The sequence below is a fragment of the Cupressus sempervirens genome, chromosome 5 (assembly GCF_028749045.1).
Source record: "Cupressus sempervirens isolate cs-2001-9-10 chromosome 5, ASM2874904v1, whole genome shotgun sequence".
Lineage (NCBI taxonomy): Eukaryota > Viridiplantae > Streptophyta > Pinopsida > Cupressales > Cupressaceae > Cupressus > Cupressus sempervirens.
In genome coordinates this window covers 371,823,348-371,895,436 of record NC_143122.1, presented here as the reverse complement: position 1 = coordinate 371,895,436, position 72,089 = coordinate 371,823,348, and the positions used below count along the sequence as shown (strand labels likewise).

General features: G+C 34.9%; 1 protein-coding gene across 1 annotated transcript; it reads right to left on the bottom strand.

Moving 5' to 3' along the window:
- Positions 1-20,250: 20,250 nt before the first annotated feature.
- Positions 20,251-52,471, bottom strand: LOC149556293 (uncharacterized). Its single transcript, XM_089830507.1, has 7 exons — positions 52,290-52,471; positions 31,405-31,424; positions 31,091-31,198; positions 30,685-30,796; positions 21,820-21,969; positions 20,926-20,980; positions 20,251-20,697 (listed from the first exon to the last, which is right to left on the bottom strand). The coding sequence occupies exons 1-7, from the start codon at positions 52,290-52,292 to the stop codon at positions 20,483-20,485; spliced, it is 663 nt and encodes a 220-aa protein (XP_089686633.1). The 5' UTR covers positions 52,293-52,471; the 3' UTR covers positions 20,251-20,482.
- Positions 52,472-72,089: the final 19,618 nt, after the last annotated feature.

The following is a 72,089-nucleotide window of genomic DNA, read 5'->3' as shown; positions in this document are numbered from 1 at the left end:
CCCCCCCAGTTATTCTAAACCATTTTTAATAGATGGGTCACTGTCAATTTTCTCATGTAGTTTGGCTTATTACTCAAAAATACATAAATGGATAACTACCCATACAAATAGACTCATTACTAAACAATCAGTCTTATAGCCAAAATATAAGAAATGAGAACTGAATCAACCATTGAAGTTATTATCACTAATATAGGACTATACATAAATGATACAATAGTCTACTACCAATTGCATCAACTCACATAAGCATCAATACAAATTATTCTTTGTCAATTTGCATTCACTTCACATATTACTCTTAAATAAGTATTGTGTGTCCATATCAACAAATGAGATCATGGTTCTTCTTATATTGCTTGACAAGTCAGCCTAAAATGACATAAAATAGGTCACACTAAATAAATTCAACATTGGTAAGGGATGAAACATGAAACACCTCACTCAGTACAAAATGCCTTGTAAATGTCAACATGCAAGACTTTATGTATCAATGAATATGAATAGTTCGTTACAAAGTGGTTGCTCAAACTGAAACATGAATGAATACACCCCAAATAGGACCAAAAACAAACAAAATTTCTACCATATGTGCACACTAAATATCGTCACTGACGTGGATAAGGAAAAATATTTCAAGAACGCCCTTTGGTGAACACCTCTATGAATAAGCCAAGGATATCAATATGCATACCAATTGATATTTTTAAAAAACATATCATTAATGAACTTTCTATATGCATAAAATATGTTGACATAAATAAAATAACCTGAATAGCATCAACCTTACATTCTAATAATATCCCCTATTCATTGATGGCTAGATTCATCAATAACTAATAAAACATTTCATAGCATTAAAGTTATTTGATCTTCTCTTATTTTCTATTCTTGTCTCCCTATACAAATAATGACAAAAGAGAAAGTTATCTAAATGGAGAGTGGCAAGAAAGCATCTTCTAGGGTTTCTAGGGATGGAGGATATGGCTATGGAACTAGAGAATTGAATGATGACAATCTAGACAAAGAGAGGGGCTTATCTTTCATACTTCCCTTTAGTTTTTTGCATCTAGTCTTGGGCTCTTGGAGGTGTTGCTTTGGGTTAGGAGGTTAGTTGTTTCTCTTAGTGATGTCAAGGGTGTGAGGGCCACTGACATCGAATTTGGTGTTAATGATTCCTCTTTCTTTGAGTTACTTTTGTGCATCCATTGGTATATTTCTTCTTGGTGCCTCCTAGTTTCTTTTTCTAGTTCGTTGTTCATTGGTGGGAGGTCCTGGTTGAGTGGAGTTGGTGGTTTTTCTAGGTGGTTGGGAGTCTATCCTATCGGGTTCCACTCTACTATCAGGTTTTTTTTCCCAAATTGTACCCCTATATGAATTTCTCATGGTTTTTTTAAGGTAGGGATTTCTATTTTTGGGAGCCATGTAGTTTTGTTTTGCCGAGTATTTTTGTGTTCACACCTCCTACCTTCTCTTCAAGCTTTGGAGCTTTTTCTGGCATGATGTGTTTGAGCCTCCTTTCCCTTCTTGGGTGGGATCAAACCTTCCTTGTTGGGTGGTCTACTCCTTGGTTTGGAAATGCCTATTTCTACTAGTTTGGAGGTTTTTGGTGTTATTACATTCCTTTTGTCGCTACTTTTTTGGATAAGAAGACCCTCATTTATCTTGGAAATTTCATCATTTTGAAGATGTAAAATACTTCTACTTGAGTTCAGAAGTGGGTTCTTCTACTTTTTTGTTTTCCTATTGGTTGATAGGAATATGCTAATAGTTTTCAAGGGCCCTCCTTGGGTCCTTGTTGTTTTTAGTTAAGTAGAGATTTCTTCTTTGGGGTCTTTTCCCCTGCTAGAGTCTAGTGCTTCTTTTTATTTATTATCTAGTGGACTTTGAGATTTATTTTTATTCATCCCCTAGAGACTTATATAGAGATTAATTTTCTCCTTAAGCCTCTATGGTACCTTTTGGAGGATTTTAGGTTTGAGGGTTATTTTCAAATATTGTCTTTTTTATGATCAGCTCCTATTGAGGTGGAGATATCATCTATTGAGGAGGTGGACATATGTTGAGGTTGAAGTTGATGGTAGGTTGTACATGCCCTCTCCTAATATTAGTGCTTAGAACATGGGGTGGTTCCAAATGTTGTCTTCTTTAGATATTATCTCCCTCCCCATTTTCCCTATTAAGGCAGGATCTCTTTCTATGAAGGTGGAAGGAAGCTATGATGGGTGGTTCATTTCCACATTCTTTCTCTTTCTAGCCTCAGGAGCCAAGTTTAATCCTAGGATTGGTGTGGAGATTTTCTCTCTCTCTTATGGATACATCTGGTTTAAATAGATTTCCCTCATGTGGTTGACCATGATGTAGGAAATGGTTTCAACGATACTTTCCATGTTTTGGAGTTGTCAATAGCTCCCCTTTTCTTCCCTTGATTTGTTTAATATAGTTGGGCCTTAGCCTTCATTTTTGGATCTTTATGAGAATTCGGTACTTTATTTTTCCATATTTATATTTTTGTTTCTTTTTTGGCTTTTGGCTAGGCCTTTTTGACAATTTGTGCTTGAAGGTCTTTTTGTAGTGTTTTACCCATGTTGGGTTTCATATCCCTATCAAAATTTGGTTGTAATGGATTTCAGAGCCCCATCAAAACTTGTTTTCACTTAATGAAAAACAATAATGAAAAAGGTCCAAAACACCCTTTTACTAACTCACTCTACTTCCCCTAAGATATAGGCACTAGGAATTGATCCAAAAATGAATAAGCATATAATTCACTATACCAATGCATACATTGTGCATTTAGTGAACACTAGGAAGGGGCAAAAACTTCCCCTTGAGACATGCAAAAGTATCTTTACACAAATATTTTGTAAATATGTATGCAATGTGCTTCTTTGTAGGTACATGCCTAATTTTGAATTCCTTTACCAACACCTTTTCGCTCAAGAAATGATATATGATAGATATATGTTTTTTTCTAGAATGTTACTTGGATTCTTTGAAAATGTTTATAGCATTGGTAATGTTACACATACTTAAAATTGGTTCATCAAAATTTATCCATATATCATTCAAATTATGTTTCATTCATAATGTCTATGTACAACATAAGGATTGTATGATGTATTCTAATTCAGTAGTTGATAATGTTACATAATCTTTCTTCTACTAGACAACTAACTAAGAGCCAAGAAAAATCCCTCTACTAGTACTTTGGTTACCCAAACATCCTTCCAATTTTGCATCAATGTAAGATGTAAACATAAAATCTAAACTCTTTTGTTCCTTTCATATATCTAAAAACCCTCTTCTTCTCCATAACATGCGACCCTTTTGGTTCTTGTTGAAATCTAGATGCTAAACATATTGCATACATGGTATATGGCCTAGTATTAGTCATGTATAATAATACTCCAATAATTGATATGCATTTTCTTTCATCAACTTAGTGAATCATCATCCTTAGTTAATTTACAATCCATAACAATAAGAGTATATATCGGTTAGGAATTCACTAACACAAAGTTATTCAATTATTCTTTGACATACTTGGCCAGAAAAATGAAAATGTCTTTATTGCTATGATTTACTTACATTCCAAGAAATAAATTTAACTCATCAATAATGGACATCTCAAATTAATTTTGCATCTTTTATGCAAACTTCATGCACAAATCATCTTTAACTCCAAAAATTGTGTTCTCGACATAAACCACAACAATCAAAATCTTATTTGAATAGATCTTGTAATATAAGTTACTATCTAGTGATCCTTTATGAAATCCTTATCGAATCAAGTACTTTTCCAATCTATCATACCATGCATTGGGTGCCCATTTCAAACCATACAATGTCTTTTTCAACCTGTATATTACATCTAGATTCCCTTCTAATTTTTCAATATCAATTTCCTCCTTCATTCCTTCATTTAATAATTTTGACTTGATATCCATCTAGAAAACTTTAAAATCTTTAAATGTTACAAAGGCCAAGAATGCATGAATCACATACATGTAAGCAACAGGAGCATAAGCCTCATCAAAATCAATATCTTCAATCGGATATAATCTTTGCAAACCACTCTTTCCTTGTTCCTTTTTAATTTTCCATTCTTATCTAGCTTTTTTCAATAAATATATTTTTGTACGAATTACATTTTTAAAAGTCGGTCTTTGTACGTACAAGCTCCCATGCCCATTCTTCTTAATTTGGTCAAGTTATTCCTTCACTACTCTAACCCTATTATGATTATTACATGTTACTTCTATAGGTTTAGGCTCTATTTTTTAAAGGAAACATAATAGAAATTTCTCTTTGTTGGAATATGTATATGGGAAACAAGATACTGAGAGGGGGGGTGAATCAGGATCTTAAAATTTTGATGACAAAATGAATTTATTTAATTCATACCTAATTCATCTCATAGATCTCCCATTAAAACTGTAATGTTGAAACATAAACGAAATACATCACATCCATAAGAGTTCAACACATAACACAATGATTTAGTTACCTAGAAACACTTCAAGATGAAGATAAGATTGGGGTGGGGATGAAATCCACAAATCTTCATTGTTGCAGCAATAAAGTCAACCTATTAAGGTTACAATGTTTGATCATAAAATATGATCTACCCAGTGAAAGGTCTACCCTATTAAAAGCTTAAGAGACTGTTGGGTCTCACCTTGTTAAAGTATTTTGCACTTACAATGAAGTAAGGACTCTGTTAGGATGTTTGCATAGGCATGTTAGGACCATTGTGTTAAGAGATTTACCCTAACTCAATTAACAATAACTGATTCAATACCTGACTCTCAGTTTTCTCTACAAGTTGATCTTAGGTCTCATGTTTTCTATATCTCTAATCTAATCTCCTAATTTGATAACTCTATGTAGTCCTTCACTGCTCTGATTTTTCTCTATCTACTCTGTCTTTGAAACTTTTTTCTACTCCTTCACATGCGCATACACTCCTACGCATCTCAACAACTCCTCTATATCTTAATTCTAGGGTTAGAATATTCCTTAAATAGATGTTCTGTGAATGTTCTCAATCTTGATCAACAGCTTGCACTTCATCAACTTTTTTCAATTATATCCCATTTTTTATTGGTTGAATCGCATGTCATGGGATCATTACCTTCTGTAAAGATGCGTAATCAATATCTTAGCTGGCTCAACAAATATTAAATGTTATGAAAAACTCATGCAAAAATGGTTTACATGTGTGTTTGTGTCATTACAAACTTATATGTCAAAACTAAACTACTCGGCACTTGAATACTCTAATGCTCGATCAAGTATACTTCTTCATGTTGTTACTCGACTTCTATATATCTATTTTCTTGGCTCTTGGTAGTTTGTCGATATACTTGGTCTCAACAATTTTTTTGGCTCCAACTACATTACTTGGCATGTATATTTTCTTGGTTGCTATTGAGTACTCGGCAATCACTATCTATCTTTCTTGGTATATAATTTATATGCTCGTCCTTTACTAGATAACTCTATCACAGCAATGAGCTTGCAATCTTGCCTTGTAAATAATCAAGTGTCTAGACACAAATAGACAACATAGGCTTAGAGATCAACAATGTCCCCCTTTGACATTAGTGGAAAAACACTTTGTCATGAAATCATTTCGTTCAAAAAAATACTCCCCTTGAGACCATAGTTTGATTCTATACAATTTGATATCTCATCTTTTATTTCATATCTCCTTTATTTCATATCTCCCCCTTTCTCATTATTTCATTCCCCCTTATATATTTTTCATCATTCCCCCTTGTTTTTGTCACTGATGAAACTTGGGGCTTGTGGGGCTAATTGATACAAAGAATTGTTGATGACTTGCCACAATGTTAGCATAGCCTTTATTCCATCATTCTTGTACCTATTCCAAAATTTGAAATTGAATCTCTAGCTTGGCAGCTAGGTCCATGAATCCTGCATTATGTGAAAAAAGTTGTGTCTTTCTTCAAAATGCCCTTGGAAATAGAGATTACCATCTGAATTGTCTCTATATGTGGCAATAATTGAAGTTGAATCGATGTCAACTTTTGCTTGATCTTTGTATCTCTAGCTATGAGCTCGGCTAACCTCTTTTGACTGAATGTCAGTTCACTATAAGAGGATGAGCTTGAACTTGTGTTCTTTCCCAAAGTAATAACATTCACTTTAACATTTTCATGTAATAGCTCTAATGAGCGTGTAGTGTCTATTGTAAAGAAATCTATATCACATAATTTCAAATATAAAGAATTTATAGCTTTCAAAATTGTTTCCAACTATGTAATAGATGTAGAAAGATCATCTTGTCTTTGTACAAGTTCCTGTGAGACTTCCTATAATACTTTATGCTCCATTCTTCTCTCAGACCATTGTAACAACTTTTCATCTATCTCTATGTCATCTATCTAGATTTAATCAACTACATATACTAGCTGGTCCAAAATTGTATGTTCATTGTTCACATAGGTGATTCCAAATACATCTGTAAAGATATATTTGACACTACTATCTTCTTTTCTGCTCTCTTTTCAGTTGTTCTTGTTTTTCCTTACAACTCAACAAGATTTGCAACTCTTGTATTTTCTCTAGTGTAAGATTATTCAAGTCATACTTAGGTAATGTAATTAACTCATCAAGGTTCACTGACACATCATCTTCCTCGCCTACATGAGTCACATCTAAGATTGTGAGGGTGTATCACTTGTTAGTGACAATTGCAATTGCTTCCCCTTTTCACTCGATCTCAACTTTAGTTGTTGCACTAGTGTAGAAATCACCTATTGCATAGGTGTCACATTTGTAGGTTTTGCAACCTGTGCACTTGGAAATTGAATAAGAGCTTGAGTAGCCTCTTGCTGTTTCTATTTTGCTTCAACTTCTACTAACTCTATGCATGAGTCTTTCTCAAAATTTGCTTCCTTTTTCAAAATTTTCATACAAGTTGGTGGTGTATATACAATTAAAGCCTTACCAAGTTGCTCAGTACTTGTATCATTGGTAACTAATGTGATCTTTACATTATCAATCATTTCGAATTCAAGCTTTGAATAATCAACTATCTGTAACAAGATTGGGTTAGTACAGAGTTTTCTTGAGTCTTTTATGAGGCCTTTAATATCCTCTTTTGTTTAGTGTATTTGGATTAGGTGGAGGGGTATCAGTGTCATCTTCAATTGTGACAGCCTCTTTCTATTCACACCTACTGACAAGTTGTTGAATCTCCTTGCTTAGCTTGTCCATTTCTTGTTTGTATTCATCTTATAATTCAATAGTATCTCGACCTTCCCTTACTTCCACAGATGGAGTAAGCACACAAAATGCTTCCTTCCATAACTGAATGCTATATTGCTCAAATTATTGAGCTTTATTTTTTTTTAAATTATATGCCTTGTCCCTTGGCATAAACTTCTTTACAAAATCTTTTAGGGTTATAGACATATGAGTCTTCCCCAAATCAAGCATAGCTTGTGCCAACATTATCTCTCTTATTTTCTTTTCAGTGGATAATGCCCATTTCCACTTAGCATCCACTCTTTTGTACAATCCCACGAGAAATCCAATTCCCAATTCCAAGGGTGTGCACCTGAACTTGATGATCATGTCAATCACTTTGCATTCAAGCTTAACTTGATCATCATTATTCAAAGAATCATAGTAAATGTCTTTGAATCACATTATGCTTTATGATTCTATCAATTGTGCACATACGTGATCCACAAGCATTGGAGGGAGTCTCTTCACTACTTGTAATTTGTTGGTTTCATCAGACTCGATCTTTTCATCATTTTCCTCCTCTTGTACAATGATCAACTTTCTCTTCATATTTGTTTGTTCTTCAGCCATTATTCTCTTCTTTGATGGGTTTCCAGTTAATAGCTTGGTAGAAGGTTGTGTTGACCTCTTCCTAGTGATGATCATTTTGTCTTTTGGCCTCTAAGGTGTCACAATTTCTTACATGTCCTTCTTGAGATCAACCTTTACATGAGGTTCTATGACAAAAACCTTTTTCTGTTTGTTGGCATTTGGCTTCTCAATAACCAGTTATTTTCATTTTCCTTCCTCGGCCTTTGTGGGTTGTCTTGGCCCTTCTCCTTGTTCCTCTTTATCAACCTTGGCAACCTTTCTCTTTCTTTCCTTCCCTACTTTAGGTGTGATAGATTCAGCAATTAGCTTGGCAATAATAGTCTCATATGTGCCAAATTACTTGACACTAGTATCTATTTCTTCTGCTAGAAGTGTAGTAACTATTGTAGTTATCTCATCTACATTTACTTCATAGGGCATCAGCCTTAGCCATGCTACCCTCGGTAATAGTACATGTGCATACACAAAGTCAATGTCTACAATGAAACATACTTCATCATAGTATTTGTCCACAACTAATTTTGGAATTCTCATCCTATTCCTCATTTTTTCTTTGAATTCTTCAAAATAGTAGTCCATGATTGCTTCAAAATTCTCTCCCAAACTACTTATCAAATCACTTAGCTTCTCCATTGCAATTTTGTTCCTATCCCATGAAAATGTTCCAATGGTAGGAAAATAATTTTATAAATAGAAAAATATGCAAACTAATAGGGACCCAAACTTACAAGAGATGTTCGTTTCTTTCCTCACTGCCTTTAGGTTCTTTGTAAGTTGGTGAAGTTGCAGCTTGCCAAGATCATATGAATGATCCTTCTTCACGATTTTGTAGCCCAAATCACTACTACATAGGCTACATTGTTCAATCTACTATATTGATAGAATTTGTGTGTAGTCACATGAACAGTAAATTCAATTAAAGGGTCCTCAATTCCTTCAATTGACATTCTACGACCATTCCACTTCACATTGGTCTAGTTCTCGATTTCATTCTTTGTTCCACTTCAGATGCTCTTTGTTCAATCCAAAGTAGGGTACCTAGTTATCCTATGAATGATAGCCTTGCTAATCTTAATTGGTCCACCTTCCAACCATACCTTCATATTATGAATGTAGCTTAGCACAATCCTTATCCATTCGACTTTAAAAACTTTTGGAAATTCTAGGGAAGAGGTAAGCCCTTTCTATGTAATGATCTTATACTCGTCCTTGAGGATTCCATTAACACATAGCTTCTCATAAGCTTTCCTAATCTCAAAATCTTTGATTTCTCCAATTTTTCATGAATAGGATGATCTTAAATTTGCACAATCAAGACTCTGGGCAGAATTGATGACAACGCTCCAATATCATCAACAAAGTTTTCAATGTTAACTAAATTTCTGAATTTAGGTGGACTCTGGTCATTCCTAATGATTTGTGCACTACTATCCTTCACCATTTCACTTCCATATGTCATTTCATACTAGTGTTTTAAACAAAAACTTTCAAAAATATCTTCTCTGAATATTTAACTTGACACTAAGAGTTTACTTACTTTGTTTCACAAATTCATTGATAGTTTATTGAGATCTTTTTGCTTTAGTCACTAAAGTCACTTGAATCGCCTTGAATTGTTCTCATGAGCTCCTTGATCACTTGGTGAGTGCAAAATGAATCACCAAAGTCGATAAATACCTTCAAAAAAATTTATTTTAGGTCTATAATTAATGTCTTCATACTTGAATGGTACATGACAGCTAGCTCGGTCTCCATTTCTATTTGATCAAGGTTCTTCACTCAGTCTATACTGCAAGACTCGGTCAATATAGACTGTACCACATATGCTTGGTATTTTATGATTTTCTATTTCTAACACTTCTTGATGCATATCTATTTATGCAAATATGTCTTTTCATCACTTTTGTGCTAGGAACTTATGTAAAATATAACATTAAGTATACAGTTCCTACATATCTTCTTTCTTTAGTGAGATGTGGTGCGATCACCCAATCCCCAGATTGGGTGATCACAATTTCATCTGTTCTACTACTTCTAGCTCTTACTCTTTCTATCCATGTTTTCTTTCTTTCAGGTTTTCCATCTACATTACTTGGTGCTGGTGTTTGTGTTATGGTTTTGTAGTTTCTAGTGATGTGTCCAACTTTGAGACAATTAAAACATATCATCTTTCTATTTAATCATTTCTTGTAATTTCCTCTTAAATGTGTTTTGATGTAATTCTCTATAATGTGTCCATATTCTCCATTATATTGACAACTGTACCATGTATTATAATCCCAATTGTAGGAATTTCCTTTCCTTGTTGGGTGAGTTTTCCTTTCAAGTAACCAGTTTGACTTTTTATTAAGTTTGCACTCATGAGCTCTATGTCTATATTTTTGACAATTGTAGCAATGACCTTGGAATTTAGATACCTTTCTAGTTGAGTCATTATCCTTTTATCTACATTCATGTGCTTGATGTCCTGATTTCTTGAAATTAAAACAATTACCACTTGGTTGAGGTTTAGGAATTTGCTTACTATTTTTGCTCCAGTAAATGTTGGTTGTATGACCAATTTTCCCACAGTAATGACATGTAGGTTTTCTTTTTTATTTTGTATTATTTTATTCTCCACTTTTGGATGATTCACCTTCTTCAGTAGATGAAGATTGTTTATTGTATCCAAGTCTAGAGGTGTCCTTTGTTCTAGGTGACTTCATCATGTCTTCAAAGTGCTTAATTGTTTCTTTTGGTTTGTTCAATTTCTCCATGAGTTCCTTTTCATTCCTTAACTCACTTTTCAATTGCTCATTTTGTATGCTTAGATTTTTGATCTCCGCATATTTTATGTTTGCTTCCTGACTTGTAATTACTAGTTGATTTATCATATCTAGATGGTTATTTTAAACTTGTGTACTTCAAATGATCTTTCTTTAAGTCTGCTAGCCATCTGTCTTTTGTCTTCTTCAACCATGAGCTTGTCTTCTATTACTTTCTTCTTTTGTTTAGTTTCTTCACAAAGTGTAACGAATTGAATTTCTTGTTATGTCTTGAGATATTTTGCTTCTTTTACTATGGCATTGTTCTTCTCTAGAAATTTTGTCATTGCTTCATCATTATTTCCAATCTTTCCACTGTATAGTAGTCCTTCTATGTCAACTTCTTTGTATTGAGTGTCATTTAGCTAAATAGTTATCTCTTTTCTTCTTTTTAGGGTTTTCTTTAACTCCTCTTTTGCTAGTTCTAATTGTTGCAACACGATCTAGATTTCAATCATCTGATTCTCAATGATTTTTCCCAACTTATACACTTCCATCTCCATGATATTATCCTCTCAAGTTGTTAGGCTTCCTAAAAAGAGAACTGAGCCCTGATACCAATTGTTGGAATATGTATATGGGAAACAAGATACTAAGATGGGGGGTGAATCAAGATCTTAAACTTTGGATTAGAAAACCAATTTCATAAATTCATATCTAATTCATCACATAGATCTACCATTAAAACTGTAATGTTGAAACATAAATGAATTATATCATATCTATAAGAGTTCAATACACAATGTATAAGAGTTCAATACACAATGATTTGGTTACCTAGAAACACTTCAAGATGAAGGTAAAATTGGGGTGGGGATGAAACCCACAAATCTTCATTGTTGCAACAATAAAGTTAACTTGTTAAGGTTACAATGTTTGATCATAAAATATGATCTACCCTGTGAAAGGTCTGCCCTGTTAAAAGCTTAAGAGATTGTTAGGTCTCACCTTGTTAAAGGATTTTTCACTTACAATGAAGTAAGGACTCTATTAGGAGGTTTACATGGGCCTGTTAGAACCACTATGTTAAGAGGTTTACCCTATCTCGATTAACAATAACTAATTCAGTACCTAACCCTCAATTTTCTTTGCAAGATGATCTTGGGTCTCATGTTTTCTATATCTCTGATCTGATCTCCTAATGTAATAACTCTATTCAATCCTTCACTGTTCTGGTTTCTCTCTGTCTCCTCTATCTTTGAAACTTTGTTCTACTCCTTCACATGCTCATATACTCCTGTACATCTCAACAACTCCTCTATATCTTGATTATAGGGTTAGAATCCTCCTTAAATAGACATTCTGTGAAGGTTCTCTATCTTGATCAATGGCTTACACTTCATCATCTTTTGTCATTTATATCCCATTTTATGATTGGTTGAATTGCACACATTGGGCTCATTAACTTTTGTAATGATGCATAATCAACATCTTAGCTAGCTCAACAAATATTAAATGTAATGAAAAAGTCAGCCAAAAATGGTTTGCATGTGTGTTTGTGCCATTACAAACTTATATGTCAAAATTGAACTACTCAGCACTTGAATACTCTGACGACGCTCGGTCAAGTATACTTCGTCATGTTGTTACTTGACTTCTATATATCTATTTGCTCGGCTCTTGATATCTTGTCAATATGCTCAGTCTCAACTATATTCCTTGGCTCCAACTACATTACTCGGTTTGTACATCTACTCAAATGCTACTGAGTACTTGGCAATCACTATCTATCTTGCTCGATAGATACTTCATATGCTCGATCTTTACTAGATAACTCGGTCCTAGTGATGACCTTGCAATATTGCCTTGTAAATAACTAAGTCTTTGGACACTAATAGACAACATAGGCTTAGAGATCAACACTCTTGTGTTTCTTTGGTTCTAGTAACAACTACTTTATTCTTGTTTCCAATAATCTAATTATTAGAATTATTTTTTTATACATATCTTGGTGTATTCATTTTAGATGTTGGTGTGTACCTTATTTTTTCTTCCTTTTTTTCTTCCTTTCCTATATCCTTTGTATTAGAACAATAATATGTTTCTTATGTGTTCCCTTACAATATTATTCAACCCTCACATTCACACCATTAACAATATTATTCAATCTCTTATTGTAGTATTAGTAATATTTTCTCTTAGTAGAATATTCTGAAAATATATCTTTATCATCTCTATTGTCAAACTTGTCTAAATTATCTTCAACTCTAGGAACGTAGCATTTTCTTCCAAAAATATTCAAGTATTTAATTTTAGGTGTTCTTCCATGCCATAACTCATATGAATTCTTCACATAAATATTATGATAAAGGACTTTGTTAAGTGTACACATTTGTGTGTATAGATTCTCTCTAGTAGACTTCCCTCCTTGATCATTGTCCTTCTTGCTTCAAGTATCTTAATATTCATTCTTTCCACTACATCATTCAATTGTAGTGAGCTAGCTGCTAAAAATTATCTTGTAATGACATGTTTCTCACATAAATTCCCAAAGTTATGAGAAGTAAACTCTCCTCTTTATCAGATCTCAAACATTTAACCTTTCTACCAAGTTCATTCTCAACTTTGGCCTTCAATATTTTGAAATTTTCAAATGCTTCTGATTTTTCTGTTAGAAATGCAACCCAAGTTATTCTTGAATAATTATGCATGAAAAGTATGAAATGTCTCACCTTGCAAGCTTCTTGTCCTTGCAGGAGCACATAAGTTAGTGTACACTAGATGTAGTTAATCAATAGATGAATATGTTGGCAATGCACTAGCATATCTCACAAGATAATGTGGTGGGATTATTTGTACTTGTGACATGGCATGAGTGCCAGCTATGCTTTCTATAAGTCATGTGGTTGTATTTGGAATTAAAAAGGTTGATCTTTTAGTGCAATGAAAAATATGATGATTAACAAGTGGTATCAGAGCTTGATCACAAGTTCAAATCTCGTAGGTCACAACAAGTAAGCTAGAAGGGGGAATTTTGGTAGTACGTTAGCATCTCTCATGAGATAACATGGTCAGGCTAACTACATTCACGACATGGCTTAACCACCTCCTGTGGTTTCTATAAATTATGTGATTGTATTGGAAATCCAATTTTCAATCTTTTAGCACAATGGAAAACACGACGATACAAAATAATATTTTGCCTTGAATTATTCTCTCCTTTATTTTTCTTCCTACAAATAGCACTGTCTAATTTACATAATCTCAGTAAATATCTAATAGCATAGTATGAACTTATTCTTACCAAATTATCAAAATTGAGGTGACACATCCTTTAGTGCCAAAGCCAACTCTCATTAATCCATGGTAGTAAAGATCCGTATGTAGCTCCTTTGAGTTGATACATGTTCCTTTCAATCCTTTTTTCTACTACAATTATTGTCCAAGATCTCTTTTGAATCTCACAACCTTCATTATTGAACACAAAACAACATAGTCATTCTCACACATCTTATCAATACTCAAAACAAAGTGACATAAACCCTTCACATAGTAAACTTTGTTAGTATTATTATTTTCATCAAAAGTAATGGAACCTCTACCAACAATATATGTTGCCTTATCATCACCAAATATAACAGGACCACTGTCATATTTTTCAAATGTTACAAATTTTCTTCTATCACCAAAGTTATATTATTAGAACCATTATTAATTAACTTCTCATTCTTATTCCTTCTAATAAATAATATGGTTTCAATAACATTTTCAAGTTTTAGATAAATTTTAGAAATAGCAATTCTTTAGCATAAAAAATATAATGTTTCATTTTTAAGTCATCATTTGATACACTAGCATCTTCATTAACATAGTAATCTTTCTTATTTAACTTCTTGAATTTATGTCTAGGACCTTTCTCTAGACACCTAATAGTCAAATGACCAATCTTACCGCATCTAAAATATTTGAGTGATAGCATACCTTTGTATTTTTCAGTACCTTTCTTTATTTTCCTTGAAAAGTTTGCTTCAAATTCATCTAATTCATCGTCACCATTGAGATATTCTTTTGTCCTTTTTGTTTTAAATGTTGTCTTCAATCTACAATTTTCTATTTTAAACTTTCTCAACTCGAATGTGGTCAAAGTGCCAAAAAATTAATCTTTGGTGAATATTTTATCATAGACCTCTTCTAATACTAAGATCTTGTCACTATAGCTAACCACTAATGTCATCAAGATTTTTTCTATGACATTCATTAGTGATATTTCCTCCTTGATTCTTAACTTCATTTACTACATTTTCAACCCCCTACAAGTAGCTTGGGATGTCTTCACCTTCTTCCATTCTCAAGTCTTGAAGTAATGTTGTAGTTTTAATTAGCTTCTTAGATAACTTAACCCTATCATTTCCTTCATTATATTTCTTTCAATTTCCCCAAACTTGATAAGCAATCTTTGATGAAATAACCTTATTTAACTCAGTTTTTTTATAAAACACTGGTAATTGCATACCTTGCTTTCTCATTCTCTTTATAGGTTGTAATTTTATCTTGAGTATTTAGGCCATTATAAGGAAACACGTACTTTGTCTAGGTACAGTAACTAATTGAAATCATATATCCTCTTGTCTTCTCTTTTCATGAACTATAGTCATATCCATTAAACATATGAACGTTTTATTTTTGTGCCATTAGATTTACCTCAACTGGTTAAGCTATTCACCAAGGAACTAAGTTTTGATACCAACTATTGAACATGTTGAATAACTAAGAGGGGAGTGACTTAGTTATTCACAAACACTTTATAAAACTTTTGTTAATTTGGTAATTACTTAGGCATTTATAAACTTATAGCAAATATAACCAACTATCAACACAATGAACACCAGAATTTGTGTGAAAACAAAAAGTGAGAAAATCCATGGAGAAACTAATTCTCATAAAATGAAAACCAATTAAGTTAGCACTGGTCAAGGTAATTTTACATATGGCACTTTGACTAAAATAAAAAAATGACTAGCTAGAAATACAAATAGGCTCACTGCTAGTACAAGAAGACTTATAGCTAGAAAGTAAGAAATGAAAAATAGCCACTACTAAAGTTATTATTACCTGCACACTGTAGTATAAAAATGACATAACAATCTACCACCAATTGCATCAACTCACATGATCATCAATACGCAAAATTTCCTTTGTCAAATTTGCATTCACTTTGTATATTACTCAAGCATCATGCATCCATCTCAACAACCAAGATTATTGCACTTATTGTACTTCTTGATACCATCAATCAAGTCGGCCTAAACTAGTTTGAAATAGGCCGCACTTAAGTGTTGAGGAAGTGGTTAGGAATAAAGCGTGGATTACCTTGTTCAACACAACATGCCTCATGCATACCAACACATTACACCATCTTTGAGACTTTCCAACATATCAATGCATTCTACAATAACTACTAGGACCGGAACATAAATGAACATACTACAAATTGGACCAATCCAAAAAAAATCTTGCCATATGTTGCACAGTATATAGAACCATCATTGACCCTAAAAGGAAAAATATTTACAGCACGTCCTTCGATGAACACATCTATGATAAGCGAAGGTATTGGTACTTACATCAATTAATACAATAGAAATAACCAAATCATAAATGAACTTCTTTTATGCATTGAATATATTGGCATCAATGAGAACAAAATTAATAGCATAAACCTCACATTCTAACATAAGCCCCACTTAAAAGTTGCATTTCTTTCATTGACTCTAATATCCTTGAAATTTTTCAAGGGTTTTCTTCCTATACCTACCCTAGGGTCTTTTTAACCCTCTTCATGGAAGTTATAAATCTCTGAATCAACCAAATCAATAATTGTCGTCAAGACCATTTTCCCATATCTATTTAGAGTTCTAATACATTTTAATTTGAAAATCAAACCCTAGGTATTGAAATTAATTTTTTTTTCTATGGCTAGAGCTTCAAGATTCAGTGATACAAGCCTTAAACCCTTAATAAAGTATTCTACATGTATACAAGCTCGATTTCTCAAAGTAAATTTAACCAATGATTTATTTTGTGCATCATTTGCTAGGGTTTCTATAAGCCCATTCTTTAATAATGACAACCCTAATAAAATTAGAATCCCCTTTCCTAACTTGAGCTCATTTTCAACATCAATAAAAGAACATATAATTAAATGAGACTTTGAAAGATGTAATTCTCACACTATGTTTAACCATTCTACATGTAAAGTGTTGATTTGTCCATTGTTGGGTTGTAGCTTGTTGAGTTGATGCTCATTTTTAAGTTGTCACTAACCACTAGTGTGTGATCTATGTGAGCCCACATTTGGCAAAATATGGTGGTCCATCTTTGTTAATGTGGTGGGTTCACCTATGTCGTCTTCTCTTTAGCATGGCAAGGGTCATCTACTACCATGATTGCTCCTTTGGTCGTGTCTTGTAGTAAGGAGGTGGTTGAAAGTAAAAAAATTCAAGTTCAATGGCATTTGCCCTTACCTCCCAAATTTTGCATTAGTAGGTTTTGGATTCATATTGATCTCAAGCAAAGGATCCTAATGATTTTTTTACCCCTATACTAGGGGTTTCTTTCTTGTTAAATTAAACTTTGTTGACAATTTGGAGGTTGTGCTAGAGGGTCAGTAATGATTTTAAAGAGCCACCATCCCCTCTCAAATTGTGATTTCCCACTTTTAATCCTCAAATTGTACCCTAGTTGTCCATATATTGACTCCATTTCCTCCCTCTCCAATTTTAAAGAGTCCTTCCTTTGAAGATATTTGCAATACTATTAGACATGTTTTGAAGGGGGGGTATACATTGTTAGATATTGGTCACTCAAATGTATGCATGTACATTAGTGGACTTACACATCTCCCAACCTCTTCATGAAGAGGTAATTTTAATGTTGTAAGGAAAGAAGCGGGTTCAACCTCTTAACTATGAGTCAAGCTTCAAGTTTTATGCTTACAATGCTTTGCCAACAATCACTTGGCCTCTAAATCCTTTTCATCAAGTGTGAATTCTTCATTAATTTGAGTGCCCGCCCTATTGATTTGGCATCACCGGTGATTGAGGGTTTTTCTCTTGTTGAGCATCGAACTTGATCCTTTAGTGCCTTCCCCTCAAGTTGATTCAACTTTTTTTTTTCAATCTTCTTAGGTCATTAGACCTTGGTGAGAGTCATTTTTAGAGATCTTGTGATGTTGCTAAGTAGACAGAATTTTGTCCTCCATTGAATTTTCCTTTACAAACTTCCCATGCGTGTTCCATGGAAGTGGTGGTAGGGAAGGACGACATTTATCCTCCCTAATGTGTTGATTTTATGATTTTTCTTTGATGATTGTCGAAATAAGGAAGAGAGGTCTTCTAAATCAATTTCACACTCACATTCCAAGGTTAACTAGATGAGGATTAAGAGGAATCAGTCCAACATTGTTTAGCTATTTGATATGAATTTCATGGGTTGCAAACTTGAGGTCTCATAATTCTAAATTATTGTAGTTTGATTCTCTCATTGTTTGAAAGTTATTAGCACCCCTTCAAACATATATTTTATTGGTTCTTTGTAGACGTGTGATCTATGACTGATCATTTCATTAAGAGTTTCAAGATTCCTTCAAAATTTATTTTACCTCCAATCAAATTCAATGAAATATGCAATAAACCCAAAGATTGATTAAATCCCTTTGAGATCCATATGGTCTCTTTTAAGGGTTTAAATATTCAAATTCCCAATATAAAAAAGCACCTCATACGAACCTCAATTTTGCTTGCATTGATATATTTGCTTGCAACCTCGCACTTTCAATGCTTCAAAGTAACACGCATCTAGAGTGATTCACGGCAACGAGTGATCTTGAGTGATGATTAGTTATTTTTCCAAGTTTTTACCACAATCTATAACTCTCCCATATCATAACCAATTGTTCAATGCAAACTGTCGTTGTAGGTTTAGCAAAGGGCAAACTGTACAATCAACAATTCACACGTCAATCAAGAGATAACAATTAACTTATTGAAGACTAGTAAGCGGGCCACCAATATCTATGCAAACATCTGATCACCAATCCAAATATGTTATCAAGCCCATTCACCAAGTAAAATTCCATGTATATGCTATGCTAAGCTCATGGTACTTGGCTCAACTAATTATTGCTATTATTTAGAATTTCTTTATTTATTTCCTTTTTGCAATTCCTTTTGAATTGCTCGAATTAAAAGATCAATGATGTCTTTGAAGTGACCTTTCAAGAAAATTCCTCATCATTTCTTCATTCATTTTGTTTCAAGATACATTGTTCCTTGACGACATTCATGATGACTAGCAGAACCTTAAACAACGGCACCAGAATTGTCATCCTTTAATTGTGAGTTCAAGCTCCCTTAAAATTACAGTAGAAATGTGGCAACTTCAGAATTTTCATTTTGCGTCATCAAAACAAAACATGTGGACTAAATCCAAACCAAAACCTAATATTTTCTAAGGAGCCAAATAGCCTATGAAATATACAAGCACTTGGGTAAAACCATATGAAAATCTAGATCAACCATTTTAAGAAAGCCCAGGGCACATCATCATTATCATTCAATAGGACATGCCATTCGTCAAAAGATCTTAAATACCAATTTTGTTCATAGGACTTCATAAATTATTGTCAGAGAAAAAAACATATCTTCTACTTATCAACATTTAATGTTCTCAACTTGCCAAGCATTTTGAACTAATTTATATGATATCCTTACTATAATGGTCTTCAAAAGCATTTCAAAATATTTATGATAGCTGATTTCCACAAACGATAAAATCCAACAAGAATGTTCAGAAAATCTGCATGCTTGAATTCTTGCATCTATGGAGCATGGTCGGAAAAATTGATGATAAAAACCAAAAACACATTCTCAAACATTCTAGCTAAATTTCAAAATGCTCCCTTTCCCTGCTCTAAATTTTCCCCATCTAAATTTTTCATCATCTGTTTCTATAATAAAACTGATCGGTTGAGCTAAAGTAAAGCTCAACAATACACCATCTTAAAATATATTTATTCGCACTAAAGCCTTGATCATTAGAACACGCGACACCTTCACAAACTAATGTTTGTTTTGATTATGATGCTCACACAGGAAATCGAGATCACATGCTATAGAGCAAGCAGCAACTCCCTTCAACATATATCAAACTAGGCAAAGGATAGCCACTTCAATGAATGGCAATGAGTCAGGCAGCATCAGTCCCCTTTCCTATAGAAGGAAAATATTAACTTGACCTTCGTAATGACCATGGCAGAAAGAGCTTATAGTCATATTTCACTCACAAATCCTGAATCTATACAACAAAAAGTAAATCCACACTTGAATAAAAGAATTGAAGAAAAAAAATGCAAAGCCTTCACATATTTTTGGGAAGATAACATTTTAATGTATAAATGGATAAATGTATTTTTACTTTTACATAAATTCTAAAAACATAATATACATGTTTTGCTCAAGCACCCTATGTATTGCATTCAAACACAGTAAACCTTGATCGAAATACAGTAATATTATAAGAGCTTAATGCTTCTTCCAATTGAGGAATTTCTTTTCCTAAGAAAATGAGAACCTAAGAAACAAAACAGTAGATAATATTTCTACTAATTTTTTAATTTTTGCAAACCGGTACAAGAAGATGTCTAAGGTCACAAAGCCAAACCAATATCCCAATAGGCAGAGCCTCTAAAACCTTTTATAGCTATTTGCCACTTAAATTGGTTAAGATGTAAAACAATAACATTGAATCAGATGTCTTGTTTTAAAATTTGTATCGAAGAAATTCCTTGGTAGAAAAGACAAGATGCACTATCGCCGATATGGGGAATATACTGGAGATCTTGACCTCTCTCTGCGATAACTGCGGCCTGTGTTATAAGGAGAACCATCTCTGTCATAATCTCGATCTCGACTTCCACGATAAGGTGAATAATGGGGTGAACGACGTGAACTATGGCTATCTCTATCCCTATCTCTTTCCCGATACCTCCCCCCACCCCCATAAGAGCGTGGACGAACAGCAGCTGTCATGTAAAGAGAATCAGATATATCTGACTTGCTTCATACCTGTCTATCTAACCAACATTTATTCTAGAAATGAACAATTGGAATTGCATCATAACTGAAATAAATAAATGTATAGGCTTTTGCTTTTCAGAATTAGGTCAGCACATACAAAAGTTGGATGAAACAAAAAAAAGGCATATCAGGTCATGACAAGCATATTTATGAGTTTGAGTATTAATACGGACCCCTGACGCCAAGATAAGAACCAGGTGTTGGTGTCCTTGCCCTCTTTCGCTTCGCCTGCACACATAAAAGTAAAATCCGAAAGCGTTTAGCACAAGACTTCCAGAAGGCATGCCTATAGGAAGACATTATAATCCCTCAATGGGAAAGGAAGTCTGGAGATCATATTCGGCTGGAATAAAATTGTTCTTCAAATTGCATGCAGCATTAAACTCACCCATATAAACAAACTTTGATCTCAACAAGAAGGGATCAACCAATTAATAATGTCAGGTACATTTAAGCAATCACATCAAATTGGTGCCTGCTTATTCCCATAAATAAATCTAGGAACATAATAGTTGTACTCTCACATAATATCATTGTACCACTTAGGCATGCCTATCAAACTAGGTTTTGAAGTTACAGAGGTTCTGCTGGAAGTTTGCTCACTAAAATGCACAACAAAGTTGTTGCACCACTAGCAGCCATAGAGCTAAAATTCAATACTGCTTACCCGGTTGGTAGAACTAGAATCAAATTTACAACAATCAAACAAAAAGAGAGAGGATATTGGACCTCTACAAGCAATTGGCGCTGATGTTCTGATAAAACATGTTGTAGTAGAGCCCAACTCGTTTACAACAACATTCGCAAGGTTGTGTTTGTGAAAGAAGGCATTCGCTCCATTGACAGCTCGAGAACTGATCAAGTGAATAATTGATTTTCGAGAAACACCTTACAAGCTGATGCAGACACTAAAACTTAAAAGAGCTTGATGCTGCAGGGAAGGGTCGTTTTTCTGTGGAGGTCCCAACCACTCCAAATGAGCCAATCACAACAGCAAAGCTTGTGAAATCAAATTTATGTTCACTTTCCTTGGCTACTTTTACACCTCTAAGTTTATGATAACTAACCTTCTCAACAGTGATTATACGTCCTTCAAGCGTAGATCTATTCAAGTATTTGACACAACGTTCTGCATCCTCAAGGGTGTCCATAGTTACAAATCCAAAGCCTCTTGATTCACGGGTTCTTGGATCTACCACAATCCGGCAATCAACCACCTACAAAAGAAAACAAACATCCATTTATATTAATAAATTAAAAACATACAAGAAATCAATTTGATAAACTCGGAAGGAAAAGCAAACGCGATCACATATGTTGCTGACACAAAGGAAAACATAGAACAGCAAACAGAAACCAAAAGTCTATATTTTTGAAGCTTGGCCAACTTCCAGAGATGTGATCTCTTTCATGCCAGCCTCAAATCTTTTTCAGCTTTATAAACAACCAAACAATGTAGTTTGATTAATTGAGAAGATTAAAAAGATACATGAAAAAGTCAACATAGGACAAGCAATGCTCAATATAAAACCTTAATGATTTTCTGTTAAAGCCAAATCAAAACTTACCCTCTGGATGATAATATTCACTATCAAATTTTCAATTCACTATCATCACCATCTATCGCATTTCTACTCAGAAGATGAATCAACGGTTTACTTTATAAGACACTACTTTGAAAACGTCTACTTTCAATTGTTCATAAAGTTGTGGCATTGGTGCCATGCCACTAATGTTGCTGAAACCAGTCTCGTTCAAACTAAAACTTAGTAGTACCACTTTGGAAAAATTAACAGTTCCCATACAGATTATATGCTGGTGTAAGTCATCATAGCAACACTTAATACTGTAGATGGAATCATCTGCCTCCGTGAATGACTTACATTATAAAGATGTTTAAAATTCAGATGTTCATCTATCAATAACATCGGAAAATTAGAACAAATTAAATTAGCGCGAACGCCTTCTCACCATGGCAACAAATAAACAGGCTGATGCTTTGGTGCACGAGAATGTGTTCCCTGTGAAATTGTACCTGCACCCATCCTGAGGACGGTAAACAGTCTAATTTGCTGTCCCCAAAGGCATCACATTTTTGCCAAATTGGGTACCATCCCCAAAATGCCACTTTGAGATCAGTAGTGTACAAGGGTACAGCTAGAAGTCCCCTACCCTTACTGGGGACTTCTGGTCGTCCCCTGTGGCTCAAGCCATTTTTGGACTGCCAACGTTTTAAAAAAAGGCATTTCTAAATTTGGAAAAAAAGGCTGGCAGGCCCACAGAGACAGCAAAACCACATTAAACAATACCAAACTTAATCTAAGCATAACATAACCAAAAAGAAGAAAAAGAAATTCATTTTCACATTTGCAAAGGAGATAAGATGAAAAGGAATAACTGGTCAAGGAGTGAACAATAGTTGAAAGAGGAGGTTAAAGTATCAAATCAATACTTGATTTAGACTCTTAGACCCACCATCTAGTAATTATGAACAGTTACATATTATTACAAACTTCTCAGTTTACTGTTAGTGGTTTAGTTTAGTATTTACATTTTGATATTCTATGCCATTTCATGGTTCAAAATTGGTGCCTTTGGACATTTTTGATATATATATGCCATTTATTGACAATAAAAGTATTTGAAATTTGTAATTTTGCTTATCAATTCAAATGTGAAATCTCAGTTCAAGTCTAATGCAATATATTAAGCCTCAAAAATGTCTATGATGAATGCTTTATCAGTGTTATGATATTCATCCTTGAATTTCTCTATATTCCCTATTTGTTAATAATTGTCCCCTACCATCTGCTAAAAATTGGCCCTACATGGACCAATACCAGAAACACAGCCCTGTCCCCGTCACCACCCCCGTCCCCAAAACACCATGGAACATAGGTCCGATGCTATTGACAAGATTAATGATGTAAATATTCGATACAAAAATGTGGCAAGTCCCAGCTGTAGATGTCAATGCCTTGAAGTAAATTTGATAACAGATAAACTTTAATGTCAGCATACAAACAAAGGATATAGTGACCAATCATCACAACATCTGCATAATTTTGTACAAACCACCCTTTGGTACTTGCACCATATAGCTTGCATGACACCATCACACCATGTGCTGAATTAAACACTCCACTACTAATCATAAAAACTTGCATTCATATGCACAGACATATTATCTCTTGCTTTATAGGGGTATCTTCACCAACCTAATCTTCAATCTATTCTCTTCTAGCAAGGCTTGCACATTATCCATTTGACAACATTACTGCCTCCCTTAAACTAAACTTCTTTTATAAGATCAGACCCAATCAATATTTGAATTTTACCGCTTAATATTCATCTAAAAATCAGGTGACAGTTGCAAGAAGTATTTCCTACTAATGATAAGTTGAAATAGCCTTACACCTTAATGCACAACATAATTGAATCTACTGTCAATACTGCAAGAAGAATTGGAAAAAGTAACCCGAAACTTATGGGACAAGCATGGGGTAGAGAAGATTCCCACTGTAATCCAAACTTTGATGCCTGCACAGACTCTACGAGTCACGGCAAGATATGTGTATGCATACCAATGGCAATCAAGATAAAGACAGCACTGTAATATAAACAGTAGGAACAACCAACTAAAGATGTATCATGTAAAAGAAGCACATGGATCACTGCTTTCAATGTTTAGAATGAAATTACAATTCTGCTTCGCTGCTTGATTCATCCTTCATATTTGAAAGCAAAGATAAGGGTTAAATTTATTTTCACTTGGTTCCTAGGCTTCATTTGGTATAGAAGTTAGAACAAAAAAGCCGGTTAATGGGCAATGACAACTGAATAATTTGTTGCATAAATTGAATTGGAACATACCTTGCAGCAGCCCTCTTGCATAGTTAAGCTGAAACTTGTACTCTAGTAGTTTAAGGAGATGGAAAAATATACTTTTGACAACACAGAATGGAAGGCTAAGAAAGGACCAAACCAAGAGCACCTTGTGCTCTTCTGAGGACTCCCGCTTGAAAGAGGACACCCAAAACCAGAACAGGAAACTTACCCAGCCCATAAATACCTTCAGACTTAAAATGCTTAAAATCCTCGAGAAAAGAGAGGTTCAAATTCTTTCTGCCTTGAGTAATCAATCTAACTTGACACACAAGCCATATTTTAAAAACCTCACAGTTAGATCTCTCTCATAATAAAAAGATCAAAATCTTTGAAACCTACCAACAACTCTTCTTGCCAAGTTCCTCTGCTTTCTATCAGTTCAGTTAACTCCATAAAGATTTATCAAAGTAGATCAATGATCAGGGCTAAAATTTATAAAATTGGTGACTATGCTACTTCATTCCCATCTTCATCTTTTTTACAGTGTTCCATGGGAACACACCAACATTGCCTCACTCCCATTCTCAATTTGAGAACATTGTCCTCTAATGTGCCAAAAAATCATAGTCTCCAACGCACTCCACGGAACATAGATTTGTTTTAGATTAATAAGTAGTTGCTGACTTTGTTTACTTTGATGCATGGAGTATAAGATTTCATCTTACTTTGGGGTTATGTTAATGTGAGTTTTGTTCACACTTAGTATTCCAAGATGAAACACCAAATCTCCAACTCTCTCTTGAATAAAAATGCTCATATGCTAACCAATGTAAATTGATTGTGTGATCAAATGAGTCAACCTCAAGGCTTCTCCTTATTGTAGACTTTACTCAGCTTTATGATGTGATATGCCGGTCATAACAAAGGGACTTATGTTGCTCATTCAAAGGATATCAACTTAACTTCTTAAATTACTTCCAACAAAAAAAACTACAAATGAAAAGAATTTAGAGATCAACTCTACTCCTGGAATGCAAGAAATTGTGTACGTCTTTGAGACTCTACTAGACTCAATTTAGCCATCAACATCAACCAAGCTAGTGTGATCTCCTTAAGTAAATGTAAGATGTTTAAATTACCACCATTTCATTAACGCCATCCAATGATGCATATCAATGTGCAAGCAATAATCCAAGTTCATAAATATGGCATATTAACTTAAGTTTAACTTCCCCAAATGTTCCAGCCAAAGGAACTACAAAAAGAAAGGGATTAGAAATCTGTTCTACTCCTCAAATGCAAGAAATTGTATATGCCTTTGAGACTTTGCTAGACTTAGTTTAGCCCTCAACATCAACCAAGCTAGTGCAATCTCCTAAGGTAAATGTAAGATGTTCAAACTACCAGCATTCCATTAACGTCATCCAACGATGTGTATCAATGTGTAAGCAATAATCGAAGTTAAGTTCATAAATATGTCATTTGACTACACAAGGCAAACTTACAATCACCAAGCAGCCAGTGGTCTGGTCTAGCGATCTCACCAAAGATACATCCAAAATACCTTCCATTCAACTAAATACTACTTTTGATCAACACAAAATAAAATCCTAAATGAGGAAAGTAGAAGCCATGCAATACTACAAAGCAATACAAGTAATCCACCATGAAGATCAACAATTACTTTGATAGAATTATGCCAACAATTTCAACAAGTCTCCTCTTCATGAGTTGCAAATGAGAAGGCCTCAGCCTTATATAGTCGTTCAATTATAATGAAGGGCTCAATTCGAGATCAAGAACAAAGATTTACCTATTACAAACCCTGGTTAAAATTCCTGCCACTAGCATTCAATTACATGAAAGCACCACGTTGTGGCCAGATAAAAAAATTGCAATGCTTTTGAGAGCCAATAACAAAATGGGTTAAGTAGATGCACTAGATGCCTTCCACATGTACACTTGGAGTAGTATGATTGAATGTGCTTGAACATGTGTAACTAGATCCTTCTAATTGGTTGAAGACAAGTGAGCACCACCTCAGCTTCCGTATCATGTACACTAAATTATTTGGTTATGAGAAAATATCTCGATACTCAACATTATCAAGCCTTCAATTGTGATGGCATATTACCAAATTGCTTCATCTTCTCAAATTTTGATCAATTGTGCCATTCTCCATCAATTAAAGCCTATAGAATGAAATCCAATCTAGTTTCACCTTGAAGTGCCTTACATTCCTATAGTGGAAATCCCAATATCTTGGAAATTCTGACCTGATTTTGAACTTCATTTCCTCTTCATTTGTTCACAAGCTGGATCTTTCCCTTGCATTTTCATCAAACTTGCAACTTCGAATAGCATCTTTCTCCCTTTTGATCAACTATGAGCTGATAAACTTCATCAAAACCTGGCCTATGGCAGGGGGAAGATTTCACATCTTTGGGAATTTGCTAGGATTCCCAAGATCTTGGAAATTATGACCCAAATCTTGCATCCCCATTCCATCATCTTCAGTTCATTTTCATGTTTGGAATGCCTTCAAAGCTCATTCATCGTGGATTTCAATCTAAGATTTTTTTTTCATTTTCAAGTTGCTGAAAGGAAATTCAGTTTCATTTTCATTTTCAGATTTCATTATTTTAATCTCTAAATGCTTGGTTGATTGCATCCTCTTCTCCTCAATTTTGTTCTTCTTCATCCCTTTGGTACTTGACTTTCATCTGAAGCCATCCTTCTTCTAGGTCAGAAATTTGGTGAAGTTGGGAATGAATTTCCCAAATTCTGCAAAATTCTACCCAAGGCTGTTGGTGGCCGAAATTTTGAGAAGTGGGGATTTTTCTTGGGCCGAATCCATGAGATCCTGGGAATTCCAACCTGATTTTGCATGTTGAAACTCCCAACTTGTCGCTCCATCTTTTTGGAAGGTATAAGAATTCTTCTTACGATGGTGTATTGCACCTCTGTCAAACTGCCATGGTCTGCCCAATAACAAATGGCAAGCATCCATGGGTAGGGCATCACACAAGATTTTGTCATAATACCCTCCTATTGCAAATTCAACCCACACTTGCTCAATCACCAAGACATTTTGCCCTTTGTTCAACCAAACAACCCTATAAGGATGGGTAAGTGGGATTTTTGTCAACCTCAACTTATCGATTGCTTCCTCTAAAGATGATATAGTCTATGGACCCTGAGTCTATTATCATCTTGCATTATTTGTCAAGGATCTTACACTTTACCCTAAATAATGCCCTTATCTGTTTAGGATCCTCCTTGGCAGGTTCCTTAATCTAAACATACGATTCACACCTCTCTAAGTCCAATTTACCTGATTCACTTTAGGGGACTTAACACTACTTGCTTCTTGTTGAACATAAGCCTCCTTCTTTTTTATTGTAAGGATGTTGCTTTATCAAGACACCTATGGGCAAGATGACCTAACCAACCATGATTGTGGATAGAATTGGGGCTTAGGAGGCTATTTCCTCTTAAATATTCCATCTAAGGCCATTCAAATACCTCGCTACTTTAATGTTCTCATCTTCCTGCACATTGGATCTCAAACATTATCTCTCACATCCATGTCTCTCTGCCTAAGATTATGTCTTTGTCTACAGAGTTTAATTTCATAATCCTCTAGTAGAAAGTTTTCTCTAATCTTGGCAACTTTGCCTCTCCATGGGGATATGGAGTGCTTCCCTTCCTTTCTATCTCTGATTGTATAAACTTCCACCAAGTCAAAGGTTGGTCCCCTACTTCTGGACTTCGTCACCTTCACCTTTTGTGCTTCATGTATACCTTCACACCCAAAACGATTCTCCATCCCTTCAATCCATTCCATAACCAACCCAGGCTCCATCTTGCCACTAGACAGGGGGACAACTTCCAAAGCTTTTCCTCCCAAAGCTTTAATGGCTATTAAAAATGGTTCTTCTTGCAATGGTGAGTCTAGATCTGAGATTTCATCCTCTCTAAATCCACTGCTTTACCCTTATCCTCCTCTTCTTTGATTTTTTTCACTAATCTCTTCAGCTTTACCTTCAACTTCTCCTAGCTTGTTCTCCAAGGCTGCTAATTTCTCCTTCAAGAGTTGATTTTCCAACTCTCTCTCTTGGGACACTTTGGCCTGCTCTTGGACCATCTTGGCCAATTCCACATTGGTCACCATACCTGTTTCTCCAACTAACTCTGACATGTACTCTAACCTGCCCAAATCTTTATGGGCTTTGATACCAATTTGATAGGGAGATGTTCTTCCAACGACTCCTTTTCCCCTTGGACTCTCAACTAGGCCTTTTTTGTAGCCTTTCTAGGGTTCTATCTTCGACCCTCAACCCTAAGGAGTAACCTCTCAACTCCTCTCTTCTTCAAGACCTCTCTACCAACGTAACTCTCCTCTATGCCTTCTTGAACTCACACAAGTTCACCCCAAACTTCAATCTATTAATCTTGTATTAGTTCTCTTACTGATTTCATGAAACCCTATATTTTAGGGCTACTGGGCTTTTAGGTCTAATTAGGCCTCAAGATGAGGTTTTTGCCTAATAACTCTAAAACATGCCAAAGAAGCTCAAAAACAAACTCATGATCCAAATACCTTTTGGGAGGACTTAGAGATTTTTTGGGTTTTGGGCCCCCAACGTGTTCATACAGTACTATTCCCAAACTGAGGTATTTCCCTAAGTTTGGGCTAGTTCTTGTTTCTTGATTTAAATTGTGCTCATTTGAATTCACAAACCCTACCAAACCTTCCAACGCTTCTTACACAATCAAACAACACTCCAAGACACTTTCTCATTTTCCCATCCATCCATACACTTCTTCTGCAAATTTTACAGTGCTTGCTCCTAGTCACGTACTCACAATCTCGCCTAGGGAAAGCCTTGAAAAATAGCAAACAGCATATTCTCACCTCCAACTTCGAATATGATTATGTACAATGAATGCCCTTTTTTATTCCCAAAGGTTCTAAAGAACCCACGATGGAATCTCAAGCAAAATGGCATGTTTATTGAATAAGCCTCCGTTCTGGCAGTGAATGGGCCAATGGACTTGTAATTTTATCTAAGCAAAACTTATTACTAAACTCTACCAAAACTCACAAAGCAAGAAAACAATGTCTATTAACTATGTACAATGAGAAATTCACAAATTCAGTCCACTAAAGCCCGACTGTGATGAAATTGATGCATATTGCTATCAGTTTGCTATTGAAGTAACTTCTCAACCCACCCATACATCAAGCATTGGTGATCCTAAATAGTCTTAAAGGTTGTGTTCCAACTGTTGGAATCGAACCATAACCACCTTTGGGCATTTTTCAATTTCTTGTCAAAATGTTGTCATTGACAACTTTGCAACATTTGTGCATTTTGACCTAGTTCACATCATCGATACTCCTAATTGATGTGGAATGCCTACTTAGACATTATTAGGCTCTTTTGACATCCTTCCTACCCTTTTCCAAACAATCTAAGGTCATTTTGCATGTTTTGCACAATATTGTCAACATTCACAATTTCTTGACCACATTGACAACTTTTTGCCCAAACAACCTAACTAACATCCAAACAACACTAACACACTCTTGAGACCCTCTTGGGGTCATTATTCAACAATGATTTTGCTAGGATTATCTACAAGCCAAAATGACTTAGGGTTTTAGCCTAAGCCCTAGGTGCTCCTGCACCAACTTGTTCGCTAGAATTTCATAAATATCAAATAAGAGAAACTTCTTATAGTGGGACCTAGGCATGTCAATAATAATTCCCTAAGATTTTCCTACAATTTATGCATGTTGTACCCATTTGCATGCCTCTATCCAATGTGATACGCTTAGCATCCTTAATAATTTTTACAAATCAGACAAGCATTTCCAAAAAAACAAGCAAATGGTCAAAAGAGTTGTGAGCTACCATATAAAAGAAGCTTCCACTTGCTCAAAAAGAAAGCAACCAGAACTTTCATAAACAAGGTCTTGTCAACACCAAAATAATTTCATTGCAACAAATAATATTTGAGAGTTTTTCTGCCAGCAAAAGTCAGCAGCAAAAAGCAAAAAGAGAAAATGAGCTACTTTTTGCTCATGATTTCTTTACCTTGCCTTCCTGAGAAAAATGTTCCTCAAGATCTTTCTCCACAACACGGGAAGAAAGACCAGTGACATATAAGTTGTTTCCAGGGTTGACTACATCAGCTCTTGAAGAATCTCTGGAAGCACCATAGACAGAACAAAAAGAATTCATAAGCAGTTACCTAAAAAGATTGCAGTACATATCAAAATATCATCATTTCCTTCTATAGAAATCTGCGTTAACCAATACAGTTCATGCAAGTTTGCTTTAAACTGAGATCAACCTTGGCAAAGTCCTGTAATAGGGTATAAACAGCATAATAGTATATTATAGAGTTATTAAATCTTCAAATGAATACAAAATTTGGATAATACAAAAGGAATTACAGTATACATTGTATGTTGTATGATTATATAAATAAACCAAATACCTCCTTGCAGGGCTTCGAGATTTTGATGGGGATCGAGATCTTGATACAGACCGAGATTGTGATCGAGATCGCCCATACCTTCGCCTAGGTGAAGGAGAATCTGAATATCTGTGATAAAAAAATGACAAAACATAACATTACTAAATTACATTAATGTCATGGCAGCAAATCTGTTTACATGTATTTTATACATGTGAAAGCCCTCCACAAACATATTCAAACTTATTTCACAACAATAGTACATATTTTGAAATTTGAAACGTTCAGAGAGAAAGTAAAGGAGACTGTCAAACAGAATTTGTCATGTCTCTCACCTTCGCCTAGGAGCGTCCGCCTGATTTCAACACAAAAGAAGCAATTCAAAAAACTGATAAGAATTCAAAAAACAAGTTGCATAGTATCTTAAAATCAATAAAAACAAGAAATCATGAAAGTTATTTGTTGCTCCCTTTCTTTGATCTCTTGCATTTTAGAAAGTATGGTATCAATCATATTCAGGATATTATGGATACAAAAATCAGTTTCACAAAGTCAAATTTCTCTGAATAACTTCTATTTTAGTCTAATAATTATGATCACAATAACAGTACAATGCAACATGACATACTTTGATTTTAGGGTACTATTGTTTCCAAAAGCCACAAATAAATACACTTCATCACAAGTACATACCAGCAATTTTTTTAAATACAATTGAAAAAAGCTACAAATTATAAAATGTGAAATTACAATTACAATTCAATTTTGAACTTTTTTTGTTACTGTGTCCACAATCCACCCCCAAGTACATTGACACATCTCCCTTTTTAACAATTTAAGAATTGTTCAATAATATTAAAAACGTTGAAATTCCACCTATTTGCCAATTTGGCCATTATTTAATCAGATACTTATCATAGTAGCACCCACAAATATTTGTAAGAAATAAGAATTTACATGGATGTTACTTCACTGTTAGCATACGGCTACAGAATTCTTATCCCATGATGAGCTTTAAATCCAAACACAGCAGCCTAGCAGCCTTCTCCAGATGAACTTGGATGATAAATTTTTAATGTATTTGCCAAAAAGAATAGAGGAGACTAGTATGGTAGTCAATCAAAAGCAAAACCATACTGCCCCACTAATGTGACACAAGAAAAAAATAAGTCTTTGTCACATTATAATAGAATTGACCAAATTGTAATCAAGCAAGAATTCAATGCACAAGTCTGATTGGACCTTGAAAAATATTGTGGATTAGATAAAGCAGGATGAAGCTTCTCAAGGCTCTACTGGAAACATTATACTGACCTGGAAAGGTAAAGCACCTAATGATAGCGAACACAGCAAGGATACCAGTCCTTAGCTCAAGACAATCATCAAAAGTTTCATCCAAATCTAAAAAGGGAAGTTTAATTCTCATTTTTTAAATTTTTATATATTAAAATTATGGCATCAGTGGACATGATACAAATCAACCTGGAATCATCTGAATAAAATTATTTCCTATTATAAGCATTGCAGGATGGACTGTGGAGCAGGCACAGTTTCCAGAGAAGTGCAAGAAGAAATTATGGGAATTTTGACAGGCCCAGATGGCCGTTTAACAAGTGAAGAGATGCCAAAAAGGGCTATCAGTGGAAAGAGAATGACAAGTGGCATCTCAACAAATGGGCAAGAAGATCTGGATCAGATGGTGATGGGAATGGGAGCTACAGAAATCAGTCAATGGTTGCTCCTGCAACAAACAGTTTCATCTCCACACAGCTGGGGGTACCCATAGATTTTAGTAAACTGGCAGAGAAATTCTGGAGACCAACACTAGTAAAGGAACAAGAAGCGTCTGCCACGGTAATACGTACCCAGATACATTGTAATGTGGTATCTTTGTTGATGAAGGGAAAAGATTGGATGGAATAAGTAAACTTTTTGAATGGATATGCTTTCTTTAGAAAATAGGGTGGGGAATGGCCTGCATTCTCAATGATTAAATCTTGGTGTGATCAAAAATGGGGGAAGATTTGTAGTTTGAAAACCCTTGTAAATGGGTTCTACTTGGTTACATTTTCCAGTGTGCAGGACAGGGAGCTAGTAATGAACAGTGGTCCCCACATGATGGAGCGGATAGGGTTTTACATGAAAACGATGAGAACCAGATTTCGACCCCCAAAAAGAAGAGATAAAGGAATTCCCCATTTGGATAGGATTAAGAAATCTCCCACAGGAGTATTGGAATGAAGAATTGCCAAAACTTATAGGCAATAAGCCGGGTTCTTTTCTTAAGTCCATGGGAGCGGTGGATAAGATCACTTTTCAAATGTTCCCTAGAATTTGTATCAACTGGCAATTCTATCATCCAGTGCCAGATATGGCAAGGATAAAATCTGATATAAGGACCTGGAGGCAACTATTGGCTATTTTCGCCCCCATTCAACTTGGCATTGATAATCCATCTGAGAGATCTTCAACGGCCTGGATTCCTTGCAGAGGGATTCATGTTGGCTCGATTTCTTCATTGACTGAGCTGGCTCAATTTGTTCATTGACTGAGTGAACTCGGTTTCCTCTTTTGCCAAGTTGTGGGTTAGGCTTGCGCACATCAATGGCTCTCGTGTTTTTGCATACTCCTCCCGAAAACACAAGACGCTATCGTGTGTCACCATTCCGGTGTTTCTTCATACTGCGGAGTCTCTGCAAGGCTCCAAAGTTCGGAATTGCACCACGTGGCGAAGGGTCCCACTTCCCGCATTATCTTTGTCGTGTTTCTTTTTTTTGCACAGGTGGTTGACTCGGCACACCATCCAATATCATGTTGCTGCATGTCACCATTATGTTTCTTCATGCCGCAATGCTTCTTCGATGCTTTGGAACTCAGAATTGCGCCCGTGGTGAAGGGTCCCATCTCCAGCACTTAAGTTAACCCAACATGCACATGCGCAAATCGACGGTGGAGATTCAACAAAAGATTAAACGATTGTCATTTGTTCTGTCAAACAGCAAAACACATCATCGGCCTGCATGTTTTCGTGAGATAGTCTTGCTCATCTCACGAAAGTGTTGAGATGTTGCCAAGTGTCTAGTCTCAGGTTGGCTCATACTGCCACGCGTCACCAACCCGGTATTTCTTCGTATGCGAGTGTCTCCACGAGACTCCAAAGCCCGAAATTGCGCGAGATAATGCCATGTGTCTCCATTCTGACGCTTCCTCATATTGCAATGCTTTCTCAAGGCTCTGAAGCCCGAGATTGTGCTACGTAGCGAGGATCCCTACCTTTCCTGCTATCTACTTCCTTCGTTATCTCCTCACTGCATCTTAGTCGTTAGTTTCAAATAAAAGATCTTGATCAATGGCTATGGCTTAATCTTGTGTTGGGGAGATTTCCTCACCATCTAGGCCGTCCATTTCAAGAGAAGATCTATCTCGATGGCTAGCATTTGTTTTTTGGGGAAATCAAATTCCCCCACGCGGTCAACCCTACATGTTGCGGGCAAATAACACATCCTCTTATCCCTTCTTGCAATTTTCTACCAACGGCATGAATCAATTTCTTGCGGCCATTTCACGCTAGCAAGGCCAAATCTTCAATGTTGAGCAACTTCTCGGGCCTTTTTTACACAATGCCAATGCACTCCATGCCTCTTTAATGTATGAAATGATCAGATTTTCGATTATTTGATCTCCTACAACTGGATGCATCGTTCTTGGCTCTTCTTCTCACTTCCACGGTCAGTTGCACTCCACGATCAAATTTCTTTCTGATTCTCAGTTATTGCTCTCCTCTACAACTCAATTCCACCTATTGGGGTTTGAACTCAATATAAACATCAAAAGTCATGCCTGAACTCTATAAAGGTAAGTTGTAATTATTTCTTAAGGGTTCTTCTCTATCTGTATTTTGCAGCAGCATTATGCTCTACAACTTTTGTCTTCCAATAATGAAATAGCTCTATTTATTACCTCTTCTTGCCATTCATTTTTTGTGCATGTATCTTGTCTTGTAATAAATGTTTATTTTCTAGTTTCTAAGGTTTGTATGATGTGTTTAATTTACTGGTAAAGTGTTGTGTTGTGAAGATATCCTAGCTTTCAGCATTTAATCAATTCCAAACCTGCATGTGAGTTCTTTGAGGGTGGATTAGAGTCAAGATCTGTGTATTGGAGTGTTTCATTGATGTTTTGTGCAGTTGTGGGCAAAGTTGTAACCATGTTCCATCTCAGTGCATCACCCCCCTTTCCCTTTCAGCATTTTAACTTATGTTCTTCTTCTCCCTTTTCCTCTCAAGCAATAGTTTAGGTGCACCATGATAGAGAGAAAGTCGGCCTTCTCCAGATATTCAACCTCAGAGTGCAAGTCCCACACTCGGAGGATGTTCCCATGTTACACAAGATCGCTTGAGGGTCATACCTCAAGCAAGGGTACAGACTTTTGTGTCAACGGCAACCTTCAAGGATAGAGGAGGATGTTAGAATACGTACAAAATGTTTGGGCGAAGACCATGAGATAGATACGTGTATTAAGCTGGAAATGGTAAAGGACTTGCTCAGAATTTATTGGCAGAAAGAGTGTTGAAGTTACAGAGAAGAGTTGCAAAGACAATCAGAATGACAAACTGGAAAGATTGGTGATTTCTGCAAAATGGGAGGAAGATCTGTGCGCCGGAAAAGTGAGGGAGCAGAACAATTTGGTGAAACAAAAAGAAATCATACACACAATGTTTGAAAAGGAAACCGGGTTCTTATTCTTAGGTGTGTTAGAGGAAGAAGTCTTTGAAGATGGGTCTATAAATGAGATAAAGGATGATGCAAATAGACATGAAGAGCAGATGTATTTAATGGTAGCAATGGAAGAGCCACAGAAAGTAATACTCACATCTCCTGATACGGGGGAAATCATGAACAAAGGCTCAGATAGTGAAGGGAGAAGATTGGATTTTGCAGGTGCAAAAGAGATGGCCCAACATAATGATGGGATGAGGGGATGTTAGGAAAATGGAGATTGGACTAATAGAATGGAAAAACCAGGGGATCGTAGAGGTGATCTTTTAGCCTGCATCGATAGTAATTTTAGAGTGGCTCAACCTAGAGGGATTATCTCAAACCAGATGGATGATGTTGTTAAAGATATTCAGATCTGTCTTATTTGTAACTTAAAGAGTTCCTTTGAAGGGGTGAAGGATTATAGTGGAAACATGGAGGATTCGGGCTCTGAATATGGTTCAGGGGAAAAGGATTTTTTGGGTTTCGGTGAATTTGAAGGCATTAAAAAGAAAAGATCAATCAGATGCTCAAAACAGCGAAGTAAAAGTTGGGAAAAGGAAGAAAAGAGGGAGGAAGTCTAATCAAGTTTTGGCTATTGTGGGAAGTGCTATGGACCAAAGCAAATTGAGATCAGGAAAAGGTTATGCCTTTTCCCAGCAGCCATGAGGTTGCTATCGTAGAATGCCATGGGCTGCAATGCCCCTGACAAGATCCGCTTGATCAAGCAGGACCAGATTTAACTCTATTACACGAAACCAAGATTAAAGAGCAGGACTCATACTGGTTTAGTAGGTGTTTTAGTAGATGGAAGTACCTTTTAGCAGATGTTCTTGCTGGTAAGGCAAGATCTTCGCAATGGTTAAGACTAAGAGTAACTTCAAAACAATTAGGTGTGTGCTTCTCTATCATTAATGTCTATGAACCAGGCAAGAGCCTACAACGCATCGGTAAATTGCCAGCCTCTAATCGAGGAGGTCTTGGGTTCGAATCTACTCAAGATTAACACATAATTATAATTAATCTTAACAATAATAATAAAGTGAATAATAAATAATCTAGGCTTCGGTCGATTACCTATGAAAAAAAAAATTAATGTCTATGAACCAAATAGCAGTAGTCTAAAGCGGGCTTTGTGGCTGGATTTATCAAACTTATTAAGGAAGAAGGAGGGTGAAGTGTGCATTTCTTTTCTGTTCTTTTTTTGGGGGGAGGTGGTGGGGAATCAATGCAATTTTAAGTCCTATGGAGAAAGCTGGAGGCATAGGCTGGGGGGGTCAGAGTCAACAAGCTTTTAATTTGTAATGACAAGGGGCCTAATTGATTATCTTTTAAAAGGGAGGATTTCACATGGACCGATTGGAGGGCAGGATTTCCAAATGTTGTAGAGACGTTGGACTGGTTCTTACTGGCAGGCAATTGGGCAAACTCTCAATGGACATGTGATGCTGAGATCCTTCCAATCTGTGCACTGAATCACTTCTATAATGATTTGTGTATACAGGAAGATACCTCTCCGGATGAATGCCCTTTCAAATTTGAAGCAATGTGACTCGAGGCGGAAGGATTCAAGGAGCTAATTGTGGATTGGTGGAGTAAGGCTTCGGAAATAAAAGGTACTAGAGCTTTCGTTTTCTTTAGAAAGTTTCAGTTTTTAAAAGAATAGTTAAAATGTTGGAATGGGAGACATTTCAAAAATATATTTGCAGAATTTAAATTGGAACAATCTCTTAATCTTTTTAAATGAAAAAATGATTGCTACTGGAATGGATGAAAAGGATTTTGTGTTGGAGAAACAATTGAGTAAGGAATATGCAAAAACTTTAGCGAGAGAACAAGTTTTGTCAAGACAAAAGTTAAGCAAAACATGGCTAAATGAGGGAAATAGGTACACAAAAAAAAAAATCATAACTCAATCAATATTGAAAGGGCCCAAAATATAATTTTCTCAATCAATGATAATACAGGCAGACAGTTATCTAAAAAGGATCACATAAATAAGGAGGGAGGTAGTTTTTTCGTCAAGAATGGTTAGGACAAACGTTCAGCAAATGGAGGAACTGGAGGAAGTTGTGATATCCCCATTTTGACATATATAATTTAATAATGAATAAGTATAATATATAAAGTTTATAATATTAAAATGATTAATAAAGTATATAAATTAAAAATATAAATTATTATATATCATATATACTATCATACATATATATTAGATATTTAAAATAATATACTATTGAATATAAGTAATATACACACACACACACACACAAAATGATATGTAAGATTAATGAATAAATAATATTTATAACACTAATACTATTAATAACGATATCACTATAGATATAATATATGTTATTAAACTTACATAAATAATACATATATATATATATGGTATTGTTAATTTAAATATATATAATTAATATAATTATATAATTCTTAATATAATATAATTATTATCAATGAAAGGACATGACTCTATGAAACATGCATATATATATAATATCAAACTTTGAGAGGGATATGATATTGAATATTATCAAATTGATACAAATAAAAAGACAAATAAGTAAATGTCTTGAAACAGGACATTACAAGTGGTATCAGAGCATGTTCCTACCAGCCTGAAGAAAGACAAGCAATTATAAATTCTCAAATCAACACCTTGAATATTAAAAATAATAGATTACATAGATTCAACATCCAATATAATGTCTACTATGGTAGACAATCACAATAAGTCAAAGATTAACTCATTTGGAGCAGCGTTTGCGTCGGACGAGAGTATTCAGGAAAGAACAATGGGTTATCGGAATCAAATGAGTTTATTGATTATAAGTATTTCATCATGGAATTCAGATAAGCCCACAAGAATTTGGAAATATCACAAAGTCAGAAAATGAGTAAACAAATGGATTGATGAAATCACAAAAACTCGCTAGGCAATCGAATAAAATATATAATGCGTGCACCATCAAACCTTGCTGGAAAAGCGCACTCAGACCCATGCGAGTCTACCATCACCTTTATTATCAATACATTATGGATGTATTCCCCTATTGTATATACATTATATATGCATTACATGTGTTCAAATTCATGCTTAAAGCAATGAATTGCAAATGGGAATGTACGTTCAATTTTAATTGTGCTACAAATGCCTGTGAATATGACCTCTATGCATATCAATTTGGAAGTATGATACACTAAGGAAATGTGTTCTCCGATATGTGATATGAACTACATAACGAGCTGTGTATTATGATCCAATGATGTCGTGTATTTGCAAAGGATGTTCGTTGTCAAGGAACAAAGGTTGTAATGATAACAAAAATACATATCATATGTTTATGTTTTACTGGCCCAAGGTATGTGGTGTGGCCATGAACCTTGTAGAACATCCTCAGGGTGTCGGAAACCACATCAAGCAAGGACATGCCTGAAAATAAGAGAACCCTGAAGAACTTCATTATTATATTGGTGGCACAATCTACATAATTATTTTATAAATATTACAGCCGACAATATTGATGGCATATCAACATTCAAACCAATACAAGCCTTATTAATTAAGAGAGTTAACTATCAACATGGAAGGAAGACCAAAAAAAGAGCATATTGAATGGTATTGGTAGCATCTGAGAGAGTACAAAATTTGGGATATTCGGGAACATTGCAGCCATTTCACACATTGAAGCCCATTAAGATATAACTGAAACCTATGAGGTACACAACCATCAAATCATAACATAACAATTGGTAAAAGAAAGTACGTGGAATTTTCATAATACACTCAATTGATAGCCATCCACGTGGATTCCACTTACCCCATGGATGGACAAAGAAAGACTTGAAAATAATTATAAAAAGAGATCTAAAATTGAGGACAGTTTGTTCTTGGCTTAAGCCCTTATAGAATGATCATACCAAATGTGGTAAAATATCATTCTTAATGTTGCAAATGATTTAAAATCTAAACATTCAAAATCAAATGTATTAATTGCTGACTAAACTACTCAACAATAAAGATTGATCACATGCATTGATAGTTTAGTCAGATAAAGTATGAGCGGATTCATACCATATTATAATTGATCTACAACTTGATCACCACCCAAGCTAATAGATTTGGACATTAATGATAATTACTTGTAGTAATGTGAATATTAGTATTAGAAATGATGATTAAGATGAAGCAAAGGAAGTATGATCATACAAAGTTGGAATAAAAATGAAAAGTGTGATGAACATCATGTGTATGAGAGTTGAAGACTAATGGAGGAAAATAGCCATATCTATTCAAAAGGATGTCTTATTAGATAGAAGAAAGAATGGCACTTGTAAATTATTGAGGAAAGGAGATATCCGCAACATAATCTAAATACTTTGATCAATCTAAATTGTTAGTCATATATATGAATCCATATGGTGATCATGTGTAAAGGTTCACTAAAGATTCTTAGGGAAGAATCATTGAAGATTTAGCAATATTGCAAATACTTCTATTTCTATGGGTTGGGGAAGGTGATGCTAGTCTTTCCATTAAGAGATATAGACTCAAAGGGATAAAATTGAAGAAGCTACCAAATATTGCATATTTCAATCAAGATAAGTTCATCTTTGATTTATTTTGAATTTTAAGATGAAATTACTAAAATTCTTTTATTTTGGGATTCTCATTTGGGAATCAAATTATTTTCAGGATTAAACTAGAGGAAGACCTTAAGTGGATATGAAGATTAATACCTCTAAATCACCACTTCAACACATAAAGGTAATGAGGTAAGTTATATATTTTCTTCATATATTTTATTATGAAATAATTGTTAGTGTCCTTCTTATGATTGACACATTTTGTTATTGTGAAGAGTATTGAATAGTCTAATACCTACTATCAATGATTCTAATCAAATAGTTACAACCAAATGAAATTGAATTTTAAGTTGATAGGTAATAATCAAATAATTATCGAATTAGATATTTACAATCAAATAATGATTTAATAGAATTAAGTTTTAAAATATTGAATTCTAAGTGAAATAAGTTTTCAATCATTATTGTAAAGTAAAATCAATAAGGTCATCATCTTCCAAGATAAGATAAGGCCAGCAGTGGAATGGGCTAGGTGACACCATTCGAAGGTACTAGGTAAGGCCTGCGATGAGATGGGCATTGGGCTACATCATCCAAGACTACCCCAGGGTACATCATACAAAGGCACTATCTTGGAGATGATGATCGAAGAGAGATAACAATAATAAAGGAGAACAATGAGGCCCATGATTGGGTAATAGGGCACCTTATTATAGTTTCTCCTCCCATACTCTGAAAATGATGAGTTAATAAATGAACTATACTTTTGATTGACAAGTCACTAAATTGAGACAATAAATACCTTGTCAAGGGAATTATATAAGGAAATCCTAAAAAGGAGAATTTATATATAAATGTGTACTAATGATTTTTTGTGGTTGCAGGTTCACAATCAAGGAATTGCATAATGTGTGTCTGCATCTGTCTGCATCGTGTTTGCTTCGTGTCTTCATCTGTCTGCATTGTGTTTGCATCGTGTTTGCTTCTGTCTACATCGTGTATGCTTCGTGCTTTCATGCATTCATCTGACTACTTCCACTTCATGTTTTCATTCATTAAGATGTATATCTCATAAATCTTTTAGGCCTTTTGTATGCAAATATATTTTGTATCTATGAAGGAGCTCGTGTATGAATGATTTTGCTTGAGGACAAGCAAATTCGAGAGGGGAGGACTATGATATCCCCATTTTGACATATATAATTTAATAATAAATAAGTATAATATATAAAGATTATAATATTAAAATGATTAATAAAGTATATAAATTAAAAATATAAATTATTATATATCATATATATTATCATACATATATAATATATACATATATATGAGATATTTAAAATAATATACTATTGAATATATATATATATAAGATTAATGAATAAATAATATTTATAACACTGATACTATCAATAACGATATCACTATAGATATAATATATGTTATTAAACTTATATAAATTTTATATATATATATATATGATATGGTATTATTAATATAAATATCTATAATCGATGAAAGGACATGACTCTATATATATATATATATATATATATATGCAACTTTGAGAGGGATATGATATTGAATATTGTCAAATTGATACAAATAAGTAAATGTCCTAAAATAGGACATTACAGAAGTTTTGTATGTGATTCCTAGATGTGTCTTTGAATCCCAAAACAAAATGTTGATTGGTGCTAAAAAAAATGTTCATTGGTGTCATGACTATGGATGAGGTAAAGAAAGCTTTTGTAATGTCCCCCCAACATCAGAGTTTCAAGGATTAGCCTATTATTGTGATCCTCGTAGACTAATTATTGTGGATAGAGGGTCTTTTGAGGCAATGGCTTGGCTTGGGACGGTCTTGTCTTCTCCACAATTTAGTAAGCTACAGGTTGGTCTTCGTGTGGCTCAAATTAGACTTCGTTTGGGCTTAGTTTTTTGTACTTACTATTTGTGGTAAGTTGGTTGTCGATTGAGATGAAACCTTTCTATTTTTTGGAAAGTATATTTGGTCACATGGAGAAATAATAGGTAGGACTCCTATTACAAACGGCATATTTAAATGATGAGGATTTTGGGAGTTATTATATTTTTGGTGGCCAAATTATTATTAAATTATTAAATGGCTTATTAAGTGGCCAAGACGAGGGGACGACATTCCTACGTCCCCAGCAGTGCCACCATTGGGTTGTCATCTTCCTGGGATGCAGGGATGTCCCATATGGCGACAGGGGGACGACCCCTCCAGGTGACAGACAGAGGTCCCCCGTCTTGGGCAGCTTAATAAATGAGAAAAAAAAAAAAAAAAAAAAGGTTTTATATTTTTTTATTATGTTCTCTAGCCCTAGGGTAATGTGGGGCCCATTCAGAGGGTGAAATCTCATAAAATCTCTATGTTTTCTCATTTTTGTTCATTTCATGGTTTTCCAACTTTTGCAACAGCAGCCAAAAGAAGACTAAAGAGCACATAAAAGGGTACATGTTTGATAAATTGATATTTGTGACTTTTGATATTTGAATCTTTGATTAATTAGTTTATTTGATAGAAGTTAGAAGTTACATCTCTTTCAAAGTTCAATGTTCAATGCAATGTAAAACTAGACAAGCAATAGCAGTCATCATGAGCTTATATGTCTTATATTGTTAGACATTTTTCATAATTAGCATTTTAAGTACCATATGTATAGTATATACTATATACAGTGAATGCGGATAAATAAAGCCTAGCATTAATTATTAATTGTGCCAAGAAGGATAATAATAGCAAATGATGAATGACGGTGGTGGCTTTTTGTTGTTCATTCCCAAATCTTCCAGAAATGTGATCGAGACAATAGGCATTTATAAAACAAGGTGAATGGTGGTGATATGAAAGGCTTGCAATTTTGATGGGTTATTTATTTTGGCAAAGTGACAAGTTGTTCTATGCTTTGTAGCTTCTTTTTTGTTTGTGTTGGTGTGTGGTTGCCTCTCTATTTGGTTTTCACAAAAGGTCAGCAATGGAGGCGTTCTTTACTTTTCAAATAGGTAAACAACAAAAGGCTTTGTTTGGTCATATGGATGATCACAGGTTGAAGTTACTTGTGAAATGCCCTTCTCATGAAGTGGTTAGGGTAGTGCAACGAGCGCTAGGGAATCTGTTTCACAAGGCCATGCATAGGTAAGAGTTGAATGTTGACATTGCAGCACAGATTATGTTGTGAGGTTTAGATATTGGGGAGGATATTCCAGAGGTGCATTGGGTTATGACCTTTTTTTAGGTTTGTTGGCTTTTTGAGGTCTGTTGGTTCTGTGATAGTATAGTTAAAGGAACGATGACAAATCAAAGGCTGCTTTTTATGTGACTTGGTTGTTTTGTTGCCACAGATGACAAGCAATGGGATATTGGAAGACATTTTCGACTGGACGGCTGATATATGATCGTAATTTGAAAGTAATGTCGTAGGATTGTCTGTATTCAAGTGTAAATGTTTAATGTGTGTGTAATATGGATAATTGGGCTGATGAGTCTAAGACATATGATGTACGGTCTGTATAAAGTGAGGCTCTTGAAGCGAAGATCTTTGATAATTGAGATTATGAGTATCTTTCTATATTAAGAGGGAGTCTAAAAATACGTGTGTGATTGCATGATTTTGATGGGCCTACCCTTGTTACATCATGAGGAAGTGACGAGTTGTCACCAGAAAGTCGGCAGATTGATATCAAATTCAAAGGGAGTTCGGCAGTTTATCACAGACATCCTTGAATGAAGAGAGCTTCTAAGGGAGTGTTGTGAGGTTTTCACACCATCGCCCCAAAATTTTGGGGACCCCCCCTTTTTTTTCGCCTCGGCGAATTTTTGGATTGTCCAACAATTTTGATTTTTGAGAATTTTGAGCCTTGGACACTTTCAAGCCAATGGGAGAGACTTAAGCTTATTTTCACCCAATTTTCTTTTTACTTGATTTTCCAAAGCCACTAATTCTATCCTTAGGCCAAACAAATTTCAAAGTTAATTCCAACTTGGCGGAATAAAATTGTAAATTTTGTACTTGGACATTTTCTTTTGAAAACCGGATATAATTGTGTAAATTTGGATAATTTTCAAAAATGATAATTTTGTTAAATTTGGTCTTTAGGAAAATCTTGATTATTTTTGGTGAAAAAGATTAATTCTTGTGATGATGAAAGCAAATTGCAAAATCGATTTTAGGCTCTAGAGAAATAATTTTATTTGTGTTAAAAAACTAAAATTGCTTAGCAAAATCGATTTAAATGAAATTGCAAAAAATTGTCTTTAATGGATTAAAATTGCCTTGAAAACTTTTTAGTCTTTAATGAAATTAGTAATTTAATATTGAAAAATGGCTTTTGGTTAGCCAAAATCCAATTTTAATGATGTATTAATTACTAAACCCTCATTAATTGGAAGTATTTAACATCTCCAAGGCACCATTTAATTTCCTTTTGCAATTTAGAACTAATTGGCAATTTTCATTTTGGCAAAATTAATATTTAGCTAAGTATTTAATTGTGGGCCATAATTTTGCATTAATTATCGTTTTTCTTGCTCCCAGGGTCCAAGTTGGCTAGCTTGGAGGGAGTAAAGATAGTTGGGTATAAGAGGAGGCCTCTCTCCCATTTCCTCCTCACTTCTCACTTCTCCTTCTCAAGGTGTTGGCGATTTTGCAAGAGGAGATCTGCACTCTTCTTGCTTGGCGAAATTTGTGGAGGGCGAATTTTGTGGAAGGCCAAAATTTGTGGAAGGCCGAAATTTGTGGGAGCCAAAATTTGTGGTGCCAAATTTTGTGGAAGGCCGAAATTTGTGGGAGCCGAATTTTGTGGAAGGCAGAAATTTGTGGGAGCCGAATTTTGTGGGAGCCAAAATTTGTGGAAGATAAAATTCTAATTTTCAAGAGGGGCTGCGATTTTTGCCCTAGGTTGGGTAATTTTATTTGGAGGTGAATTAGATGATAAATTTCTGATTTGCAAGTGGATTTAAAGTTCTTGAGGTCTAGCCCTAATTCCGAAAAGTCACTATACAATTATTGGTTAAGGTGAATTTTCATCATCTAGAGTTGCAAGGGGTTCTTAAGCTGACATCCTTCTTTCATTCTACTCTAAGGATTGCTTCCTTTGGTCCACCACTCTACCATCCCGTAATAGGGCGACGAGTATGGAGGATGTTAGTGCAAGTAAGAATCCCAAGCGGACAAACACTAAGAAAGAGAACAAGGATATGATGCCCAAAACGCCCTTCTTCTCGAAAATGAAGAGAATAATTGACACCAATATCGGTATAGTGGACATGGTACGAATGAAGGACAGACTAAAGGAAGGACAATCCCCCTTGCCTATTAGTAAAGGTAATTTCAAATCATTTAGAGTTGGAAGGGGTCCTTAAGCTAACATCCTTCTATCGTTCTAGTCTAAGGATTGCCTCCCTTGGTTCTGCTAGTCTAATTGCCCACCACTTTACCATCCCGTAATAGGGCGACGAGATGGAGGATGTTAGTACAAGCAAGAATCCTAAGGGGACAAACACTAAAAAAGACGCCCAAAACACCCCCCTTCTTGAAAATGAGGCGCATAACCAATACCAATGGCGGTACCATAAAAGGATATACAAAAGGCAGTTGCACATCATAGCCCAAGTGTCAACACTTCCATTTCAACCATGATGAGCGACGTTGGGGTGGCACTTGATCTTGAGGATATCAGAGAAGAGGATGTCAATTAGACAGATTTTGGATCGAGGTTGGATGAGTTGGGAAAGGTTGCTATCAAGAAAAAGCATTTGGGCACCCTTGCCTCCCTCGGTGCTTTTATTGGATTTGCAAAAGAATATGAGAAGGATCACGAAAGGATACTACAAGCAGCAAGCAGCCTGGTGAAGTCAACAGAACTCAGGACAAAGCACACACGAAGAAGTTAATGAAAGGCTAGCTAAGTTCATTGCCTTAGCTAAGAAAATAAAAGAAAAGGGAAGATTTATATTAGAAGATCATTTAATGTAAGCCCAAGTGGCAAATTTCTCTTTCTTCTATAATAGGACAAGTGTCTATTTCTGATTGGCCACCATTTTGGTGTCTTCTCATTGGTTGCCACTTTTTGCACCAGTCCATTGATGAGGTGGCGTCTTCTCATTGGCCGATGGGGTGGCAACCCTAATTAGGATTTTGAGGATCCAATCTGGATCGTTGATCTTGTTTTGATCTCCACCATCTGTTGTATTTTTGGCCCCTATATAAGGCCATTTGCTCTCATTTGTACAGTGTTGGAGAAATTGTTGCGAAGATAATACCAAAATTGCTCTCTTTTTCATTGTTGCGATTTGCATGTTGATTAAGAACATTGGGTATTATTGCATGTTTTCTGCTTCCACTTAGTTAGATTTCCTTTCAAGTTGTTGAAGCAAATTTTATTTGAAGTTGTTTAAGTGAGGTTAAAGTAGATGGATAATTGTATGGTAGCTTTGGTAAATGTTTGATAGGGGTCAATACTAGACCACTAGCATCCTAGCGACTGGTTGGGAAGCCTTGTGTGGTGAACTAGTTTATTGTTTCTTTGAATCATTGCACCTGTGGAAGTGAGGTCGCTGGTCAACTCTCATTAGGTTTGATCCCCGTCCATTTGCTAACCTTCCATTCATAGGAGTAGGAGTAGAATAGTGAGTAGCTGGGTAGTCGAAGTTTAGAGAAGCAAAGTAGAGAAGTAAGTTAAGTATCAGAGCACATCCATTTACCTTCCACAACCATCGCTTCCCATCAACATCATCACTGGTAGACACATCCTCCATCACCACCATCATCAACATTATCTGCCCCTGCACATTTCACAAACCGAGTCACATTCACCTTCATTCCACCAAAGTCCAAGTCATCCTTGAATGAATAGCGTAAGGCCGCCTACATGATTACCAGCAAATCACATTGATAAAATTGAGCAAGTATCCAACGGTGTAAGGAACATTGGAGTTATACTCATGTCTCATGAGCATTAACTTTTCAAGAGAGAAGTTGCATGTTTGATATCCCATATCGAATATCCAATTACTAATATGTTATGTAAGTGATACAAAACTCACATCAACAGGGAGCAATTAGAGGATCTAACTTCCCAGAATCTTTGTTCAGAGGGAGAATTTCGAAGTGCAATTCCTTGTCAATGTCATGTCCCCAATTTTCTGGTGACAGTTCGATTTAATTAATTTAATTAATGGTTGTCCAAGGACGACTAATTAGTTATTTTAATTAAATAAATAAATATTAAAAGATGACCTTGTATTTAATAAAGTGACTTTAGTATTTAATAAAGTTACTTGGAGTATTTAATAAAGTCACTTGAGGGATAAGATCAAAAAGGGTTCTAGAAGTCTCGGGAGAGGATGGAGAAAAAGAATAAATAGGCACCTCGGGGCTCCATTCGAATAAGGCAGTTGGATTTCTCTTGTTTTTCAGATAGTGATTCAATCACAGGTGCATTGTGGAAACCTAGGGTTTTGGCAAATTGTCACAGTTGGCCATTGAGAACGATAACTCTCAATTGGTACGCGATTTTGAGGGTGTGAAATATCATCCGAATTATTGCAGATTGGAGGTGACGATATAGTCATTTCATCGAGGGCAGAATTTGTGGCCTAAGGCCAAATCCGGAGGATCATTTGAGAATTGCTATTTGTAGATTTAAGCTTTCGTAAGGTTTGAAATTCATTATAATTTCAGGTGGCAAGAGGAGTAAGGCGATATCTTCAGCCTTCTATAGAGGAAGACGCGGTATGAGCAAATTAGAGGCATGAACAAGTTTCCAAGTTTCCCTTCCAGTTAGCATTTCCGTATATGGAGCTGTTTGTATAGAAGGCATTTGAAATTATTTGCACAAAGTTTAGCGGAATTTTGGAAGACCAGATTAATGGCATCTGGCCGAGCCATGAAGAAATCGGGCCACTCATATTGTTGATACTTACTCTTCCATATCCGGAGCTGAGTCATATTTGTAACGGATCGGATTGCAGTCGGGATTTGAAGGGCTGTACAGTTGAAGAGTTTCCGCCTCTGTTAGAAACTGTTCTTCCGCAGCAAACCAAATGCAGTTTTCAGAGTCTTGGTAACTGTATCTTGATGACAATTTCAGGAAGGTCATCGTTGATCGTCAATACCTTGCTGGGAAAGTGAAGTTATGAAAAAGCCCTTTTGAACACATGTTTACATGTACTCACATGACAAGTGACGGTTTCCAAGAGGGAGATTTAGTATTTTCATAGGGCACGAAGTTTGTGGGTTTCAGATCAAACATCTACAGCTGCAGAAACATTTAAAGTGACTACCTTTGAGCACTAATCCTGAAGGCATCATGGGAATCCATTTCATGATCTAATTCCCGTGTTGTCATAGAACATGTTCGTGCATTTTCGCAGCTCCAGGAGGCTGTTTGATGAGATATTCCGGGCAATCATCTAGTCAATGAGGAAGTGCCAATTGCAACGGTTTGGGAATATTTGAACGGGATCCATCGGAGGTTGGGAAGAATACTCAAACTCAACCATCAGCGCCATTGCATTGAAATTAATCACAGACCTAGTATAGTTCGCCGCAGGAGAATTGATCTTTGACCCATCCGCAATTCAATTGGCTGGAGCGGCTGCGGAATCAACCATGGGAACTAATGCACACGGATTCGAATAGGATATTACCCAAGGATTGGCGGCAGCACCATTTTATTTGGGATAGAGACTGCAAACAACCGGTTCCTGCCACAGGTGCGATCTGGAGGGAGAGGCGTCTCAACAATTTACTGATCTACCACCAGGGACCTCATCGCGATGGATGGAGAACATTGGAGGAAGCAAAATGTATTGCCAAGGAAAAAACCAGGTTCTTGTATTTGAAATTGTAATTTGTGGTGCTTTTAATAAAGGAATTAGAGTTGTCGATTGAAGTTTCATTGTAGATAACTCATAATAGAATGATGATCTCTTATTGCAAATTGGCCATCAAGAGTAATTTATTGCAGCCCGATTCATTTAATCTCAGTATTCAGCATATCAGTTGTGGTTTGCCTATTTGCATTTAACATTGCTCAAAACTATAAAACAACAAACTTGCACAAAGCAGTACTTTCTTTCGGGTTGAGTTTGCTTGCCAAGTAATAGGTGTTTGTCAAAGTTTAACGGGTGGTCAGAGCTCGATTGCTAACTGTTTGACAAAATGCCTAATCATTGAAGTTTTAGTATTTTGGTGTTTAAAAGGAGCAATAATCCTGTCGGGGTTACTTCAGTCAATGAGTTCTTCTCTATGAAAGAAAAATTTGAGGTGAAATTCCTTGTAATGCATTCTTCTCTATGAGAAAGAAGTTTAAGGTGAAAGCCCTTGTTCAACCCTCTAGGAGCAGCTATGGTGGATCCACCCTCTAACATGGTTTGTGGTGGATGTCATGTGAGTTTCTACATGATTTTGTTGGAAAACATCATGAGAGGTGACAATCTTTCATCGTTGGTTGTGTTGTGAGGTCGCTATTGTAAGGTGATGATATTAACAATGCCTTGACTTGTTAGCATGATGGACTACATTAATTTATTGCCCCAGAATGTGTTGGAGATCATGATAATGAACGTATCATGATAGACTACATTAAGTTATTGTCTCAGAATGTGTCGGAGATCATGATACTGCATTTGTTGTTCGTGAGATCTTGATCTATTATCATGATAGACTAGATTAACTTAATACATTAGGTTAATGTGCCAGAGTTTGCCGAAGATCATGGTACTTGTCATAATGGAGACTACTTGTTGTCCCTGAGATCAAGGTTGTTATCTATTAGACTACATTCAATATCATCTCATAGTGTGTCTGAAATCAAATAACTCATATCTTTCTAGGATATGATATTCTTGTTGATAGGCATCTTGGTGTTGATGCTAGTGCTCATTTTACAAGAATGTGAGATTGATAAGATTTCCCAAAATCAAATCACCATTTTGTGAGATGGTTGTGTTGTTTAAATCCTCCCTTGCTAAGAGGGAGTGTTGATTATATAGCATCAATCGGATTATATCTGATTTGATGGATATATGTCATTCCAAGAATATCATAGTGAGATGATATCTCTCTATATGCTTGAGAGCATAGAGTGTTCTATAACAATCCTCCCTAGTTAAGAGGGAGTGTTAATGTTGTAGCGTCGGTCAGATTGAATTGATCTAGAGTTAATCTCCAATGGTTATTGGTTAAACATTATTGCATTTATATATATATATAATATAATATATACATATGTAGTTGTTAATAATTTCTAATTGAAATTAACTTATCATAACAAATGTTGATTAACACAGACATGTCTCTTCTACTCCTATACATATGCATTCAGATCTACACTTGGAAAACACATACCAAAACATTTAGGAAAAGCTATTACACTTGCAGCGATCCTATAACCTCAACAAATGCCACAGATTGCAATATTTTCGGTGTAATCATGAGCTTCTTGAGTGAAATGTTACTAATACACCACACAAAGCTGTGCGGACCTGCTCCAACAAAATGGGAATACATCTATGTTCAATATATTATTATATACGAATATATTTTGTGCAGAACCATGTCAATAAAATCCGGCTGTATAGGAATGCATCTGCAAAGTTCCACATGTACCAAAAAAAAAAAAATCTGGATGAACATTTGATTTTCTTGATAGACAATCCCATTCAGGTGTTTGAAAAATGATCTTACTGCTTGAAACAAAGAAAAAATGAAATAAGAAGCAAGTAATATCAAACTTGCAGCACAAGCAACAAACTTTTCATGAGCTACAGGATTAATTAGAAATCCCTTTTGGTAAATAGGAGTTTCTATTTTTTTATTTGTAATTTTAAGCAGGTGCATTTGGGTTAGAGCTCGTAATTCACTCATCAGTTTTAAACAAAAAACTGCTACTTGTTAATCATTTGAAATTTGTAAATTTTTCTCAATGTATATACACACGTACAAACACATGTATGTATGTATGCACATGTCAAATTGAACAGGCAAATTGATAAAAAAATATGAAATAATCAATTTCTGTAGATTTGGAGCTTAAACTTTTAAATACAAAACTGCAATATAAAATTTATGAGAAAACGGCACTATCAATTTATGAGAGGCCTACTTTAAAATAATCCTAAAAAATCTTAATAGAATCTGATGAATTTTTTTGAACCGTCCATGAAACTGGAGCCCAGTGGACTTAGTTTAAGTGGAAAAAAGAAAATCAGCCATCAATACTAAGTTAAAAATGGGATTTTTGTTATAAAAATCTTAAACAACTTATGGAATACAAGTATGAGTAAAATGAGCTCACTGAAAATCGACTGCACTTTTAAGAGAAGCCCTAGGTTTTCTCCAAATGCAGACATATTCTCAGGGTAAATTTGATTTCACTGTAGCCTAAAACAGAAAGCTTTACCCAAAGGCACAGTATTTTATAAAACCGAACTGATACTATATCCTAGGGAAGCAATTCAATTATTAAACAACTATTTTTGTCAAGGTGTAGCTCAATAAACAAGGCCAGATACAAGTATACAGTTAAATTTTATTAGAGAAAAAGTCTTTCCAAGGGCACAAAAATTATATTAAAAACTAAATACAAAGAAAACTGTTCTGATAGCCCGGTACTGAACCCAAATGCAGTAACTTAAGATTTGAATACCAAAAAAACTGTATTTTATTAAATAAAGCGATGCCAGAAAACATTTTTAACTTTAAAGATAGTGTGTTTTCTTAACATCTATCCTAAAAACTGGACAAAACACTAAATAAACTGACAAACCCTAGAAAATTTTAGAAACTGCAAAACTTCAATGAAAATGAACAGGAAGGGAAATATTTTGCAGTACCATATACAAAGCGCTCCACAAATGTTGATTTCTTATCTCAGTGGATGGCTTTATCCGAAGTTTCAAACCCTCTGTGTGAAGATGATCCTCTCCGCTTATTCGTAGTCCAAAACAGTAGTGCGCCCTTTGCAAAATTTAAGAGAGCAGGTCAAACGCAGCGTTCACATTAACCCGTTTAAGTTCGTTTACCGTGTTCAAAACGTGCAATTTTAATGGGCATAATGAGAGAAAACGAGTTGAAAAAAAAAAAATTACGCTTAAGAAAAAATTAGGGCAATCATTTAAAATTTGTATTAACGGTATTAACTAGTAATTGCACTTTAGGTTGCAATAGGTATGCTGGAGAGATATTCAAGATTAAATAAGAAAATCATTTGGTCTACTATTTATTAAAATTCGTCTCAAAAGAACATAGTCATACTACATTAATATAAACATTAACCTTAAACCTTATCGCAAACATTAAATTGCAATAGTAAACATCATTGTAATCCTAAACAAGATGATAACCCAAAATGTAAACATAGTCCATAGTCCAAACCTTAAACATAACATAAGCTTAAACCACTATCCTAATGCTAACTTTAACCATAAAAGTAATTATATTCATAAATCTAACCTCACTCCTAACATAAACTGTAATCTTAAGAAAGAAGAATCATTACCCTAACCATGATACTATCCATGATGTAACCCCTTATCCTAGCTATAATTGTAACCCTATATGCAATCGTAATGTAACACTAATATCAATCCAAACATTAAACAACAATCATAAACAATGTCATAACTTATACTATAAACTCAATCCAAACAATAACCAATGTGTAAACCTAAACTCGTACCCTAACCTTAAACCTAAATATCAATTTTATTCAAAACCCTTGTCTAACCATAATTAAAACTATGATGTAAATCTTAAACCTAACCTTAATCTTATAGTAAACCCTGATTCTAATACTAAACAAGATTATATCCTAAACTCTAAATACAATCCTAACCCTAATCGTGACATAAAAATAAACTAATTTCCCAATTCTAACCATAAAGACCCTAATTTTAACTATAACATTAACCATATTCCTATATCAAGCCCCAATCCTATTCTTAACTTTAATTTCAATTGTAACCCTAACCATGATATGACTACTTTCATTAACCATAAAACCATAGACCCTAGCCACAATCCTAACCTAACCTTAACTCTCACACTAACACTCACTCAAAAATTACACCCAAATCCTAAACAATATCATAACCCAAACTTTAGGCCCAAGTGTTAGAGTAATAAGGTTTTTTTCTTATTATTGATTTAATTATTAATTTACTTATTATCTCTAGTTTACTTAAGTTAAAATTTGGGCATATAATAATTAATTGTTTTATTAATTATTATCATGCAACCTAGGTTAGTTACCTATTAGGGTTTTGATCTCCTTTATAAGGATTGATCTCTTTGTAATTTATTCATTCACTTTTGATTATAGCAATCTCTTTTTGCTCATCAAGAATGTCTCATCAATGGATGTGGGAATTCCAATCTCCATAAATTATGCTTCTCTCTTTTGGTGACAAGTGTTTTCATACAAGTGATTCTTGGGAGTTGTGGGGTTGATTTCTCATCAACTTCAACATGGTACTAGAGCTCCAAATCTTCATGCCCCTATTCTATTTATGAGAGGTTTGGCTTGGTTTTTAGATGTGTTTTCTTCAAAGAGTTTTATTTTTCAAAAGATTTTTGTATTGGATCTGGGGGTCACTAATATTAGATGCACTTTGAAAAAAAAAAATGGACATTACTGTTGAGCTCAGAGCACCCAAAAATCCCTATTTTCATATAAATTTTGTCCAATTTGGACACAATTGAAATATAAGGCAAAAAAATTATTGCTCCCAGATTGTGGATGTTTTGATAAACAAATCGAGATTATTGGTACAAAAGTCAAGATTTTTTGGCACAAATTTTGAGAATTTTGGCACATAAATCAAGATTTTTGGCATGCAAATCAAGTTTTTTTAGGCACAAATCGAGACAATTTTGAACAAAATTAACATGCTTCCTGAGGTAATTTTGGTGTTGTTGGATGTGTTTGCCAAGGCATTTTGGCATAGATCCCTAAGCAGTACAATTTTTTTTGTCCTTCTAGCTCTATTATGACCTACATGTGGTTTTTGGTCGTAACTTGCTCATCCAAACTCCATTTTTTGCAAATGAGATATTGTTGCAAAGCTAGTTTCAAGCCTATCGTGATGGTACAATTTATTTGGACTTTTGATGTTATTCAATTGCCAGTTTATGGAGTCAAATTCAAAAGTTCTAATTTGTACTCTAGGAGACATATCTTGAAACATTCTATGATTTAAATTCTGCTCCAGGAACATCCCATTCAATTTTTTATTTTTTTGGCATTCTAGTGGATATCTTGGTTGTTTCATATCCGAGGATCAATTTTGTTGCTTCAGATGATTTTTCATGTGTTGTATTATTTCTTATCTCAACCTTATATTTCTTTTGATCTTTTTTGGCATCCTTTTGTATTGTTTTTACAAATGCACTAAGATAAAGTGTCACTTTGTTGCATTTTGGGATATTGCACATCTTTGTGTTTTGTTGTACTCGCATTACATTATAAAGTGCCTTGGGGGGTTTCATGTTGGCTATATCATCCATCTTCCTTTGTCAACTAAGTGTTCCTTCCACGACTTTAGTCTTGATGTGTCGATGACACTTGTCATTATAGGTGTTTGTACTTCTTTTACGCTATCGATGTTCTTGGATCTTCTTTCTGCAAGAGATATTGCATTTAGTTTCAATGTTCATGTCTTACCTCTCAGCATTACAGTGGATTATGTTGGTTCTATTGCTTTCTTCATTCAATGGAGTGAGTTATGTATTCAGTATTCTATATACTAGGCGATTGCAATGGCTAGATACTTATGCATTTTGGTGAGATTGATCATTTACCATTTAGACATTATTTTTGTTAATCTCATTGTGGTTTTGACATTGCAGTGACAAAACACTTAGTCATTATCTAGCAAAGATCAGTGTGAGTTGAATGAACAGAGCATGTCGAGCATAAGTCTTCAAATAATAAATGTTGAGTAATATGATAGTTAGTGTCGAGCACTAGTACGTATCAAGCAGTTAGCATGTGTTGTGTCACTCAGGTGCCAAGAAAATAGAAGGTGATGAGAAAATAGTGTGTGCCAAGTGATTTTGGTGTCAAGCAATAGTATGTGTCAAGCCATTCAGGAGTCAAGTATCAACAAAAAGAGCACAGTGAAGGTTTTGCATCAAAGCCTATTGATGTCGAGTGAATAGTTTATGTCATAGATGTTTGTAATGGCACAAACTTCTATGTAAACCCATTTTGATAGACATAAACATGAATTTTCAATTATAATAAATAAGGAAGGATTCATATTATGTATCACTGTGTTATGCATGCAACCAATCAAATTAAGGGAAGTATTAGGCAAAAATATGGATCGACCATAATCATTGATTCTAACCTAATTTTGTCTTTGTGATGCTTATAAAAGAAGTAAACCCCAAGGGTAACATATGTTGTGAAGGAGGATACTAAGGAGAGTATCTAGTGCGAAAGAAACATGGAGAAGATGGCTAAGACAGAGTTATGGAATGAAGAATCAGTCTGAGAAGAAAAGAGACAAGCAATGAAAGGTTAGAGAAGATAGATATGATCAAGAGAATCAAGAAATAACTAGTAAAGAGGATATATGACATCAAGTAGTAAGGTGCTAACTGAAGGATCAGGTGTTGAATTATTCTAACAGGTGATACTGAGTAAATTCTTAACAGAGTAGTCTTAAGGGGATTTTGCAAATCTCTTAACTGACTGCTTACTTCATTGTGAGTGTAAATCCTCTAGCAAGGTGAGACCTAACAGTATTTGTAAGTCATTAACAAGACAAACCTTTAACATGGTAGATCATAGTTTATGATCGAAACTTTGTAACCATAATTAGCCAGACTTTATTGTTGTTGTAATGAAGATTTATGAGTGCCATCCACACCCTAGTTTTACCTTCTCATTGGAGGGTTTCTAGGTAACAAATACTTGTGTTATTTGTTGATTTACTTTATGTTATGGATGTGATGCATGCTTACACATTTCAGTTTATATGTTAAGTTATGAGATGGATTAAGGTGAAATGTTTTAAGTGTTGATTCATCCCCCCCCCCCCCCCCTAAAAACTTAATTTCCCTTTGTTATTTCATACAATTGGTATCAGAGCACTAGTTCTCTAAAAAGGAAAGTTTGACAACTTTAGAGAAAACATCTTGGAAATGGAAGTCTACAAATTGGGAAAGACTATTGAGAACTAAAAGATTGAAACACAACTTTCCCTACATCGACTAAAGGAAGCAGGAGATCAATTGCAACAATTGTTAATAGAAGAAAAGATTTGGCCATCCAACAAAATAACACTCAATATCAAGAAGAATATACTATTGGACTATTTGGGGAAAAGGACTCAAAAGATTTTGATGAAGTAATTGTAGATTTGATGGAAAAGAATTGTGCCCTAAATGAAGGAATTAGGAATCTAAAAAGGGAACAAGAAACGCAATCAATATTGCTGTGTGAGATATCTAAATTGAAAAAGAAAGTTGAAGAAGACAAGAGATTATTGGCTAATAGACTTGAGGAGAAGTCGTCAGATGTGCAAAAGATTACCAACACTCAACTATATCTAATGAATCAATTGATGATTGCAAATCAAGAACTCAATAGAAAAGACATTGAGATTGCAAACATGAAACCATAGAATAATCTACTACACAATGAATTAAGAGCAGAAAAGGAATTCATTGAAAGGTTCAACAAACCTAGTGAAGCCATGAAGTACTTTGAACAACTAATGAACACACCAAGGACAAATGGTGATACCGGTGGAGTGGGATATTCTACTACTAAGGTAGAAGAATCAACTAAAAGTGGTGAACAAAGGAGTAATAAAGGTAAGATCAATAAACCCATTTGTCATCATTGTGCAAAACTAGGTCACAAAGTAAATGTCTGTAGGAGCAACACTGGAAATCAAAATCCTAAGTAGAAATACAAGGGATACTAATATAACTACAAGAAGCAAGGACATCATGCACATGAATATAGGACAAAGATTATCAATACTAAAAAATTTGAAGGTTACTATTACAACTATCAAAAGTATGGACACAAGGCATATGAATGCAGATCTAAAGCTAAGTGTAAATAAAATAAGAAAACAAAGGTACATCATCAAGGTAATTCTTATAATTAGGCTTACAACACAAAGTACAATTATCACTATTGTGAAAAATTTGGTCATATTCCTAAAAATCACATAAGGACACACTTCAGAGGCAATTACAACATATGGTTGAATGAGATTGTATGCTTTAGTTGTCTTAAGACTAGTCATGTAAGTAGAAACTATCAACTCGGTCACTTGCGCTAAGTAATGAGTTCAACAAAGGTAAAGGAAAGGTTGATACTAAGAAGGTAAAGATGAAAATGAATGAGACTTGGAGAAAGAAGGAAGATTGCAACACTTCAAGCCAAGATGAGGTCACTGTAGATCAAAGGTATGTGTGGAACTGACACTTGATATGTTATATTTTGTATTAGTTCTAAGTAATTAAGTAATGAAAAGGATCTATCAACATAAATTGAGATGCAATAAAGTGATTGGGAGAAAGAGACAATCTATCATTTTGTTATTTTCTTTTGTTGTTGCGAGTATTGAAAGAATTGCAGTAATTGTCAAAAGATGAGGCACTGTAGTGATTGTAGAGCTAGCTATGTTAGCTGAGTGAATTGGAAAGCCTTATGGTAGCCGAGCTTATAGTTGTATATGCAATAAGCATTAATTGCAAGGCTTGAAAGGTTATATGCTCAATTTTTTGAGCCATTTGTACCAAAAGATTGAAGAGCACGAAGTCAATTTGAGAAAGAGATTGTAGCAACTGCACACTAGATTCAACTACTACAGAATATTCTACATCAATTTGAAAGGTATTTCACTTGTGTCGAGTTATATTATTTTGCATTTTTGCAAACCTTGGCAAGTGAAATACGACAATGAGTTCTTTGGCGAAAGTAAGAAAATAAGGGAAAAAGGTTTTCAATGTTTAGCTAACTAGTAATGATGTGAGGCAACCTCCATTTCAAGTTATTCCCAAGATTACATACAAAGGAAACCTTTTTGGTGCGTTATCTACTGTTTTGCCCAAGGTTTTGATGATCTAGGATGTGAGATGTTGTTACACATGCAAGGTTGGAGAAATTAGAGACTTGGAAATCAAATAAACTTATCAAAAGTTGTGCAAGAATGGTGTTTTGAAAGAGAAGAATAAGATTGTAGAGTGAAAAGTGTTAACACAAGCCCTAGATTTCTCACAAGTATTCAAAATTAAATGGATAAAGATTGCATTGAGTTGAATACACGATAATCAAGTTTGGTTGGAGAATGGACCTATCAAAATATCAAAGAGGATCATTCACAAAGTGACAAGGTATCCTAACCTAGATAGGTCAAGGAGCAAAGTAAAAGAAGTAATTGAGAATAATACTAGAGTCATACAGAATAAGAGAGGAATGTTAATTGATAGCATTTCAAATCCTATTATTGCATTTGTAGTGAGAGTGATAGCACACAGATTCTACTAGTCAAGCTGACTCAACAATGTGCCATGCATCGTCGTCAACCTAGGTTACAAGATCATAAATAAAGATCATGCCTATGACCTAGCCAAGCTACAACTTCACACAACTATCAAAAAACCTAGAAGCTATCATAAAAGTGAAGAGTTCACAATGTAAGTTTGGATCACTCGTTGTTTGCATATTCTTTAATGTGCAAAATAATTTTCCTACATTTGGCAAGGTAGTATGGAAGTTTAGTCGATATGTTACTTAACAGATTGGTGAGTTCATTGAGCAACTAGGAGAAAATTTTGATTATGTTATGACTAGTTACTTTGAAGACTTCAAGAAATCAATGAAGCAAAGGTCAAGAATTCTCATATCTCTAGTAGAGCAATATTATAATGATGTTTGTTTCCTAGTGGATGTCAACTATACCTATGTCCAGGCAATTATTCCAAGGGTTAGATGGCTGAGACCATTACCATATGAGATAAATGTTGATGAGGCATCAACAACCATCACTGTATTGTTGGTAGAAGAACTTGACAAGGATGCCACACCATTTGGGAATTATGAAGAAGTCAAGTCAAGGATCACCATAGACTTGAAGACTACCACAATCCTTAAAAATAAAAACAATATGGTGAAGAAAATTTTTTAAAAAAATTGGAGAAGGAGATGAAGAAGAAGAAGAAGAAGAAGGTCAAGGACCTCTACAATTGACCTAAGGACAAGGTGAAGATCAAGCTTGAGAAGATGAAGAGGAAGTCTTGCAAGAACCTAAGAAAACTAATAAGAAGAGGAAGGCTCAACCAAAGAAAGTAGAGAAGCCAAAGAAAGTGGCAAAGAAGGAGCAACATAAGCTAGTTGCACCTTTGACAAGGTCAAGCACAAGGGTTACCACTATGCAAGCAAAGGAATCTCAATCAAAAAAAGGTAAAAAGAAGGATGATATAGCAGAGCCGAGCATGCCTGCTAAGAGAGTGAAGAGAAGTTTGAAACTTCAAGAGGAATTAGATGAGGAAAGGATAGAATTAGATGACAACAGTCAATTCAAAGTGGTAAGCCACAATCCTTCATCTGATACTGAAAATTTACTTGACAATATAAAGAGTAATGTAGATTTGTTAGGTTTTCAATATGTTGATTTTGATAAGTTAGATAATGGAGATAAGCATAATGCAGAAGAAGCTATTTATGATATGATGGCTACTTTTAAAACCACTCCATTAGAAATTGTCAATGCATTACCCAAAAGCTTGTGTGAAAGAGTTCAGCAGAAATGCAAGTTTAATATGGAGACTGAAAAACAAATTAGGGAGGCCACTTTAGTTCAATTAATGCCTAAATTTGATAAGAAATAGATTGCAAAGGATGTAGAGAAACACAAAGGGAGATTTGCCTTTAAATATAGAACCTTTCATATCTTGAGAAGTAAAGTTAAAGAGGTGGTAACCCATGGCAAATTACTTTGAAAAACAATCCATGGGTTGACAACAATAGTGGTGGAAGAGAAAGGTGCACAAGGAAAAGATGATACAGTTAAGGAAGGAACTGTAGAGGAAACAAAAGAAAAAACAGAGGTAGAACAACAAGATGCACAAGATGCTCAATTGCCTAGCACCAGTCCTCCACACGAAGACCAAGAGAGTCAATTAGACTTAGTGATTATTAAGGATATTCCTAGTAATACATCTCAGAATGTTAATCCATTGGTTGAGGATGATTTGAAAAAATTGTAACTAGAATCTATCAATGTAGTAATTATGTGCAATACTCCAATATCGGTGAGAGTAGATGAGATCCAAAAGGAAAATTTGCATCTGTAGAGGAGAAACAACAAGCCACACCAAATGTGCCCCCATCTACTATAGATGAAAAGGAGAAAAAATCTCAGGATCTACAAACACATCAAAGTGTAAACCTGGAAAAGCAAGATGACACTACAAAGACACCATATGAAATACCAAGAATAGTCATTTAGATGAAAGAGATAGAGACACAACCATGAGGTACATTATTGCCTAGTCTACACAGTTCAAGTTTACCAGTAATTGTGATCATTGATAAAGATGGAAATGAAGAGAACAAGGGTAAGGAAGCTAGTCTTGTACCCACTCCACCATCACAGGGTGAAGAACAAAAAGAGGGAGAGAAGACAGAAGAGGATAAGTTGATTGTTGTACCTAAGGAGCAAATTTCCATACAAACATTGGTTACTTTACTAGTCTCTACATCTTCTCTCAATAGCTAGACTCTTCAGCGGCCAAACAAGCCACACCATTGTAGATAGCAAGGTCAAGTACCAGTACACCCAAGAGTGATGAAACTACATCATTTGAGGATGTAATTTTAGATGAGGTGATTGTATTACCAATGTTTGATCTGACAACAATCACACTTGAAGAAATGAATTTTCTTCAAGAGGCTCTACAAAGAAAGAAAAGGCGAGAAATTTTAAGGACAGAGCATAAGCAAAAGCAAGTTTCACATGAAATCAAAGATATTTTCATTGATGTTTTTAGTCTCTCAGATTCATTATCAGCTAAGCCTATTATAGAGAAACTTGTTCACGTAGTTGACAAGATAAAGGATGAGGACCTAGATACCAATGTTAAATTATTGGAATGGTTTGAGAGAAAATTTCACACATAGGTCATGGATAAGATATCTAGTGCCATTGCATTGAGACAGGTTAACTTGTCAACCAAAATGGATAGTGTGAAAAAAGGTATTAGAGAACATTTTCTATCTATATACTAAGTTGTGTAGTGTTGATATATTTACCAAGGAGACTCAACAATCTATTGACTAGCTACAAGGATATTTACAATTGATAGGTACTACATTGAAACAATCTCCTGACACTAGTCAAGTACATGTTTAAGAGATTATTATCAACATAGATTAGGCTTGTTGAGTTACATGCCAAGGATGCAAATATTAGATTGACATTAATTGGTATACAGTCCATGTTAACCCCTCACATGGAAGTTTTGCAGAAGGAACTAGCCTATGCTAAGACATTGATGAAGAAAGATTCTCATCTTTCTACTCATGAAGACTTAGTTGATATGGCAGCATAGCTAGAAATTCAAATTCAATCTCTAAAGGCAGCCATTGATAATTGGGATTCAACATTGAAAATCATTATGGAGTTACATCAACCATTTTTGGACAAATACACTTTAAGTGTACCGCCCAAATGACATAAGTGTCAAAAAAGGAGGATTATAAAAAATTTGGAGATTTTGTCAAGGCAAATATCTACTCAAAGGGAGTTATAGAAAATAAGTAAAGCATTTACTCAGGGGGAGGAGGGGTACAATGATAAGGTATCGTCAACATTTTTGCAAATTTGAAGATTTTGTATACAAGTCAACTAGAGAAGATACATCGTCTAACTTATGCATGAAGAAGGAATGTATATGCCATGATACAATGTTTTTGACACTCATGTCAAAGGGGGAGATTGTTAATCTCATTACGATTTTGACATTGTAGTGACAAAACACTTAGTTATTATCTAGCAAAGATCAATTCAAGTCGAGTGAATAGAGCATATTGAGCATAAGTCTCCAGACAATATGTGCTGAGTAATATGACAGTTAGTGCCAAGCACTAGCAAGTGTCAAGCAGTCAACGTGTGCCGAGTTTCTCAAGTGTCAAGAAAATAGAGGGTGCCAAGAAAATAATGTGTACTGAGTGATTCTGGTATTGAGCAACAATATTGTCGAGCCATTCAGGAGCCAAGTATCAATAGAAAGAGCACAATGAAGGTTGAGCATTAGAGCCTATTGATGCTGAGTGAACAATGTATGTTATATATGTTTGTAATGGCACAAACTTCTATGTAAGTTATTTTTGGCTAACATAAACATGAATTTTTTATTATAAGAAATAATGAGGGAGTCATATTATGCATCACTATGCTATGCATGCAATCAATCGGATTTAGGGAAGCATTAGGCGACAATATCGATCAACCATGGTTGTTGATTCTAACCTAATTTGTCTCCATGATGCTTATAAAAGAAGTAAACCCTAAGGATAACACATGTTGTGAAGGAGGATAGTAAGGAGAGTATGTGGTGCAAAAGAAAAATTGAGAAGATGACTAAGACAGAGTTATGGAATGAAGAATCAGTCTGAGAAGAACAAAGACAAGTAGTAAAAGGTTGGAGAAGATAGATTTGATCAAGAGGATCAAGAGATAACCAATAAAGAGGAGAACTGACATCAAGCAGTAAGATGCCAACTGAAGGATCATGTGTTGAATCTTTCTAATAGGTGATACAGAGTAAATCTCTTAACAGAGTAATCTTAACATGCTTTTGTAAATCTCTTAACCAAGTGGTTACTTCATTGTGAGTTTAAATCCTCTAGCAAGGTGAGATCTAATAGTCTTTGTAAGCCTTTAACAGGGCAGACCTTTTAACAGGGTAGATCATAGTTTATGATCAAAACTTTGTAGCCATAATTGACCACATTTTATTGTTGCAGTATTGAAGATTTGTGGGTGTCATCCCCACCCCAATTTTACCTTCTCATTGGAGGGTTTGTGGGTAATAAATACTTGTGTTATGTGTTGATTTACTTTATGCTACGGATGTGATGCATGCTTACATATTTTAGTTTACATGTTAAGTTACATGATAGATTGAGGTGAAATGTTTTAGATGTAAAAGTTTTAAGTGTTGATTCACCCCACCACCTAGAACTTACTTTTCCATTGTTATTTCCAACACTTTCATTCCTATTTTTGGAGGCCATGAAGATACCTTCCATCTTCAATTGATTAGCTCTTTAGACTTAGTCTTCTCTACCTGGTCATGTTCTATACAGTGGAGGTTCTTTAGATCAACAATTTGGGAGTGTTCACAGCTTCATGCTCCAATGGTGTTCTTCATGGTCATCCTTTTGTTCCTATCTCCTAGAACATTCTTTCCATCTATTTTTGGAATAGGGTTTTTCCCATTTGTTTTTCTCTATTTTTGCTCTTTTCAAAGATTTGGTTGTGCTTAGGTACCTCATCAAGCCTTTGTTGTTGGGACACAGATTTTCTTTCAGTAGTAGTTTGTATGTTTTTAGCTACTTCCTAAGTTTATCTTGAGGGGGGGTGTTAGAGCTATACAGTTTTTTATATTTTTAATTAAATCATATTGATTTAATTATTAAGTTACTTATTATCTCTAGTTTACTTAAGCTAAACTTTGAGCATATAATAATTAATTCTTTTATTAATTATTATCATGCAACCTAGATTAGTTACCTATTAGGGTTTTGATCTCCTTTATAAGGATTGATCTCTTTGTAATTTATTCATTCACTTTTGATTATATCAATTTGTTTTTGCTCATCAAGAATGTCTCATCTATGGATCTGAGAATTCCAACCTTTGTTGCTTTTGCTTCTCTCTTTCAGTGACAAGTGTTTGCATGTAGGTGACTCTTGAGAGTCGTGGGGTTGATCTTTCATCAACTTCAACACCAAGCCTAATCCTAACCATTTCATTAACCTAAACTCTTACCTAAGCCTAACCCTAAATATTAATCATGATCAAAACCTAATCCTAATGATGATATAAACCTTAAAACTAACCATAATCATAATTCTAAATGCTAGTCGTAATGATAATGATAACAAAACAATAACAATGATTCAAACCTCAACCCTAACTAAGATCCTAACTCTAACCATGATACTAAATATTATGTAAATCCAAACCATTATATGAACTTATTATTTAAAAAATATACTTTCTCATTTAATAAATAATAAACTTATTTTATTATCCTTACAAAATAAATATAGAAAGAAGAAAGATTTGAAATATTAAGAATAATCGAAAGATAACTTCACAAGTAACAAATTATTATTATTATATGATTGGTTATAAAATAAATAAAAATATATTTTTTGATTAGTAAGAGGCTGAAGCCAAGATTAATTATTATTAATTATTATTTTATTAAGCACAGGTATATTTGAACCCAATACCTCTTCGATAAGAGGCTCACAATTTACCGTTGTGTTGTAGGCTCTTGCCTGGTTATAAATATAATTATACTTAATAATTTGTAATAAATAATATAATAATTATGTATTAGTATAAAAATAAATTCTAAATAAAATTAAGGAGAGACCAAATTTTAAAAATACTAATTAACATAATTAGTGCGAGAAAGTCAAAGTACTTTTTGTCAGTATCATAAACTATGAATTGTTGAAATCACAAGACTCATTTAGAGGTTTCTTGGCTCTTTAAAACAGAAAAACAAAATCATTCCTTCAATTTCATCACGAAATTTCCAAGCTTATTTCATAAATAACGAGTCATCACATTCAACAATGAAAGAAAATAATTTAAAATAATTTTCAAACAAAATATTTTCTTTAAAAAAATAAAAATATATATAACAAAATATTTAAGAATGAAATAGTAATTGACTGTTATATTTTAAATAGAGAAAGCAAATAAATAATTTTAACATTTTTTTCCTCATTTTTTTCACATAAAAAACAAATGGGATTTATTGACGTATAGGGTCTATACATAAAGTGCATTTAATTTTATTAATATGAAATAATAACTGCCATGTTTGCTTCTATATCTCCAAACATAACATATTTGAATGATAAAAAAATAAAGCACAATAATAATAATGATCCTTAGTCGTCAATATTTATATGCCCCCACATTAAAATAATCACATAAAAATTAAAATTAAAAAGTAGTGGCTAGTAGACGAATGATTCAGATTGTTAACATCATCTTGCAAGCATTAAGATATAGCATGGACCGTTGATGTAGAAATGAACTGATTCCTCTGAGTATAGGTATGCCTTCAACGTAATAAAAAATTATATTGTATCATTCAAAAATTACATGTTGATTTGCTAATGTAGATCTCTCCTTTTTTTAATCTTATGTAAAAGAGTATGAATCTTTCTCTTACTAGTAATCAAAATTCAAAATATTTTGAATTTAATTATTGTTTAGATATATTTATTTTAATTTATTTAAGTAAAAAATAAAAATAAAATTGTTTATTTTCTATTTTTTTCCAACAAAGATGTTCTTAAAGTTTTTTATTTTATTTTATTTTATTATTATTTGTATAATCTTTATTTTGTATATGGCTAAATTATTTTGTATCTTATTACTAGTCTTTATGTTCAATCGACATATTTTCAAGCTTGAATGAATTCCATCCTAGTTTCATGTATTATACATTATTTGATGGAATGGAGAAATGATCACATAGACATGGAGCCCTAGAATATTCACAAATTTGGAAGTAGATCCCCTATCACCTTGCCATAGAAATTGGTACAACTTCACTACAATGTTGTTGAATCCCAACTAATGGTTAGTCCATGTGAATTGATCATTTACAAGGGAAATATTGTATAAATAGTTATTTACCATTGATTATACACAATCTCTTTAAAATTGATTTCTTTCTTAAGCCCCATAAAGATTTTCTATGTCTTCTAGAATTGCATTATATTCCCCTCCAAAAAAGGAGCTAGAGAACAAAGATGATATTTATCGCAATTGTGTCCAAACTTGATTTTTCTTTATGTAAATGGATCGGTCATAGACATTGATAAGAATGACATGAAATCTAGTTATAAGACAAATCACCTTGCAAGATAGAACTATAAGGTGGTAATGCCTCTAGAAGCACTATTTATAAGGACATAATGGTCATCCTAGTTTATTAGTTTTGATTTCATTATTTCTATTTTTTTGTGGCTCAATTGTGTTTATAAAATTATGGGAAGGTGTATTTTCAAAGTTTCAAAAATGCACTTGAGTTGTAGTGCCTCTCCCATTTGACTTTTGTAAGTCGTCCTGATGGATGCAACCTTGATGATCTTTTGTTGTGATGGATCATGATTGTGACCCTAAGTAGTCTACATCGTTGAGGTGTTTGGATTTATGTTCCTTTATCAGTTGCATTGATTATGCTTTTGACTGATCTTTGAGATTATGATGTGATTTTTGGTTCACTGAGGTTTGTGCCAGTGGTTACCAGGATCGATGTGGTATCATGAGGTTGTTCCGTGATTACCCTGAGATGTGTGCAGAGATTGCACTATGTTCTTTTACCATGCTACACTGGACTAGGTTCCTGTAGCAGTGGTTAGTCATGTTTTTGACTGCGTTTGCTTATGTGTTTTAAATGCCTTTTTAATGCAGAGTAACCAATCATTATTAAATGCTTAAGTAATTAGAATGGATTGTTCTTATTGGATTATTTGGTTATGTGCTGCAGACATTTACCTTGTTTTATTTTGATCTGAGAGATATCTGTTCTTATGTGATGTTTTACATTTGAGATGACCTGAGGGTCAAATGTTACTCTTTGATTCCAATATCATAGATATTAGACTACTATGATGTTCAGTTAATCATATTGCATGATGATGCCATTTTGAGATGACAGTGTGTTTTATGATGTTATCTGGCTATCTGGTATTTGGACATACCTCTGATTATGTTATGTGATGGATTTAATGCTATGGTTATTTACTTCATTCCTGCGTTGTTATGCTTTATGCGAACGTGAGTGATGTAAATAGATTATTTTAATCTAATTAAATAAATGGTTAAATTAGGTGATTTAACACATTGCTGCTTCGACTATGTTATTATATGCAATTGCACTTGATCGTGTTGTTTAGCGTGCAGGATTTATATCCCTGGCAGTGGCACATGGAGTTAGTGATTCAGCCTTTCATATTTTACCAACGTCGTCCTTGTATGGTTGATGTATCCTTTATTAAATGTTTAAATTAAACCTTTCAGTGATTATTAAATCCGAACTCATTTGCATTATGTGATTAGACCAGTAAGCGTGTTTGTGCATTTAGAGGTTCGCATTGTCGCGAAAGTTGTTAAGGAGATTTATGTGTTTTTGGGTTTACGGGCTTTTTAATTGATTTATTTTTAATTTCTGGCAGCTTTGCCATAGATGAATTCCTATTTATAGGAATAACCTGTTTTTGTTTGGGTCGATTCGGGGTTTAACTAGATTGGCCGGTTAAATGCCCTAATCGATTATTCACCTGAAAAGTGACTAAGTATCCAAAAAAGAATTTAATTCCTCACTTCTCACTTTTGAATTGGAAAGTTGGAGAGTAAAACCCAAAATCCTCTTCATGAGGATTTACTGTTTTATTCGTTGTGGGAGCTACGGGCGTGGGATCGTCGCGAGGTTGGGCTCGTTGGATCCAGCTCGGGGAAACCTTGGATTGCCGCAATTTTTAGCTACTTCTGCGGGATATTTATTTTGTGGTTCATATTCCTGTTTTGCCCTTTTGGCTGTGAGGTAGGGCTTTCTTGTTTTATTGTTTCTGCTCCGTTTCTGCTTCTGTTTTTGTTAGCCGTTTGTTTGGAGGTTGAGAACTAGTGTTCCCCTCCATTTTTGTATGCTAGTTCGACCCGGTTGGGCGGGTATGAACATTTTCCTATTTTTTGGGATGAGGGTTTGGGATTTTAAACCGTTATGCTGGCCATTTTTGCATACGGTGTCTGATTCCATTTATTTTTGGATTTTTGGAGTTTTTGAACCCAAAGGCCAAATGGGTTTTAATTTTGAAGCTTTCCAAATTTTTTGGGGTTTTTACCTCATTTTGCGTGCCACCTTGTTTTCTCGAGTTTTCTTGGCACAATGTGGGTCGTGGACCTTGATGATCCATTTGGATATCAGTCAGACCACTTTTGCACTTTTATGTTGCATTGGGATGCGTGTTGCATCCGTACTCCCGATGTTGTGTTCAATTGAGTGATTTTACACTTGTTTTGGTTTCTTTTGGACCTTTGCTTTTGTTCATGAACGCTAGGATTCGTGTAGAATCCATACTCTCGGATTGAGGTCGGTTGAGTGAGTTCATGATGTTTGGTCTTGTTGCATCATTGGGATTCGTGTAGAATTCATACTCTCAAATTGAGGCCGATTGAGTGATTTAATGGTGTATGGCTTTATTGGCTTTAGGATTCGTGTAGAATCCGACCTTCCCGTGTTGCCTTCAGTTGGGTGTTTTCTTTGCATTGTGTTCTCATTCCTATCCTTGTGTTATGATCTTCGTGATGGTGGTGCGCCACACACGAGTACGTACGCGTACATTTGTTGGGTGACTTGCGAGGCCCGATCTTCCATGGATTTGCCAAAAGTTATGATCATTGGGGTTGGGATGGGAGTATGCATGCCCACAGGCACTTGTCGTAGGATGAGCATGGGTAGGGTAGGGTAGCATATGGAGGGGGCTTCTATCTCGCAGCCTGGTGACCTTAGTCCCATAGGGTTGGCAGAGGAAGTTTTAACTAAGTGATAATTAAAGAAAATGTGTGACTGGTAATAAAACTTAAGATAATAAAATGTGTGTGCGAGGCCCTCCGTTGAGGAGTTGAAACGCACGATCCGAGCTTGGGCTTGTCGATGCCAAGCGACTCTCCATGATGTTAGCCCCTACTTAGTAGCCTTTTGAGTGTCTGATCAGGACCTGTACTCCTTACATTGTCTTAGGTTCTTGGTTGTAGCCATCATACTGTCTGGCGTGAGTGTTAGCCATGGATGTTGTTTTGTGTGTTTGTGGTTGGATCATTATCTCCATCAGCACGGCGGGTGTGGACCTATGGGTGCCATGTGGTTGGGAGGCGTAGCTACCTTCACCACTACTAGGGATCGGTGTATAGAGACGATCTTTTGTCCTAGTGCGACTGTTGTTGGATGTTTTCACTTGGTACTTCGGGTTCCAGAGTATGCTTTCTTGTGATTTATGCTTTCATTGGGATGCTTGTATATCATGTTTAGATGATGTTATTTTATTTGACGCATTCCCTTATTATGATGTTTAGCATATGATTAGATGCTGTGAATTGTTGTATTAGCATATCTGTTGCTTATTTATGTTTAGCATGTGATAGGTGATGTTATCTACTGTAGGATTATCTTATGCTTTACTACTAGCATGTTAGATTTCCTTATGCTTATGTTGTTGCATGTTTTAGTAGTGATATCCCTATTACGACAGTACTGACGATCTGGTCTGTGGCTTGGGATGTTACGTGCGGGGATGGCTAGGACCCACGATGGTCTTATGATGCTATTGACGGTTGGGAGGAACCGTGCACTTATTTGGTTGTTTAGTTTTGAAATGTTGCTTTGGATCTGTGCGATGTTTGTATTGAGCGTGTTATTTGTTGTTGTAGTTTAGATGGTTTGATGATCTTCTTTCTGTGTTGTTCTTGCACTCGAGTGTTCATTCCTCGAGCCTTGGTGGATCTGATACTCCCTGGTGTGGAGGTTCTTGGCTATTTTTTGATCTTTTTTGCTTCTGGGAGTGTTTTCGTGTTTCTATGGGCGACATTTGTTCAGCATTGTGCGACACTGATAAAGTATCGCACGCCCATAGAAAGAATGTCGTATGATACTATAAAGTATCGCACACATTATTGGAGAAATGTCATACGACACTGGAAGAGTGTCGCACGGCTTTATGAGAAATGTCGCGCGATACTTTTCCAGTATCGCACACCTTCTTGAGAAGTGTCGCACACAGTAAGGGAGAAGTGTCGCCCTCCCTTAGTGAAAAGTGTCGCACGATTTTTGTGAAAAACCTGCGCATGCCATCAACGGGCACTTTTCTTCGTGATCCGATCTTTTTGAGAGTGGTTTTGGATACCCTTTTGGGCATTCTTCGAGCCTATGTTGTTGCATTTTGAATTCAGGATGTTTCTTTTGAAATTCAGTTTTTGGGTTTTTGTTGTAGTCCTTCGAGGTTTAAAATATATCGTTTAAGTATAAGGTCCTTATACTTAAGATATATTTTAATATATGCGACAAATCGTTTGAGATAGGTTTCAGACCTCTCAGAGATAAGTTATGGATTCTAGGAAATTTCAGGGCTTCAGAAATCCAGACTTAGCCAATTTTCAGGGCTTCAGGATTTCAGGCTTAGCCAAATTTCAGGATTTTGAATTTTACCCCAGCTTGGTGTTTTGTTGATGAGTGGTCATTTCTTGTGCCCTCATCTTGTTATGGTGGTTGTTGGCTTTTGTTTGGGTGTGTCAGTTGGGTAGTGGCATTCGGAGATTCGTTGGTTGTCGGGATTGTGTTGAAGTCTTTCGTTGCGATCTTTGCGATCCCTGTATGATGTTGTCTTGTGCATTCATACTTGTAAAAAAAATTTATCTTGGCTTGATTTGAATCCTTGTTTCCAAGGATCTCCGGGCAGGGCATTACATGAGTAAGAACTTTTTGTTAGGACAATTTAAGCCCTTAACATTCCATGAGTAATCTTCAATTTCCTACAACTGGATCTTTCTCTTCTCATTCCTCAATATCGTATTTATATTCATTTGTCTATATTGACTTACTTATAGAAGCCTTCACAAAGAAATAAATCAAAGAGGTGGCAACATAATTATGGTTAGGATTAAAAGATAGAAATCTAACTATTAATTCCACATACAACCAATAATACAAAGGAATAAAGCACATATAAGTATAACAAAAGAAGCAAAGGTTTGATGTGGTTCACCCAATCTTGGGTTGCATCCACCAAATAGAGAGTCCAATCTTATTATTCAAAAAAGAGAAAATTATAGTCTAATACATTTTACATTAGCACCACCACTTATTTATAGCCCTTCAGGTGGTTTGCTAATGTTGGTTAACAAATAAACCCTAAAACATACTTCATGAGTCAACCTGAGGAAATGTTGGATGAGTCAACTCAAAAACACTTGATGAGATAGCCCAAGAAAAAATATCGGAGTACTTGCGTGCTTAATCACCATTAACCAACAATTACACCCAAAAAACGCCATGGTTCAGATGACTTCCTAACAACTTTATTTTACAATGTTGGTGCATTATGGGTAAATATATCTACGAGGCCACTAAGGAATCCATGAAAAAGAAAAGTTATTAAAATAACATTTTTATATCACTCATCCCTAAAAGAGACAAGAAATGTATCTTGATGAATTTTGGCATGTCTCCCTTGCAACATACTTTATAAGATTCTTTTGAGAGTAGTAGCAAATAGACTATAATTTGTTCTCCCTGGCATTGTTGTAGATGAACAAAATAGTTTATTTCATGTCATTTATTTTAGATGGAGT

Bases quoted from the DNA above. Each gene is read 5' to 3' on its own strand.
- LOC149556293 (XM_089830507.1), bottom strand. The intron at 31,199-31,404 runs GTGAGAGACATG...TTTTTATCACAG, and splicing joins GCGGACGCTCCTAGGCGAAG to ATATTCAGATTCTCCTTCAC. The intron at 21,970-30,684 runs GTAAAGAAATCA...TTTCTTTTGTAG, and splicing joins ATTTTTCTCAGGAAGGCAAG to GTGGTTGATTGCCGGATTGT.